This window comes from Spermophilus citellus, assembly GCF_964194105.1.
Source record: "Spermophilus citellus genome assembly, chromosome: 4".
NCBI classification, from domain to species: Eukaryota; Metazoa; Chordata; class Mammalia; order Rodentia; family Sciuridae; genus Spermophilus; species Spermophilus citellus.
In genome coordinates this window covers 164,251,057-164,312,004 of record NC_138185.1, presented here as the reverse complement: position 1 = coordinate 164,312,004, position 60,948 = coordinate 164,251,057, and the positions used below count along the sequence as shown (strand labels likewise).

Below are 60,948 nucleotides of genomic sequence, written 5' to 3'. Positions count from 1 at the left end.
TTTTCTTACAAAGCTACCAAAATGACTCAAAATCAACTCTGCAAACTGTGAAACACAGGTCGTGAGTTATGTTTAGTAACCATGTATGAAAGTTGCTTAGTCTCAGGAATGAATACAAAAACCAATCTATGAGTGCCACCTTGTGGCAAGCCTAACTACCACCATGACCAAATATCTACCTGTTGTCCCCATCATCTCCCTGGCTCTCTTCTAACCTTGGGATCCACAACCAGGAGACACAGGTCCTGTGCTAATCTACTACATTGACCATACATTCTCCAAAGTGGCTGGTACTATTTGTTTTCAAGGATTTCTAGTTTACATCCCAGGAATGCCTGTTGGAGGACAAGTGGTAATGAAGAGGCAGAGGAACAGAACACAGGATGTGTACACAGATCTAGGCTTCAGACACAGCCCGACAGCCTGGGTACATGTGTGTTGCATATCCATGCACATGCATCCTGGTACTGTCACAAGGCAGGGACCATAGGGTAAATATCTCCTCCCCCAAGAATACTTACTGACTTTATTAAGAAAAAATTCACATTTACAATCAGTGAACCTTGTGCTTAGCAGTTTTATTCATCAATGTCAGATCAATTATCACCAACTTGGGCACAAATCCAAATTACAGCTTTTGTTGGATTCTGGCCATAAAATTCTTTTCAAACTTATTAAGATCTTGTAAAATACGAAAGTTTTCCCAAAAGTTTAGAAAAAACACGAATCACTAATAAACTGATTTCATACTCAAAGTATAGCCTATCTTTATGAAAGATGAAACATCACCCTTTTGAATATCTAATATATTAATTCACTTGGTGTCCTGGGCTTCAGAGGAGACAGAGAAATCCTCACACTAGAAACTGACCGAATGACTCTAAAAGTGAACTAAGTGCTGAAAATGGGTCAGTATCGCCAATCTGATGGAACATGGAACACTGAAGGAGCTGACACTGATTTTGAGCAAAGGTAATCTCCCCCTCAGAAAGAGATTAAACTAAAAACCTTCCAGCCCTGGGCAAGGGGAGTGCAGTGAGCAGGCACAAAGAGCATGAGGAAAAGCTAAACAAAGTTCCAAAGTCTCCTGGAAGAGTGTGTGTCTGCTTCTCTCTGTCCCACCCAGGCCGAAGGCCTATTTACAGAAAAGGGCTCCCTCAGTGTTAGGGTGGAAGTACATGACAGGAAGCTGCTGCTTTGGACGCAGATGTGTAAAGGGAAGCATTTTCCAGTATGTGAAATAAACCAAAGCAACACAGATGGGATGGATTCCAACCAGATAAATTATGGGAGAGCAGAAGAAACTGGATTTATGAATTGGAAGAGGGAAAATGAATCTGACTCCTTGGTTATTTCTCCAGCCTCTGAAAGAAGTTTTTCTCCCTCCTAACCTGACAGGACTGACACCCTGGACAGTCCCTGCTAGAGGTAATTAGCATGGTGGACAGGGAAGAAACATCCTACAAACATTTTCTGAAAGCCTTAATGAGTCACTTCAGGGAGAAGTCTTCATTTTGTCTCTTTACAGGGAAATCAGAAGAGGGAGAATAAAAATAGAGGAGAATAAAAATAGAAGTCAAACCTCTCTGGTCCACAAAAGTAAAAGATGATGATGGAAAAACAAAAAAATACTGACTCTGCTCAATTAAAATTCAAAACCACCAGCTCCCCCTTCAAACAACAGCCTTGCTCCATCAGAAGCACCCGGGTTTAGTACAAGTTAGTGTTCTGAGTTGCCATCCAGGCGTTGACAATTAAATATGTCTTAAAACAAGAACAGATGACTTTTCCACCTTGGCTCCAGCTTCCCAGCTGTCCTGACCTGGACGGGAAGCAGCTATCATGACAGTTTGATGGGAAGGTCCTCCCCGTATTTGCGGAGCAGCTTCTGATGGTTGTGGTCCACTGACCACTGCTGGGGCAGGTGCTTGGGCTGCATGGAGTCCAGGAAGTGCTGGCGCCAGCGGCTCTCCAGCTGCATGAGGGATCGCAGCCCACCCTGGATGTGACACTGCACCACCTTCAGCCCATGAGGAACGTAGTTTTCATTGGAAATCCTGCCAAAACATGAAACGCAAAGGGTCTGAGGGAAACAAGCACAGGACAATATCACTGATAGCTTCAAATGCTGCAGGCCAGTGGTTTGGGAGCTAGTTAGAGTCCTAAGGGTCTGGTTACTTTAATGTTTAGAAAACATCCTCTTTATCATCTTTGCCTTTAAAATAGTTTGAACTATGGTTCAAAATCCAACAAAAAGTATTCGGGGGTTCTGAGCTATACTTTTTTCAGGAGACTATTGGTCTTTTATTTATTCCAATGTTACTCAGTGACCAACTCAACCCTCCTATAAGTTATCCACTATTCTGAGCCATACCCAATATTAATATGAGGCTGCTAATCAGCCTACTGGTCCAGTTTTTCATAACACTGCAATACCTGAATATAAAACGCAGGGTGGTACACTTCTTTAGTGCCTTCTTTCCCACAGAATGCCAGAATTTGGGATGAGGATGTGGCTCCGAGGTAAAGTACATGCCAGACCACATGGACAAGAAGTGCTTCAGTCACAATGAAATGCTCCAGTGGTTGCTCAGCTGTGCAAATGGTGTTATTTGAAGGGGAAGATGACCCTCTGCCACCTTCCTAACCAGGCAAGGAGGCCTTGAAAACTGCTCTGACATATCACAGCATTTTCGCTCCTATGAATACAGGTGACCTTTCTCAAGGAAGCACCCTGCCCCCACAGCCTCTTTACTCCCTCTACACCACACTCCACTCTCAAGCTGCCCTCCAAGACCCCAATCAGTCTAGCCATGTTAGTGACTCTGAGTATTTGCATATATTTTATTATTTAGCTCATAAGTTTCCCCCTAACTTGCCTATCTGTCTCCAAATAGCTGTTCTCCTCAGTCTCAATCCAGCATCCATCTATATAATTCAGAAAAATGCATAGAAGGGTCTGTGGTTTAAAGGGGATGTTTAGCTGTTTTAGGAATCTCATTTGGGAATTAGTCAAAGAAGCCAGTCTCACTACTTTGTAATAAGACCTTGGCAAATTGCTTAACTTTAACCTCAGAATATTTAATATGAAATTTAGAAAATAACATTTAGAACTACACAGAATAGCTATATGGATAAAATTCAATAATAAATTTAATTTAAAAAAATTTTAACACAAGATAATATTAGCAGTTATCAGTAAGAAATCTAAATCCTACCTATCAGCTTATTATAAGAAATAATTAAGGCAATTTATGTAAAATTTATTAGCTTGGTGCCTCATGTATTCAGTAAATATATGCAATATATGTGACAGATCAGTAGCATTAGTAAAATACTTTAGGTTTTGAATAAATAATAAAATAAATATTTGCTGCTTTATAAAGTTTTCATTTCTTTATCTTTTCTTGATAAACAAAAACTACTATTGGCAACCAGCATCGCTATCTGGGTTTTACAGAACTCTACTACTATTGAAAATAGTGACAGCTGAGAAGCAACATTATGCACTGCAGCCCAGAGTTATCACCAGAGCCATGCACCCACTCATTTTTCAGGATCATAAACTTTTCATTTGGGAAGTGAGTTATGTCATGCAAATTCAACTATGTACTCAGAGGGAAGGAGGGAGAAAGCAAAAAAGGAAGGAAAAAAGAGAAAAGTAATTTATATAGCCCAGTAATTCTGTCCAACATTCCATTCAATGGACCAATATCCTGGGTGTGCAGGTGGGAATGGAAATGTGAATCTATTGGTCAAAGTTTTCACAAAACTGTATTTGGGGCCAAAGACATAAAACCATACATACTCTACTTGATGGGAAACTTTAGAGAGATGCCAGGGTATTACTGGACAGTTACTTTCATGATTTGTGCTGATTTCAGGATTTACCTTTGCACAAAATGACTAAAACAGAATTCCACAGCATCTGAACTATCATGCCAATCAAAATGGCTGAACTTAATTAAGCATGTGACCTTAAGGATAAACACTTCATGAAAGACAAATTTCTATAGAAAGGAAACTCTCAAATAGGCTGTTCTACTCCACCCCCACGCTACCTCAAACCACTAGACATATCCTGGGCTACGCATGAGGCTAGGCACTGCATCTAGAGGCTCATGCTAACTCCCTGACAAGCATTCTCACAAGCAGTGAGGGTTAACATCACTGTTACTCCCCAATTCCTTTTCTGACGAGCACTGTAAGTCGTACCTGGTCTCCAGGCTGGCAGCCTCTTGAAGCATGTCATCTGTGATGGTGTCAGTGTCATAAAACTCCCTGAGTGCCTGCAGAAGCTCCTCCTTTCGATGAGCAGGCAGGCTCTCCGCCATGAGCAGGGCTCTGGCCCCAGAACGCACCTGCCTGCGCTCAGGATCCTCCAGCAGGCGCAAGCCCTCCTCAGAGCCAATGGGGGCCTGGAACTCTTTGGCCAGCTGCTGCTTCAGATGGTTATCATAGTAGTTGGAAATGGCGTGGCAGGAAGTGCAGAGCAGGAGCACATCATGGGAGTTGTGATCCTTCATCTCAATTGGGAAATGTTTCCGGTACTCATGTGGAATCACGTTCTTCCTGGACCAAACCCACACAGAGAGCAGTGCTAATTAGCATATGACACAGAGAACATGTGAAGCTAGCAGGAGGGCAACTGGGAGTCTAACCAGGACTCAAACATTTCTGAGAAGCTTTGGGCACTGTGATCCCAGAGAGATAACATGAAGGCAAAACTACTTATTCTACTCTCAACCTGACCTGTGCCTTAGGTTCCTACCTATCCACCTGTGATTCAGGTTCCTCTCCTTGAAATAAGTACAGAACATGTACTGTCAGGCTTCAGTGGAGGACTAAGGGCAGAGAGAAGTTAATAACAACCTTTGAGAAGGCTGTGTCCCCAGAAGAAAAAGTCACAAATAAATGAAAAGTATGCTAATGGCCTTTGACCTCTGGAAAGCAACTCTCTCAAAGAAGCCTGGTGACCCAAGCAAGCCAATTTCCTTCATCTGAGGAATTCCTTGCTCTTGTTATTTTCCTGGGTTCATCATGACTCATCATTATTTTTCTAAGAAGAACTATTTGTCTTTGAGAGGGAGAAATAAAGAAAGAAAATTATTGCACAAAAGCCATGGAGAAAACCCAAGGGAGCAGCCTCACCTTCACTGTGTAGAGACCCTGGCATAAAAGAGCAGCCTTCAGGTAGCCAAAAACTCTATGAACAATATCAATGTTCAGAAAGCTTGAGAGTCTCAAGGTAGAACTAAAAGGACAGAGCTTCTACTAAAGGAAGTGGTCTTCAGACCTTCATGAGCCAAAGGGAACCACTTTTTCCATGGCAGACTGTTACTGAGAATAATGCTGAATTCCAGAAATTAAGAACTGGCTCAGGAGAGATAGGGGCCACTAGAGAAGGCCAGGCAGAATGAAGCTCTTGGGGAAGCTGGGCCAAGCCTCTCAGACAAAGCCAGCAAACTCAACCAAAGCCTCCGAGGGCTCTGCATGTAATAATCTCCATCTGAGACAGACAACCAGGGCAGCCCAATGCCACACTCACCGAATGTAAGAGTCTGTCTTGCCACACACGACACACAGGTTCTCTTTAACCATCAAGTAATAGTCTCCTGGGGATTCAGGTCTTCCTGCAGGTTCAAACTGTAGCTTGACCACAAAAGGCTCTTCACTCACCAGCTCTTAGAAAAAAGAAATAGTGTCAGTTTTGTCTTGCCCCTTTCCACCCCCAAAGAAGAAGCATCCTTCTGTGTGCTGGCAGAAGACTATTTCTGAGGCATGACCACCCAGTCTGTTTGTCTTCCTTATCTACCCCCTTCCTCATCCCACTCCCACTCCTGGCAGTACCCATGTGCTGCAGCTAATTAAACTATGACAGCTGAATTTCACACCTCCAATGCCTTTGTCCAGATACCATTGAGCTTTTCTTCGGTCACAAGTGCAGAGGGGCTGTCCATCTGGAGCATGGAGAAAGCAGTTATCATAAAGAGGTGATTTTCTGTAGACAAGGGAGAGAGAAAGCTTATATTGAAAGCTAACTGTTAGCCAGGGTACCCATTACCTTCTCATAATCTCTTCTGAATGATTCAAACTATTCTCCACATTAGGGTCAAACACACCCAATATGGAAAAAACAAACAGGGCAGGAATCCATGTTCAATCCTCTGTCTGCACTGCACTAGCAAGCAGAACTAGAAATCAATTTGTGAATGCCTCTAGTTTTTACACTTACAGAATGGGACATTAGGGAGTGAGTTAGGTAGCATTTACATAGCTCTGCTGTGAACAAAGAGGAAACAGCAACAAGAATACTGCCAAATGACTGGATTAAGCAAAGTAACTTTAAAAATTTAAAGTTCAAGCTTAAGTCATGAGGGCCATTTAGATTTATCTCTGGCTCACATGAAATACTTCTTTCAACTTAATCATCTAATTCCTAAAGGCACTTTGCTATAGGGACCAAATTCCTGCTCCAAAGTACTTATTAGTCATCTTCTTACAACAAAGGTGCTATGTCCCACAGGGAAATTCTCATTGGCTAGAAAATAATGTTGAATTAGAGCTGGATATCATTCGCAACCATCAAATACCAAATGAACAAGAAACCCAAAGATGTATTTCCCTGGAAAAGTATTAGGCACCTCATGTTACACATTTTTACAGCTATCCTGAAACAAACTAGGGATAATAATTACACCCCCTTTGTAGGCAGAGACATAATAATCTAAGATCCTGTGAGGGTCAATGATTAAGCTAGGCTAAGCGCTCCTCATTTCCACTTCAATTGTCAAAAAAGAGAAAAGTAAAAGAAGGGGAAAATAAGAAAAATACAAAAATCAAGCAAAGAATAGTCTAAATGTGCCTAAAGGCAGAGAAAAGTAACATTAACTCCTGAGGAGACTCTGCTAGCTGACCCAAGCCTTCTCCCAGACCTACGGCAAAGCCTCTCACAATCTTTACTAGCCAGGGAACAACTTGGTTACCTGGCAGAATAGCCCACTCCCAGGGGCTTTCTTCTGTGTTTCCTGGGGTCTCTTCCTTGGTTGTTGCCTGGCACCATTCCATTGACCTTAGACTTTTTATTTCTTGGCTTCTGCTGACATTCTGTTGCTTCCCCATTAACCTCTTCTCCCAATCTGCTAATTCCTTTGCTTCGAAATGGGATGTCTACCACATCCTGGCATTTCTCCAAGACTTTTCTCCAGCCAATGCGGTCATCATTTTCTTCCACAGGTAAATTCCTAGAGAAAGGGTGTCCAAGAAGATGGAGAAAGAGAGCCACGGAAATCTGGGCATCCCTGGCTGCATATGTTACCTGAAGAAAAAGAACTGGAGATCAATGAAATCCAAAAGGCAAACTAGAGAGAGTAACTTCAAAGTCAAAGAATTCTAATTCAAAATGTATTATAATCTAAGTATTATATACTTCTTTAAAACTTTTTATTATAAAAAATTCAAGTCATAGGAAAGTAAATTGAATAATATAATGAACTCTCACATTCCCTCTATCTTTAACAAAAATAGCTAAAGTAGGGGCTGGGGTTGTGGCTCAGCGATAGAGGATTCTCCTAGGACATGCAAGGCACTGGGTTCGATCCTTAGCACCACATAAAAATAAATAAATAAGATAAAGGTATATTTAAAAAATAGCTAAAATAATGATGTATTCTAAATGCCAGATAATCCTTATTACCTATATAAATCAATGAAATTTCTATTTGCTACCAAACTGCTAGACAAATTTTTCTCAAGTTTGGGGGAAAGACAGTTAACATAGGTCTCACAATGAGTACATGAAATTCACTTTGGGGACAGCCATCTTTTAAAAGAGCTGAAACTATGACTATGAGCTGAATTAAGAGGACTGTGTGATTGTCAATCAGAAATGACCTATCAACTGTTCATGCTGAAAAGAAATGAAACAAATAAGTTTTAATCATGGGCCTCAAATCAAAAGTCACAGGGTCCATTCCTCTAATTAATTTAACAATAGTAAGTCATTCTTTCTGGCAACTGATAACATCCAAGCTGGTCATAAATAAAAGTAGTCAAAATTAATAGCTCTTCCCAAAAAGAGGGAAGACTTTAAAATTCCTTTAATTCAACTTTAATAATCAGGCTGGGTAAATAATTTTATTGGTAAGGATGTCCTACCTTTTAGAATAATAAAACAAGTTCAGCTACACTTTTCCACCTAGATCCAACAATCTACTTATCTTTTTTTTTGTGTGTGTGTATGTGTGTGGTGCTAGGGTTGAACCCAGGGCCTTGTGCATGCAAGGCAAGCATTCTACCAACTAAGCTATATCCCAAGCTCCCAATCTATTGATCCATTGGCAGACTGTCTCTCACTGAAGAGCCCAGAGTGCTTCTCAACACATTGTTTGCAAAAGATAAAGGAACAGGTGTTTTCAAAAAAACAGTGCCGGTACCTTGGATGTCAACATGCAAAAGAACAAGTGTAGATCCCTAACTCACAGGACACACATTTAATTCAAAATGGATCACACACCTAAATGCAAGAGCTAAAACAAGATCTTAAAGGAAAACACAGAGTCTCAGGCTATGCAATGATTTCCTGGATATGACGTCAAAAGTTTAAGTAATAAAAAAATAACTAGACAATTGCCTGGTGCAGTGATACACACCTGTAATCCCAGAGGCTCATGAGGCAGGAGCCTGCCTCAGCAAAATCGAGGTGCTAAGAAACTCAGTGAGACCTTATCTCAAAATAAAAACTAAAAAGGGCTAGGGATGTTAGTCATTGGTAGAGTACTCCTGTGTTCAATCTTCAGTACCAAAAAATAAGATTGTGATGAGAGGTATACAATACTGCAATTGTACTAAAATCCATCATTGTGTAATTTAAAGTGGATAATTTTTATTATAGGTAAATTGTATCTCAACAAAAATGTTCTAAAAAGAAAGAAACTTACTCAGGGTCACAAATCAGAAATCTCTGGAGAAAACAAACTCAGGGCTGGAGATACAGCTCAATGGTAGAGAACTTGCCAAGCGTGTGCAAAGCCTGGGTTCAATTCCCAGCACCACAAAAATAATAATAAATATATAAATAAATAAAATCTATAATTAAAATTAAGCTTTAAAAAAAAAGAAAGAAAACAAACTCAAGTAATTTGATTCCTAGAACTCTCCCACAGAATGTTAAACTTGAGATACTACTGCTAAATCTTTCCATTTATTTATTTATTTAGGTATGTATGTATGTATGTTTTGGTACCAGTGATTGAATCCAGGGGCGCTTAACCACTGAGCCACATTCCTAGCACCCCCCCCCCCCACGCACACACACATACTTTTTGGGACAGAGTCTTGCTAAGTTGCTGAGACTGGTCTTAAACTTATGCTCCTCATGCCCCAACCTCCCAAGTTGCTGGGATTGCAGGCATGCGTCACTACCCCTTAACATTTTTGAAGAATGAACAAGTGGTATCCAATGTGGTAAATGAGAAGGCCAAAACCTAGACCTACTGGGTGTGGTAGGCCAAAAAGTCAAAAATCAAATTGGTTTGAGCCACAGAGATAGGAAAGTAGGGAGGACTACCTCATCAGATGACTATGAAAGCAAGGGTACAAGCAGGGGTAGAAGTGGAAAGATAAGGTAAAAGTCTCTATCAAAAGCACAAGACAAGGGCTGGGTTTGTGGCTCAGTGGTAGAGCACACGCCTAGAACGTGTGAGGCCCTGGGTTCGATCCTCAGCATCACATAAAAATAAAATAAAGGTATTGTGTCCAACTACAATTGAAAAATAAAGCACAAGGGCTGGGGTTGTGGCTCAGTGGTAGAGCGTTTGCCTAACATGCCTGAGGCCCTGGGTTCGATCCTCAATACCACATAAAAATAAATAAATAAATAAACAAAATGAATGTATTGTGTCTAACACCCCCCCAAAAAAAAGAAAAAAGAAAAAAAGAGCACAAGATGATCAAGAGCATCAAGACCACAGGGCTAGGTAACTACCACTTCCTACCCCAAAACAGAGTCAAAGTTTAAGTGATATAATGGTTAAACCAGAGAGGATCTGGACCTTGTATACCAGGCACAACCCAAGAGAGGGGCAAAATGTCACTTGGAAAAAAAGGAGGAGGTTGTGAGAAAGTCTACGTATTGCATGGTGAGACCACCAGCTCCCTTCTCCCCTTCGCCTACCAGCTAATGAGTAGTGGGGTAGAAGACTCTACCTAGAGAAACTAAGAGAAAAAACAGTTACTGACTTCTGAGTATAATCTGTAGCTACTGGCAATGAAGCCCACTAGTCCAAAAGTCCTAGCCATACTCTATGCTTTCAATGAAAATTTTTTAATACCAAATGCAAATGTTATTTTCCATATTTTCTAAAATCTTGTTAAGTATTATTTTTATAATTAGAACAACAACAAAAAATCATTGCTAAAACAATGAAAAAAAGTCACTGGAAATTCTGAATGCTTACAGAAATAATATGAATCACAAATTTGGTTTCAAATTTGGCAACAATTAACTTCATCACCCTAAATTTTTATTATGAAAATTTTCAAATATATAAAAGTTAAAAGACTAGCAATAACAACTGACATTCATAATTGTCAATAACTGCTTTATCTCTTTATAATAAACACATCACATTTTTTGGCTGAATTTATTTCAAAGTTAAGTTATATCTATTATATTTCACTTCTAAATCTCTCCGTGTGTATCTCCTAAAACAAGGACACTCTCCTACAGAATCACAACACTCCAGAACTATAACAGTAACACAATATAAGAACATTATAGTTAACTGGGCACCATAGCACATGCCTATAACCACAATGACTCAGGAAGCTGAGGCAGGAGGATTGAAAGTTCAAGGCCAGCCTCAGCAATTTAGTGAGACCTTTGTCTCAAAAAAATATAAAGGGATGAAGATATAGATAATTAAAATGTCTAATAAATAGTTTAATATCTCTAATTATCCTAAGAAAAAGTTTTAAAGATATTCCAGGATTTGGGGTCCCTGATTCAATCAAGAACCACCAGCCAGGCACAGTGGCAAATGCCTGTACTCCCAGCCTCAAGTATCTAGACTATTACAGTAGCCTCCTGTTGGCCTACCTGCCTTAACTCTTGTGTACCTGCAATCCTTCTCCATAGAGTAACTAAAATGGTCTTTTAGCCTGGCATGATGGTGCACACCTATAATCCCAATGGCTTAGGGGGCTGAGCAGGAGGATTGTGAGTTCAGAGACAGCCTCAGCAACTTAGCGAGGCCCTATGCAACTCAGCGAGACCATGTCTCAAAATAAAATACTAAAAAGGACTAGGGAGGGGCTGGGGTTGTAGCTCAGCAATAGAGTGCTAGCCTAGCACCTGTGAGGCCCTGGGTTCGATCCTCAGCATATATAAATAAATAAAATAAAGGCACTGTGTCCAACTATACCTAAAAAATAAATAATTAAAAAAGGGTAGGGGGGCTGGGGTTCTAGCTCAGCTGTAGAGCGCTCACCTTGCATGTGCAAGACCCTGGGTTCGATCCTCAGCACCACATAGAAATAAATAAGTGAAATAAAGGTATTGTGTCCATCTACAACTAAAAATAAATAAATATTTTTTTAAAAAAAGGTTGGGGGGGCTGGGGATGTGGCTCAGTGGTTAAGTGCTCTTGGATTCAATCCTCCAGGACCAAAACAAAAACAAAAAAAACAGTGTGGTAGTGCATGCCAATAATCCCATGGAAGGTTGAGGAAGGAGGATCACAAGTTTGAGGCCAGCCTCAGCAATTTAGTGAGACCCTGTCTCAAAATGAAAAAAGCAAAAAGGACTGGGGAAGCAGCTCTGTGGTAAAGCATTCCTGGGTTAAATCTCCAGTACCAAAAAAATTCTAAAAAGAACCTTACAGAGCATGTAGATGTCACTTTGCCACTTTCAATATCAATCAACATTTTTTATACACTAGCTTTACTGAGATATAATTCACTCATTTTAAAAGTATCTAATTCATGATTTTTAGTGTACTTACGAAGTGGTGCAACTATCACCAGAATCAACTTTAGAACATCCTCATCACCCCAAAGAGAAACCTTATATTCTTATCTGAGTTCCCCAATCTTAGGCTATCTATCTATTTTCTGTCTCTACACATTTACCTATTCTGGATACTGCATGCAAATGGGATCACACACTATGAGATCCCTTGTGACTGATTTTTCTCACTTGGCATAACACTAAAGATTCATCAATGTTACAGAATGCACCACTTTTATGAATAATAATATCCCACTGTATGGTTATATCACATTTTGTTTATCCATTCATCAGCTATTTGATCTGATCAGCTCTTTATGTCTCCTTCTTAAACGTGAATAGATAACTTAGGTTATGAACATTTGAGAAAAACCTTTAACATGAAAGACAAAGACCAAAACATTTTTAATAAGGAACTCAGAGAAAAAAGAGACAATTCAGGAAGCAAAGAAAACTTCAGAAATCTTTAATATTCTAAGATATGATATTATACCCATTTAAAAAAAGAAACAGAAAACTATTTTAAAAGTGAATACTTAAAGATGACCAAGGAATTCTTGTGGTTTAAAAATTCTTGTGGTTTTAAAAAATTCAATAGAAAAACTAGAAGATAAATTTGAAGAAATTTCCCAGAAGATAAAAAAAAGAGAGAGAGAGAGAGAGAGAGAGAGAGAGAGAGAGAGAGATGGAAAACACAAGAGAAAATATTTCTCCAAGAAAATTAGAAGATCAGTTCATGGAGTCCAATTTCCAGTATACTAAAAATATATGAGTTCTAAAAATGAAAAGTAGACTACAACATTTTCAGAAATAATTTGAGAATAATTCCCTGAACTGAAAGACATTAGCTTCTCGACTGAAGGGTTCACTGAATTAAAACAAAATGAATGAAAAATGGCCTAACCATCATGTTTGTCCTCATGAATTTCAAAAAACTAAGGAGAAGAAATGTTCCAGAAAGAAAAAGAAATCATACACTAAATATCAACACTGGAAGCTAGAAGACAAGGAGCACTGCCTTCAAAGTTCTGAAAGAAAAGTATTTCCACCCTAAAATGCTATCCTCAGTCAAACTATTTATTAAGGAAAGGGAAACCAAGTATTTTTCAGACAGGTAGGTGTCATAAATCACATCCCAGTGCTCCCTTTCTCAGGAAGCTGTTATAAATGTATGCCACCAAGATAAAAAAGGGAAAAGGTCTGGAATTTAGAAAATATAAGATCAACTATAGAAGAGAGGTGAAGGGAATCCCTGGGCTGATGCTAGAAGCAAAATTCCAGGATGAGAGTTGGGCAGCAGGGTTAGAGTACAATCAGTCCTGGGAGGGAGCTGTCATCTGTCATCCACAGGGGGATGGGCTCCATGAGAAAACCAAATGAGTAGTCCACCTGATATGTCTGAACCAGCCAAGAGCAGATCTATAGTTCTGGCAAAGAGGTGAAGGTTAAAACAATTCATAGTTATATAGAACACGAAGCAAGAAAAAATATAAATATTGTTCCTGGGAAAACAAAAAGTGTGTAAGAAAAAAAAAAAAACATTGTAGTTTACCATGTTACTTAGTTATAAAAAATAGCAATATCAATAGTGAAAGGGCTGGGAGAGTGCTTGCCTCCCAAGCCCAAGGCCTTGGCTTTTATCCCAGCACCTCAAAAAATAAAGAAAGTCCTCTAAACACACACACACACACACACACACACACACACACACACACGGAGGATTTATATTATATTAACTGATAAAAATGATAATTTACCTACATTAGGAGAATGGGATAGGGAATAAATACTGGATTGAACATAAGGAAATTGCAAGACTACTAAATCATATCTTCTATAGTAAAAACTCAAAAGATATATGTACAATAAGAAAGAGCAATGCATGTAATTTAGAAATATCCTGGAAACTACCAGAAAGAAATTTCTTCTGATAAGAAGGAAGAAGAGGGGCTGGGGATGTGGCTCAAGCGGTAGCGCGCTCGCCTGGCATGCGTGCGGCCCGGGTTCGATCCTCAGCACCACATGCCAACAAAGATGTTGTGTCCGCCGAGAACTAAAAAATAAATATTGAAAATTCTTTCTCTCTCTCTCTCTCTCCTCTCTCTTTAAAAAAAAAAAAAAAGGATTTTAAAAAAAAAAAAAAGAAGGAAGAAGAATTAGGAATGAGGCGGTTAAGGCAGGTAACCACTTACTGTTTCTTATGTGATGTCTTAAATAACACTTATATTTTTCATTAATTATTAATTTGTATTCATAAAAAATTACATTTTCTGAAATTCCTGGCACATAATAAATGCTCAAAAAATAAAATATAATAGAGACTAAATCTTTTATTTAAAGTGGCAGGTACATTATCTTGAGTATCTTGAGTATCACCAGATTCTAAGTCTATTTTAAGGCATCTCTACCTATTACTTATATCACACGAGAAAATCAGAATTTTAAAAACAATTATATTTCTGAGGCAATGACTTTTATTCTCCCACTATTCTGATAAGAAGTACCTGATCCTCTGAAAGATTCTCAGCATCCCAGTTGCTGCAACGAAGTAGAAGGGACTTGTCAAGGGGAAAGTTCAAAACTGTTTCAGCAAGTGATTTCAGACTAAGTCCATTACACAGCAAATTTTTCCTACAATAAAAAAAAATCATATATCAAAAAATGAGCAAAGAATATGAGCAGGAAAATTAAAAAATGACATATAAATTACCAATAATAAACAGAGGACCAATAATCACTAGACATCAAATAAAATGATAATTTGTTATCTATCAGAGTGCAAAGAGTTTTTTAAAAAACTGTATACAGTGTCAATGAAGAATGAAGAATCAGGCAATATCATTTAAAATTTGTGAATGAATGGGCTGGGGATGTGGCTCAGTGATTTGCCTAGTGCTTGCCTAGCATGCATGAGGACATAGGTTCAATCCCTAGTGCCAAACTCAAAAATTAATAACTAAACAAATACAAAAATAAAATTTGTGAATGGTACTTTTTTTTAGCCTTTGTGAAAAACAGTTTAATAATAAACAATTGCCAAAACTTTGAACATGAAAATTCTCTGATCCAACAATTCCACTTCTGGGAGTTTATCCTAAAGACAAAAGTACATAAAATGATCTTCACTAAAGCACTACTTACAATAGGAAAGAATTATAAACAAAGCAACCTAAATGCCTATCAATAGTGTTTACATATTACTTCTTTTTAAAAAATATTTTTAGTTATAGATGGACACAATACCTTTATTTTTAAAAATATTTATTTTTTAGTTGTAGTTGGACACAATACCTTTGTTTTATTTATTTATTTTTATGTGGTGCTGAGGATCGAACCCAGGACCTCGCACATGCTAGGCAAGCACTCTACCACTGAGCCACAATCCCAACCCCTATGCATTACTTCTTAAATGTGAAAAAGTGATAAGGTTATTTTCACTGAAGAGGTGAAAATTCAAAAAACTAATAATATAAACTACACTTTGTGTGCTTCAAAAAATTTCTGATTAAAATTGCCACAAAGTGGTACAAAAATTTAATTTGTCCAAAGATCAAAAACAAACATGAAATTAAGAACACACGTAAAAAAATAAATAAAATTTTAAAAATAAATAAATTAATTAAAAAAAAAAAGAACACATGTAACAACACATGCCTATAATCCCAGCTACTCAGGAGGCTCAGACAGAAGAATTGCAAGTTCAAGGCCAGCCTTGGAAATTTAGAGAGACCTGTCTCAAAAAAAAAAAAAAAAAAAAAAGTCAAATGCTCACTGGCAGAGCTTGTAGCTCAGTGGTTAAGTTAAATCCTCAGTACCAAAATAAAATAAAATATAAAAGTAGGAGCCGGGTTGTAGCACAGTGGTAAGCATGTGCACAACATGAGCATGGCCTTGGGTTCAATACCCAGTACCAAAAAAATTACAACAGAAGGAATGCTTATTATTAAAACTCAAATGACAGAGAAATACAATGGGTGAAAAGGAAACTCCTCCACTCATTCACTCATATTTTCTCTCCTCAGAAATAACCACTCTATTTTTTTTTAAAGATAGAGGAGAGAGAGAGACAGAATTTTTAATATTTTATTTTTTTTAGTTTTCGGCAGACACGACATCTTTGTTTGTATGTGGTGCTGAGGATCGAACCCGGGCCGCACACATGCCAGGCGAGCGCACTACCGCTTGAGCCACATCCCCAGCTCAGAAATAACCACTCTTAACAATGTCACCCCTCCATGTTTTTTCTATGCACAAAAAACAACAGATGGTTATAGGTAAAGGAGAAAATGTCTTATTTTGGTATTTGCTTTGTTCTCTGCTTTGCAACTTACTCTATTCTTAATGTACTATATATTTCCTTCCATGGCAGATAATACAAATGTTCTCACTTCATCCTTTTTAACAGCTGTGTAGTTTTACAAGCATGGGTACTTCTATTTCTTAAAATTGTTACTCTCATTGAAGACAATATTTAATTTTTAGTTATTTAATAATTCCCCTTGAGTGATTAAATTTTTTTAATGTCACATTTGGGAAGATTTCACATTTCTTGAGGATGAATTAAAAACAAAATGCCAGGGCTGGAGTTGTAGCTCAGTGGTAGAGCACTTGCTTAGCATGTGTGAGGCCCTGGGTTCGATCCTCAGCACCATGTAAAAAAATAAAGGTCTTGTGCCCATCCACAACTAAAAAATATTTTTTTAAAAAAATGCCACTTTTTCCACTTTATGTTTTCTTTTTTTTTTTTCAAAGAATACTGTCCTTTTATTCTAAATGGAGACATCAAAAGGGAATAGTATTATCACATTACTAAAATGACACTGAAAATATAAGCTGAACGCAGCCAGATATTTCAAAATAAACTGGGCACTATAAAAGAATTCCACATAAAACCTCAATTACTTTTTATCCCAGGGAAGCACCATTTTACTAGGACTGACTATTGAGGTTCACTTTCCACAAAACTCAGGAAGAACTTCCTGTGAGTTGAAAAGCAACTAAATGTGAAAAATAATCCACGAGGAAATAACAAACTTAGATGGCCCATAAATTAAGTTTTCATTTGAACATAGACTAATTTTTTTCTCTCAACAAAAAAAGTACTGAAGACATGTTTATGGTTGCCTTGAAAAACAACAGACTTGTAAACTGATTTGGCTTGTAGGTCCCACACCTCAGCTATCACCTCAGCTATCTATGTTTCTGGTACTGTTAAAAAAAAAAAACAGTAAAGTGTCTTTGCAAACCCTTTCATAAATTCTACCCCTCTGTTTTAGTTCTGTATATTAATCTGGATAACATGCATACTTTAATTTTTAAGGCAGATGGTAAATTTTCCTATAGGTCTACTCCATCTTGTCATGGGGCAAATACTATTCACAAAATGTAATAGTGCTTCATTTTTCTGAGTTTGAGGTAAAGAGTACTGAGCTACTAAATAGCAAAGCTGCACAGGTAGAAAGATGTAGCTTAAGACACTATTTTAAGATTACTATGTTCTCTGCCTTTGGGCCAAGGTGGCTTTCCACTTGACACAATAAAAATAAAACATTCTAAAACCTAGATCCTAGAGTACCTTGGTAGGCTTTTCCCTAATCATCTTTAAAGCAGTGTAAGAAAAATACTAATTGCACAACTACCCTTTTCAAAATATCCCCAAGGAATATGTTTTCTTTTAAAGTTATATTACATTACTTTGTATTTTGCTAACCAAGGAGAAGAGCTTTGGACTTGTTTAAATAGTAGACTGCACTTTTGTTAATAACTATTTTTCTCTAAAGTTCTTCATGCTGACATTCCCAGTGTTGAAAAGTATAATACTCTTAATCATCTTCATCCTATGCATTACCAAGGAGTTCTTCTCTCTCCATCTTGTTCCATAGGATGAACAAAAGCTTGGGGTGTACGTTTCAGAAGATAAACTGCAGCATGAAGACCCCCAATATTCACCCAGACTGTATGCACTTTTCGCCATAAGTGTCCCATTCCAGATAATGCCTTGGTAAAGCATTTCTTGTCCTGAGTAAGTAGAACAGCTCGGCCTGTCCCGGGTCTACAGACACGGCTCATCTCTCGAAGGCAAGCGGGATAAAGATTCCAGTTTCTCTTCTTGGAGCCCATCCTTTTTCCAAATGGCATATCTGTTACAATAATGTCCACAGAACCAGTTCTCAATGGAAGATTGCAAATATCCCACTGCACAGCATCAATGGGCAAACCCCAGGATGGTTTGCCATCTTTCATCTGGCTCTTGGTGAGTAAAGATGAGATGTTATTTGCTGCTCTTTTCACAGCCAGGGGATTATTATCACCAGCAATATGATAACAGTCAGCCCATTCCATTGCCCCCTCTATTGGTATTGCCCCTGTTCCACACATTGGATCAATTATTATATCAGTAGGTTGAGGTGCACAAAGCCTGAGCATCCCATAGGCAAGAGTAGATCTAAGAGTTGTAGGTCCAAAATGTGTAATATTTCTGCGGTGGAGACTTTCCTCAGTCAATGCAATTCCCACGATGATTTCATTATCATGGATATTCAAGAGAACCTCCACGTCAAAGTTGGTCATATCAGCCTTCCACTTAAAATAATCTTGAACAGCTCCCCCAAAATCTCTTGCAGCCTCATTTGAGGTAAAGCAATGTTTCTCTCCTGCCCTGTTGCATGTGACTCTAAACTTTAGTGTTTGAAGCTCAGTTTCTTCTTTTGAGCCTTCATCGATCTCATCGTTGCAAGATGCCAAGTCATCACCTACTAATGTTGATACCTCCTCTTTGATGGCTGGATTTTCATAATAGTCTAAGATGTGTGAATCTAAATCATTGTTGGTGAATTCTTTAACATCTCTCTCATCTAATTTGTCTCCTTGTCCATTATCAATCTTCCCTTTACTGGAATTTTGATTTATCTTCTTGCGCTTTGTTTTTTTTTTCTTGAAACTGGTGTTAATTTTCCATACTTTTAAAGGACCTGACCATGGGAGTTTTCCAGCCAAGTCTTCAAAATCCTTTAAAACTTCTTCCTTTGTATTTTTGAACTGGTAATCTGGAAATTCCTGAACCACCACAAATAAATTATCAACTGATCTCAGACAATGAACCTGAGCCAGACTTTCCACTGGAATGTCAAAGTATATCTTGCCCCGGTCTTTGCTGATTTTGCATGGTGACCTCAATTTCTCTCTCACTTCTTCTGCAGCTGTTTGTTCAAAGCCAGTAGGAACAGTGGCTCCAATAGTGACATGGAGATTCTTGGACTCGCTTCTGATGCTACTTTCTGTCACTGGTACAGATCTCTGGTTGTCATGAAGGTTCACATCCAGGAGCTGGTTAGTAGCTTCTTGAATGTCAGACATGTCAGCAATGACTCCAAGGTCACTAATACAATCCCCTTCCGGCTCCGTCACCCTGCGGGCCTCCACTTTATGTTTTCAATAAAAGATTTCAAAATCATGTACAACAACCTCTACAATAAAAAATCTAAAGATGCTAGGCACAGTGATGCACACCTATAGTCCCAGCTACTTGGGAGCCTGGAGACAGGAAGATTGTTTAAGCACTGGAGTTTGGACCAGTCTTGGGAATATAGTGAAACCCTGTCTCTTAAAAAAGTCTAAAGAGTAAGAAGATAGCAGTTGTCCCCCTAAAATCTTGCTACCTTTAGTTAAATGCTTCCTAGTTAGCTGAAAGAAATAACTACTTACCATAGTCAACAACAGGAGCAATCTAACAGCTGTTAATACTGAGTTTGAGTCTTACCCCTAATATCAAATATACTATGTCAAAAATTTTAAGTTTATTACTAAAGTGCTCAATAAAAGTGTTTTTTAAAATATTTTTTGTAGTTGTATATGGACACAATACCTTTACTTTATATATTCATCTTTATGTGGTGCTGAGGATTGAACCATGGGCCTCACACGTAGAGTGCTAGGCAAGCATTCTACCACTGAGCTACAACTCCAGCCCCAATAAATAGTTTTTAAAATTCTTATGTCCTTAAAAAAAGGAAAGGTCTGATAAGTTTTATTCTTACTTCTGGAGAAATTCAAAATAATATTCAGCTTTGGCTAAATTCTTATTTTGACACTTGATCATTCTGTATTTAGTCAAAAAGAGAATTCAATGTACCTTCAATTTCTATGTGTTCATATAGTAAGAATAAATGCATAGAAAAAGATCTAAAAGGAAAATCAAGCAGCTGTAATGATGAAGAAAGTAACGGTTAAAATTTACATAGTACTGTACATGTCGAACACTAAGTTCTTTACAGAGTTTAACTGATTTAATCCTCACACCAGTCTTACAAGGTGGAAACACTGCTATCTCTTATAGATAAAGAAACTGAGGAACAGAGAAGTTAGTGCCTTGCCAAACTTCACAAAGCTAGTGAGTGGCAGCACTAGGACTCCCACACAGTCTGCTCCCAAGTAACCTTTAGCTTCTATACATGGCACAGAATATGGGAAGCCTTAATAAAAGGTAGCTTTTGCTGTTATACTTAAAATATTTTTTACAGAATTTTCATTTTTACAGCAATATTTTAATGAAACAAAATGTATAGAAAAAAATGTATACTTACAAGAGATTTCTGCATATAAACCAAACTAAAAATTCATTTTTTAAAAATATATGTTTTTAAGTTATAGATGGACACAATACCTTTATTTTACTTTTATGTGGTGCTAAGGATCGAACCGTGTGCTTCACGCATGCTAAGTGAGTGCTCTACCACTGAGGGCTGGGGCTCAGTGGTAGAGCATGTGTGAGGTACCACAAATAAATTAATTAATAAACAAAATAAAGGTCCATCCACAATTTTTAAAATATTTTTTTTTAAATTCATTTTATACTAAAAAACTATGATAAGCACAGATTTTAATCAGGCCATCTCTGAAGCTTGTCAAATCCTCCCACCTTTTAGTGTCAGTATCACTTGAGGCAAGATGTGCTGTTTCAGCTCCTGTCATTATAAAGGAGGACTGGTACAAACACATGAGGAGGAAACATGACCCTTGGAAAAAACAAGTTGAAATAGAATTTCCATAGGAATAGAATTCTAAGGAAAAGGGAAATCACTCTTCCTCCCAGACAAGTGCTAGCTCTACCATAAATTTTAGCCTAAAGTAAGGTTTGCAAACTCAAATGTTTATCAGGATGAGTCAGGGTTATAATGGGAATGGTAGAGACTCTGATAAATTTAAAAGAGCATGTTCATTAAAGGGGAAAATCACTATCTGGCCCATTATTGCCCTCAAGAACTCTGGACTCATTTAAATTTTCAAGAAAAGCCAGAAATACTGATACTTACAATTAAATCTTCTGGATTTAAAATTGAATTTTCATGTGGGAAAAAAAAAGCTGCAGCCCTAATTTAGCCAGTTTGTAAATTTATAGTGATACTTTTTTTTTTTTAAAGAGAGAGTGAGAGAGAAAGAGAGAGAGAGGGAGAGAGAGAGAGAATTTTTAATATTTATTTTTTAGTTCTCGGCGGACACAACATCTTTGTTGGTATGTGGTGCTGAGGATCGAAGCCGGGCCGCACGCATGCCAGGCGAGCACGCTACTGCTTGAGCCACATCCCCAGCCCTTATAGTGATACTTTACTAACATTTCATCAAAAAAAGACAAGTTCATCAGGCATGGTGGCACATGCCTATAATCCCACCTACTCGTGAGGCTGAGGAAGGCGGATCCCAAGTCTGAGGTCAGCCTGGGCAACTCAATGAGACCCTGTCTCAAAAAAATAAAAAGGCCTGTGGATATAGCTCAATATTACAGTGTTTGCTTAGTATGCACAAGACCATGGGTTCAAACACCAGCACCATACACAAAAATGACAAATTCTAGGTAACTAATGTGGTCTCGGAAGTTGAAATAATCTTATAAATTCAATATGCACTTCAGAATCCTCTGGGTTTCTAAAGAATTTCAAAGATTTCATTATCGATTTCTAATAATCTACAAATCTTGCTAAAATGTTTGCCGCACAGCTGTGGATAGCCTAGCATTCATGTCAATCATACCTTTGCCGTATGGCCAGATAGCGGAGGTCCAGGCACCCCCGAACAATGAGGCCATAATCCTGCAGAAGTTTGCTGGCATCTTCTGAACATCCCACTCCAACTTTTAAAATGGTGCCATCTGCCAAAATGTCCAATAACGTTCTTGGTAGTGTTTTACCTCCACAGATCAGCTTGGGCAAGCGAACTAATACACACAGGCCACTTGGTGAAGCCATCTGTAAGAGTGACAGAGGACTAGCTTTGCCTTCCAGATTCACCTGCAACAGAGCAAGAAAGACCATGATCTGCGGTTCATACCACTAAAGAGCAGTAAGCACAACATAAAACTGGGGGCAAGGGTGGGGTGGGGTAAGGCTAAGAGTCACATCTTAAACTTCCCAAAGAGAGAAGCCAACCAGATTTGGGGTTAAATCTAAGGAGAGTAAGTACTAACTAACACAATGGACACTGTGAAGCAGCAACCTAAATAAAGCTTCCTGGGGGCCCAACTGTAGCCCTGAAACATCAGCAGTCCATAAATAGTGGCCAGCTGACAAAGAGGCACTCTGGGACACACATTGGCAGAGTCCGACACAGTACTAGAAAAGGGGGCTAAGGAGTAGAGTGCCAAATGACCATGTTCTCTTCATCATCCAGACTCTCTGACACACATACCAGCAACACCACTCTCTTACCTTATCATCACACTCTCAGAAACTGATTTTTAAAAATAGGTAGGAAATACAGCTGTGTAAATAAGTGGTACCTGCCAATAAAACAAACCTGGTGGCACAAGGTGCTTTCTCAGCATTTCTTATCTAAATGGTGGTCATAAAGATAAAAATGGATATTGAGCATTAAGTTAGGACATTTATCTTAAGAGATAAAAATAATTTCATGTATTAACCATATTTAGACCTAGGTTTCATCTTTTGGAGGTCATAGGTCAATTTGAAAAAATACTAAAAGCTAAAATGTTATCCCTAGAAAAATTTATATACAAAATTCAAATATATTTTTAAGAGTTTAAAGATTCCCTAAAACTATCCATGGGATGTTGAGCATAGAGGTACAGTCCCATAATCCCAGCAACTCAGGAGGCTAAGACAAGAGGATCACATGTGTGAAGCCAGCCTCAGAAACTTAGAGAGATCCTGTCTCAAAATAAAAAATAAAAAGGAATGGTGATACAGCTCACTGGTAAAGGTCAAGCACCCTTGGGTTTAATCCCCAATACCAAAAACAAAAAACTATCCATGGGCTCCAAAATGAGGTTCCCAATAAATTCCAATCCTTCTCATAGTTCAGGAGAGGAAACTTAAGGCCTACAGGTGAAACAGTTTGACCAAATATGATGACTTAATCATAAAGCCAGGACTATAACCTAAATTTCCCAGTCTCTAGAGAAGTATTTCTCAAAGGACAGTGATTTTTCCCTCCAAAGGAAATTTGGTAATGTCTGGAGAAAATTTTGGCTGTCACATATAGGAGAAAGAAGTACACTGGGATCTAGTAGGTAGAGGCCAGAACGCTGCTAAACATCCCACACTGTACAGACTAGCCATTCACAATGAAAAATCACCTGTCCAAAATGTGAAAAATGGGGAGGTTGAAAGACCCTGTGCCAGGACAGTGTGGCTCTCTCACTGCCACACTACCTATGTGCAAGGCACTGAACAGTGCCATCACAGACATGATTATGGAAGCAGGGTTCCTGATTTAGGAACATACAACCTCACAGGAGGTGCAGCAGACATTAGAAACACAAGCTGACAAACACAGAAAACGACACAGCAAATACCAAAGGAGTGATTCAAACAGTGTCACAAGTAATCAGCAGGAATATTTCATAGTTGAGCTAACCAAAGTCACAGAGAGAAACGAGCATCACAAAGAGCTGCTGTTACAAATAAAATATTTGAGAGTCTTGGCCCTCAAATTCTACCCTAATGCTAAGTAAAACATGAGTTAATTCATACAAGCCTTAGAATTTCTTCTCAGGCACTGCTTTACAAATAAGTAGTAGTTTTATACCCTTAAAACAAACCATGCCAGTGTGATCTCTATGGTGTCTATCTCAGTCAAGATCCAAAAGACTTAGAAGAAATATGACTACTTCTGAGTGTGGTGGCACACAACTGTAGTCTCAGTGACTCGGGAGGCTGAAGAAGAAGGATCACAAATTTAAGGTTAGCCTCAGCAATTTAGCAAGGCCCTAAACAACTTAATAAGACCCCATCTCAAAATAAAAAATAAAAAGGACTAAAGATGTGGCTCAGTGTGGGCTCAATCCCCAGTACCAAAAAACAAAACAAACAAACAAAAAGAGAACCGAATATTGGTTTTTGTTCTATACCAGTCCATCTTGATGTGGCAAAACTGCCTTTTTCATTAATAAGCAGCTTTCTCCCTCTGTAATACAGGCTGAATATCCCTTATCCAAAACTCTTGACACCAGAAGTATTTTGGATTTAGATTTTTTTTTCAGATTTTGGAATATTTGCATATACAATGAAATATCTTGAGGATGAGACCCAAGTCTAAACATAAGATTCATTTATGTTTCATATATACTTTATATATACCACCTAAAGGTAATTTTGTACAATATTATTAGCACAGCTGCATTTTGGCTATGACCTGTCACTTGAGGTCAGGTGTGGACTTTCCACTTGTATCATGTCAGCACTCAAGAATTTTCAGATTTTGGAGCATTTTAGATTTTCAGATTAGGGATGCTCAATGTATATCTGCCCTGTCTTAGAAAAGACGATAGCTCTCCACTTCTAATATGTAGTACTGCTAATTTGGCATAAAACCCCCTGCAAATTCTTAAGGCTTGACCTTTGCACATCAGGTCCAATAAATAAAATATATAACTAAATACAAACATACATATGCCTTTTAAAAAATATATTTATTTTTTAGTTGTAGTTGGACATAATATCTTTATATTACTTATTTATTTTTCTGTGGTGCTGAGGCTCAAACCCAGGGCCAATACATATGCCTTTTTAATAGTGCTTCTATACTGTGTTGAAGATCCAATATATTTTAATCAGTTTACTCACTAGGCATCCAAATGTATAATTATGATTCCAATTTACATTGAATGCATAATTAGAAGTGTAATTTTTCTAGAAAGGCAATTTAGCTTAAAGAATAAGATGCCCAGTTTTTATTTCTCATATTTCCTCTTTTTCTTTATTTCATTAGTATCATTTAATCATGTGGTCTCTGGGGTTTTTTTAAGATTATTTAACCCACATAAAAATGTTTGAGATATACACAATATACAGTCATATGCCATGTAATGTTTCAGTCAATAATATGGGTCACATATACAATGGTAGTCCCATATGTTTATAATGGAGCTGAAAAACTCCTGTCACGCAGTGATGGACATATAGCCATTGTAACATCATGGCACAAAGCATTACTCACATATTTGTGGTGATGCTGGTATAAAGAAACCTACAGAATGCCAGTCATAAAATAAAGCACACCCAACACAAAGATAAGATACATTTGAGGGAATGAATGTCTATTATCCTGATCTTATCATTGCACACTCTATTCAAGTATTGAGATATCACACTGTACTCCATAAATATGCAAAATTATGTAATATTTTAAAATAAAAATACATATTAAAAAGTTTAAAACATACCACTAAGTATAGTACATAATACTTGATAATAATAAATAAATAAGCCAAGTGTGCTGGTGCATACTTGTAATCCCAGTGACTCAAGAGGCTGAGGCAAGAGGATCACAAGTTTAAAGCCAGCCTTAGCAACTTAGCAAGATTCTGTCTAAACATAAAAAAGGCTGGGGATGTAGCTCAGTGATAAAGCACCACTGCGGTCAACCTCTTAATACTGCAAAAATACTACCAACAACAACAACATAATAACAAACAACTATATTACTAGTTTAAATATATCACATTTTTATTATTTTAGACTGTACTCCTACTTATAAAAAAAAGTTTACTGTAAGACGTATGTCATGTTACTCCAGTAGCAGCCTCATACAATCTCCTGTTTATGACATCTCTGGATTGCATCAAAAGGCCACAACAAGTGACTAACCATACCACACACTATAATGCTCACATAATGACAGTTGCTTAATGAGACATTTCTAGAATATATTATTTTCAATAAGTGGCACATGACTGTACACATATATTTATTTATAAATCGCATACATGTAATGTGGTACTACTGTATTATATACATATTTTGGACTGGAGATTGAACCCAGAGCCTCATGCATGTTAAGTATGTGTTTTATCACTGAGCTACACCCCTACTCCTATATACACTATTAAATATACACAAAATGAGATGGGCATCATTATACCCTAGGTATATGTATGATTGCACATATGGTGTGATGCTACATTGTGTACAACCACAGAAATGTAAAGTTGTGCTGCAATTGTGTACAATGAAACAAAATGCATTCTGCTATCATATATACCTAATTAAAATAAATTAATTAATTAAAAATACACAAAAGTAATAATTTTAAATGAATTATGTTATCAGTCATTACAGATGAAATTTTTTAACACTCTTCTGTGTTTCAGTGATTCATTTAAAGAACATAGGGTTGGAGAACTTTCTTCCTGAGAGTCAAAGGATAATCCATTTTAGCTTCAGTAAAAACTGAGAGCTGTTTAGTCTCTGGCAAGGCCTAGGAGTCTTTAAATGACCCCATGATGTCAGCAGAGAGTAAAAAATGATATGGGACCATATTCTGGGCTGGCACAGGTTAACTAAGGAATATAGTCTGTGGAGTTAACAAATCAGTTAAATTTAGCCTAAGGCTTTTAAAAATAAGTTTTCTCTGTTCAAGTGTTCCTGTACAACCTGTGTGGCTGGAGAATAATATGAAAGGATGGGAAAAGAGTAAGGAGACAAAATCAGAAAAAAAAAAAAAGAGAATGTAACTAAGACATCTGAATTTTATTTTAAGCAATTAGAAGGGTTTTTAAACGGAGGATTGATGTGATCTGACTTGCTTTTTTTTTTTTTTGATGGTGGTCCTAGGAACCAAACCCAGGGCAACAGGCATAGTAGGCAAGCACTCTACTACTGAGCTATACCCCAGCCCTGAATTCCTTTTTTTTTTTTTTTCCTTTTTGGTACCAGAGATAGAACTCAGGGGCACTCAGCCACTGAGCCACATCCCCAGCTCTTTTTTAAATTTTATTCAGAGACAAGGTCTCACTGAGTTGCTTAGGACCTCACTAAATTGCTGAGGCTGGCTTTGAACTTGTAATCCTCCTGCTTCAGCCTCCAGATCCACTGGTATTATAGGTGTGCACCACCATGCCAGGCTAAAAGAGCATTTTGGTTACTCTTTGGAGAAGGATTGGAGATGCACAAGAGTCAAAGCAGGTAGGCCAGTCAGGGTGCTTCTGCAATAGTCTAGATGCAAGATACTTGAGGCTTTGGAAATAGTAGAGGAGATACAGAGAAGTAGATGGATTCAATATATATGTTGGAAATAGCATCGATAATACTTGTTAAGTGGGAAAGGGAGGGGTTAACCATAAGAAGAAAGAAGTGAACTTCAAGTAGGCCTGAGGCCTGGGCCTGCAGAAGGATGCTCTTGGGAAAATAACCTTTATTTAGCTCACTCTTTATTGCATCAATTATTTGCACCTGTTAGGCAGGGACATATGCAGTAAATCTCCAGAAACAATCAGGCAGGAGTCAGGAGCCAGAAAGGTACTTAGTAACATTTTCATCTCTACTTCCAAAGGCAAAAGGCAAATGGCTTCTAAAACATGGCAGGAGCCCCATTTTGTACAGATGATCTGTTCATAGCTACACCTTACCATGGGCAACTCAGGGGTATCTGGAAACTCATGCCTCCGTCTGGTAGCATGTTTTGTTAATTCCTGCTTTGGATAACCACTTCATATATTGAATTTTCATATATCTTGCCAAGAAATTTAACATACTATAAACCTTTATTAACAAACTATAGTATTGTCAGGAGCTGCCACATAGGAATAGAGTGCCCCTTAGCTTTGAGCGATGAGAATGTGGAGATGCAGCAAGCCAGCCGTGGGCTGTGTGTGTGTGAACTATAAGCACCGAGCATACAAAGTGGACTGAACCGATGTTGCCTCTCTGTTTGGGCGGGTGACAGATGTTTCTTTTCACTGGATCTGCCTATGATCCCCACACAGCTCATGAGATGGGCGTGGCCTTCCTAGATGTCAGTCAACCTACTGACAGCAAGACATCAAGAAGCTAGACTCAACCTCCTGAAACCTGACCCCTTGCCTCATTTGAATGGCTTCTCCCCAATAAAAAGGTTCAGCATGTGCTCCCCACTCTCTTTCTTGCCTGTCTTGCCCCCTTGTGAGAGCTGTAGCTGAGGAGTGGTCACTGAACCCAAAGAAAAGGTACTTTCTGTGTCTGTGTGTGTGTCTTTATTTAGTGCCCAAATTCACTTGGAGTGACCCTGACCAGTTTACTCGTGTGATGCAACACAGAATGTTAAAAAATTTAGCATACCATAACTGCCTATTTGTCTGATGTTCAATTATATCACCGTTGGACAACTCTTATTTTTTTAATATTTATTTTTTAGCTGTAGTTGGACACAATGCCTTTATTTTATTTATTTATTTTTATGTGGTTCTGAGGATCGAACCCAGGGCCATGCACGTGCTAGGCGAGCGCTCTACCACTGAGCCACAACCCCAGCCCCACCGTTGGACAACTCTTAAGAGGGGGGAAGAGTTCCCTAACTGTCCTTGATTGTACAGAAAAGTGGGAATAACACATTTAAGAAGAAAAATCCAGAGTTCTATTAGGAACATATTGAGGTGGGTTTTTTTGCTGTTATTTTTTTGTAGTACTGTGGATTAAACCCAGGATTTCACATATGATAGGCAAATATTCTACCACTGAGGTACATCCCTACCCCTTTTTCAAAATTTTATTTTGAGATAGCATCTCCCTAAATTTCTCAGGCTGTTCTTGAACTTGTGATCCTCCTGTCTTGGCCTCTGGGAAGCTGGGATTACAAGTGTGCACCACTGTGCCTGGTAGGAGCCTGTTAAGTTTGAGATCACTATTAGACATTTAAGAGCAGATGTCAAGTAGATAGGTGGACATAAAAGATTGACATTCTATTTTTAAGACCAATTAACATATAAATGATATCTAAAGCTATAAAATTAGATAATAAGAACATGAAATACAGGGCATAAATTAGTGCCTGTTGATATATATATATATTTATACACACACACACACACATATTTATTCTTTTGGGGCCTTCACATATTTAAAAACTTATGCCAGAATTTTTAAATTAGTAGAATTCATATTTTAAAAAATTCATATTCGGGCTGGGGATGTGGCTCAAGTGGTAGCGCGCTCGCCTGGCATGTGTGCGGCCCAGGTTCGATCCTCAGCACCACATACCAACAAAGATGTTGTGTCTGCCAAAAACTAAAAAATAAATATTAAAAAAAAAACAAAAAAACAAACAAACAAAAAATAAATAAATAAAAAATTCATATTCTAACTTTCTTTTTCAAGACTGGACAATCTGGCAATACTTGGCTTAAACAAAATAGCAGCTTCTTCATTCATGAGATATTAATTAGAATTCACCATAATGTCTTCTCAACACTAAAGCTAGCTGTCCTCATATTTGTACACCACTGTTTCCCAGAATCCACTTCTCTATCAAAAGTAGGAAATTGGAAGATAGCCCAAGAAGTCCTCACGTGTAAAGAAAGAATGAGCTGGGTGTGGTACAGCATGCCTGTAAGCAACTTAGTGAGACTCTTGTCTCAAAATAAAAAGGGACAGAGCTTCAGTGATACAGCATCCCTGGGATCAATCCCCAGTACTGTGGGGGAAAATTTTTTTTAAAAAAAGAGAGAAAGGTCTGGGGATGTAGCTCAGTGGTAAAGTGCCCTGGGTACAATTCTTGGTACCAAAATAAAAAAGGAAAAGAGAAAATGAGAAGGAACATATTTCTTTATGAATTTAAGGATAGCTGAAAATACCATCACTTTACATCATTCATTCACCTTACCCATTTGGACCTTATAAGCATCTGAGTTTTGTAATTCCTGGGGTATATAAACCATCTGAGTTTCGTCAATATTTAGATGCTAAGTAGAAGGAAGATCAGAAAAGGAAAAAGAGGGGGAAAGGGTGTAGCTCACTAGTAGAGTACCTGACTGGCATGCACATGGCCCAGGGTTTGACCCCATGGTGGCACGCGGCTGTAATCCCAGCAATTTGGGAGGCTAAGGAAGGAGTATTGCCAAGAAAAATCGGAAAGCAGCAAAGAGCAGACAGGAGAGCACAAGTGCATGAAAGCCAAGCAGAAAAAGTCTTGTACAGGAGTTGTGCAGATGCTTTTGAGAGTCCCAAGAAGTGTCCACTGGATTAAAAAGAAGTCTTCAATTTGATGAGTGGAACATTATGGAAGGATGTCGAATTAAAGTAGGCTAAAGAATAAATGTATACAACCAGAGATATGAAAAATTGGCTCTATATATGTAATAAGAATTGTAGGGGCTGGGGTTATGGCTCAGCGGTAGAGTGCTCGCTTCGCACATGCAAGGCCCTGGAGTTTGATCCTCAGCACCGCATATAAATAAATAAAATAAAGTTATTGTGTCCAATTACAACTACAAAAAATAAATATTTTTTTAAAAAAGAATTGTAATGCATTCTGCTGTCATATATAAATTTAAAAATTTACATTAAAAAAAGAAAAGGAAATTCTACTTGAGAAAGTAGAGGAAAAGAAATAATAGAGCAGAACTTGATGAAACAAAATACAAAGAAGATTAACAAAGTCAAAAGTTGTTTCTTTGAAAAGACTAAACTCGTGGAAGAAATAATCGAGAAAAGGAGAGGGGCTGGGGATGTGGCTCAAGTAGTAGCATGCTCGCCTGGCATGCGTGGGGCGCTGGGTTCGATCCTCAGCACCACATAAAATAAAATAAAGATGTTGTGTCCACCAAAAACTGAAAAATAAATATTAAAAAAAAAAGAGAAAAGGAGAGAAGTATGAATAGCAAAGTTAGGAATGAAAAAGACTTCTTTATATTATTTATTAAACAGGAAAAAAATTGTCAGAGGAACAAGCTTATGCAAATAAGCTTATGCAAAGCTTATGCAAATAAGCTTATGAACAAGCTTATGCAAATAATTTAAACATTTGAAAGATATATTTCAATAAAAATAAATAATAAAAAAAAATAATGACTAAAAATTATCAAAACTGAGATACTAGGGGGGCTGGGGTTGTGGCTCAGTGGGAGACCCTGGGTTCAATTCTCAGCACCACATAAAAATAAATAAATAAAATAAAGGTTTAAAAAAAAAAACTGAGATATTGGGGATGTGGACCAGTGGTAGAGTGCTTGCCTAGCATGCTCAAGGCCCCAGGTTCAATCCCCAGCACCACAAGCAAATAAACAACAACAAAACAAAAATTTGCTAAAACTGACACATAAAAAACAGAAAATATGAACAGCTCATAATTTTAAAACTTCCTTTAAAAGAAAATTTCAGATGGCTTCACCAATAGACTCTAACTAAACATTTAAGGAAAAAATAATGCAGATCTTACACAAACTCTTCTAGAAAAAAAAAAAAAATAGGGAATACCTGTAACCTACTGTATAACGTTTTGTTTTGTTTGCATAGATTTTTATCAAAGCCTTTTTTCATGAAGTTTTTATATTACAGCAATCTGGGAAAGGAAGAAATCTGAAGGGAGACGTGACATCCAGCATGAGTTCAATATATACAAAAGTCAACAATAAATTGGACATGGTGGCACATGTCTGTAATCCCAGCAATTTGGGAGACTAAGGCAGGAGTATTGCCAAGTTTGAGACTAGCCTCAGCAACTTTGTTGGATGCTCAGCAACTTAGTGAGACCTTGTCTCAAAATAAAAAAATAAAAAGGACTGGGAATTGGAGATCAGTGTTAAAGTACCCCTGGGATCAATCGCCAGTAAAAAAACAAAAATATTGATTGCAACTAGTATTTAATGAGCACTTTCTATATGTTAAAACTATACTGAAGCCTTTGTACTGGACATAGGTACCATTATACCCTTATTACAGACAAATAAGTAAACTGAGACTCAGAGAAGCTAAGAAGCTAAGCAGCTTATTCGAGGTCACAGAATAATCAGTGAAAATGAAACTCATGAAGGTCCATCCAACTCCAGAATCCAAAATCATAAGTATTCCTCTATCCAGAGAAGAGCAGCAGCTTCATCTGCAAAAATCTACCCACAAGATGAGAACAAACTAATTCTCCATTCAGCCTTCCTACTTGACCAGCCAAAGCACCTAGTCAGAAAAACAGAACAGGTCTGTGTTTTGTTTTTTATTTAATTTTTTGCTTTTTAACTTACCCACTCACAGTCGATTCCAAGTACTGGAAATTCTTCTAACTCGCTCCTGAGCAAGGGCTCAATCTGATCCCACTCTGCCTCCTGAGACACTGTCACCACATCTGCATGGAGAATTCTCTCCTCCCAGGAAGCTCTGGGAACACCAGAGGGCAGCTGGTGCTCTTCTGAAGGGGCCTGCTCTCTCCTTGGTGTCACTTGCTCTTGCTGCTGCTGCTGCTGCTGCTGCTGCTGCTCCTCCTCCTCCTCCTCCTGGGTCACACCACTTGTCTTACTCCTGCGTCGCTGGATGCCTTTCCATAGGACAAATCCCCCCACAGCCACTCCCAGAAGGGTGGTCACTGTCAAAGCCACTAAATTCTGTCTAGACATCTTCAACTTTTTACGGTTTAGGAAAGCATTTTACTAATCATACAACCTGCAAAACAAACATCAAAAATATATTTACATACAGATATAAACCCTATGTATAAACAAGTTTTCCCCTAAAAACTTCCACCTAAAATCCTTACACCCACAAACTAAAACAACTGCTATCAATTTCCACATCAAACAATAGAATTTTTTTCATTTTTGTACTTTTTTATTCCATCTCTATCTTCATCCTTCCCACTAAAAACTCCCTAGCCCTCTGACAGATACCCAGGGTTCCCTTAATGATATAAAATCTTATTAATCAAAACAGAATAAGCTAGACCTTTACCTTGGATTATTGATTTACTAGTAAATGAATTGATTAGTTAATGATTCTTTCTCAATGTGTTTGCAGTTTAGTGGGCCATGGTCACACAAGCCCTTAATCCCAGCTACTTGGAAGGCTAAGGCAAGGATCACAAGTTTGAGGCTAGCCTCCACAACTTAACAAGACCCTGCTCCAAAATAAAAATTAAAAGGGCTGAGGATGTACCTCAGTAGTAGAACATCCTGGGTTTAATCCCCAGTACCACACACACTGAAAAAAAAAAGTGTTTGAACTTTAAACCTTTAATCTCCTACCAGCTGAATAAAAATTTTGCTTCTCAATTAAAAAAAAGGGGGGGGGCTGGGGATGTGGCTCAAGCGGTAGCGCGCTCGCCTGGCATGCGTGCGGCCCGGGTTCGATCCTCAGCACCACATACAAACAAACATGTTGTGTCCGCCGAGAACAAAAAAATAAATATTAAAAAACTCTCTCTCTCTTAAAAAAAAAAAAAACTTAATCATCTATCAGTTGGTGGGGTGACTGTATTACTCTTCTGGCAGGTGTGGGCAGTAGAGGCAGAGGAAATGGGCTTGAAAATAAATACTTTTCTGTTGCTCCAGAAGTTTCTGTTGATCAGTAGTTCTCCAAAGAAATTGCCTCAGTTTCTACAAGGTAAGGCAGGGGCAGCACGAAAGGGGAAGAACAAGGGATGAAAAAATAAAAAGGTGATACTTAGATATTGTGATGATTTAGATATTAGGAGTTCCCCCAAAAGCTCACGTGGAGACAGTGCAACAGTTTAGAAGTGAAATGATTAGACTGTGGGAGCCTTACCCACATCAGTGCACTAATACCCCCAGGGATTAACTGGGTGGGGACTAGGCAGGCAGGGTGTGGCTGGAGGAGGTGAGTCTTTGGGGCATGCCTTCAGGGTATGTATTTTGTCTTTGGTGAGAGAGAAGTTGTCTCTCCCAGCTTCTGGGTTGTCCTGTCTTGAGCTGCTTTCCTCCTCCCAGCCTTTCCACCATGATGTGCTGCCTTACCTCAGGCCCAGAGCAACAGAGCTGGCTGGCTATGGACTGAGACCTCTGAAACTACTAGACCCAAATAAACTTTTCCTCCTCTAAAATTGTTCTTGTCAGGTCTTCTGGCGTAAAACCTGACTAAAACAAATATCCAAGATTCCCAGAAGGAAGTTTCAAACAAATGCCACAAGACCAGGAAGGTTAATGAAGATAAAAGAAGCATACCACAAAATAGTCCCTTTGCCTTTATCTTAGCACATGTGGCTTTTACCATGTATCTTTTGTTTTCCTCATTTTTGATAAACAAATGAGTGCACAGTGTTATTTCTATACTATTAAAAACAACAAGTTGGGCATGGTGGCACATATGGGAGGCTGAGGCAGGAGGATCTAAATTCAAGGCCTGCCTCAGTTGCCGCAGTCTTGGCTGGGCACAGAATCACGAGCCACTCAAGCAGGAACAAACCTTAATTTTGAAAAAGCCGCCAACACTCTCAGCGCCAGCAAGCCAAAACCGGTCCTCCCACGCGGGCGGCTGACCGGACCCGTGCGTCCCGAACCGGGGGTCCCCCGGACCTCCCCCGGAATTCCCTCCTACTATCCTTCCCCAACCAATGGGAACTCTCCATGAGTCCCGTAACATGAATCCCGTAGCAGGCCAAGGTGAACAGCGGGAGTCCAATTTCCATATGAATGTAAATCTTAACATAATCATCTCAGTGGCTAGCTGGCGTCACTTTACAACCAAAGGTGCCATACATCGTATATTTGCTTGTGGCTCCTAGCATCTGCCCCCTTCTGTTTAATTAAGGAACAAGCAATGTGGCTAGGGACCGTGCCTGGTAGGTTGTCCAATTTAACATATGGTTTTTACCTGTCATGGGAGAACTGACCTTTAGGCGTCAGCTTCCTGTCTTAGGTTGAATCCACTGTAATCAGAGCAACCCGTCACTGACTACCTGTCCAGCATTCAGCCATGCTTGTGGATAGGCCTATGCACCAGTGGGGGGGTGAGGTTCTTGCCTCACCTCTGTTGGCCCCCAAATTTTAGACCATCACTAGTAGAAGGGAGGAGGATACAGAAATGCCACGACACCAAGCCAATTGATGGCTCCTTTGGAAAAATTGCGTCACTGGTGACACCATCAGCAAAGATATGCCAGTATTACCACAATAAACATGGGGTGAGCTGGCAAGGAAATTGCATCACTGGTGACACCATCAGCAAAGATATGCCAGCAGTACCACAATTCGGTGCACCAGATGATATTTTACAATGTATGCAACTGATATATAGTCCAGGCAAGTTTTGTAAGCAGTTCAAATTGGAGGAGTCTATCAATATGTCCATTTCCTCCCAAAGTAAATCAAGTCCTTGATTGAGCATTACTTGATGAGTTATATTCATTGATGCATCAGTTTATATAGTTTACTGTGATAGCTATCATAGAAGCTGTAGTTTGGTTTTATCTCAGTCTTCACCGGAATTGGGATGGAGATGGAAATTCTGGCAATGATGCTAAAGAGACATTATCCTGAACAGAATTATTAAATATAATGAAAAGGAAAGGTGAAAGTAAACAAACAGATCTGTTAAACTCCTTTAAAAACAATCCTTAACAGCTGTTTACCTAATTTAAATTAGTAAACAAACAGATCTGTTAACCATCTTTAAAAACAATCATAAACAGCTGTTCACCTAATTTAAATTAAACCATATAAATCACGTGAATAAAGAAAAAATTCGGATCCATTTTTTCATGAGCGCTCCTCATATAAGAAATATGGACATACACACATACAGACATACAACACTAAACAGAAGTGTGCACACAACCTACAACACATAAGACAATAGTAAATAAAGGCCTTGTAACTATACCTAGGTGAAATCTCCATTGCAATGTTTAAAAACTCCACAGTCAAAAAAATAAAACACAGTCAAAAAATAAAACTGATCAGAAAAACATTAACCTAGGTTTGTATGAGCTCAAAAATAAAATAGAACTTATGATGTGGAAAAATGCAATAATAAAATAGATATTGAAAAAAAAACCACCTTGGTTAATCACTGTCGCAGATGTAAGAATAGCCAAGCCGGAGCTCTGGATGTCAGCTGTTATGGATTTGAGTCAAATCATCTTCTTTTTCTGTAGAAATTGTTTTAGTTAATCTCTCTGGAATCCAAATCGGTTGCTGTTCATCCTGTGGGAAAACACAGACAGCGCCCCGATTCCAGACTATCACTGGATCTGGGCCTTTCCATTGTCCTGTTAGAATATCTTTCCAAAGTACCTTAGGCTTATGTACATTTTTGGGGTACAAATGTCTTTCCGCAGCACTAAGTCCCGATGAATCTAAATTTAAAAAGTTTAGAGTAAAAAGGGTTATTTTAAGTTTATCTTTGGGGGATATATACCCCTTTCCAATTCCCTCCTTTTGTTTTAATAAGTACATTTTAATAGTTTGATGAGCTATTTCAACTATGCCTTGTCCTTGTGGATTGTATGGAATTCCTGTTATGTGAGTAATACCAAATGATGAGCAAAATTGTTTAAAAGAGGAGGAAGTATAACCAGGACCGTTGTCCGTTTTTAACTGTTTTGGAACGCCCACAGTGGCAAAATTTTGTAAGCAATGAGCTATAACATCTTTAGTTTTTCTCCGGCATGAAGGGAGCCCATCAAAAATCCGGAAGAGGTATCAACTGTAACATGTAAATATTTTAATTTTCCAAATTCTGGCAAGTGTGTGACGTCCATCTGCCAAATATGGTTAGGTATCAGTCCTCTAGGATTGACTCCAAGATTAACTTGTGGTAAAAATGTCACACAATTTTGACATTGTTTTATTATATGTCTGGCTTGTTCTTTAGTTATTTTAAAACGTTTTTGTAAAGTATTAGCATTGACATGGAACCTTTTATGAAAATTTATAGCTTCTTCTATTGTGGAGAAAATATGTATGTCATGTGTAGATTTATCTGCTAGTTCATTGCCCATACTAAGGGCTCCAGGCAATCCTGTATGTGCCCTGATATGACCTATAAAGAATGGATCTTTTCGGTCCCAGATTAGACTTTGTATAGCGGAAAACAAAGAGAAAACAGTAGAAGAAGGTGAAATCCTACCAGCATCTTCAAGGGATACTATAGCATTAACTACATATTGACTATCAGAAAATAAATTAAATACAGAATCTTTAAACATCATAAAAGCTTGTAATACTGCATTAAGCTCTACCTTTTGAGCTGATTGCTTGGGTACTAAAAATGTAAAAGTTTGATCAGGAGTAACTACTGCTGCTGTACTATTGTTTGACCCATCAGTGAATATATTTGGAGCATTTATGATAGGGGTTTTTCTTGTCATTTTTGGAAAAACTACAGGATGCTTAGACCAAAAAGACAACAAAGGATTAGATGGTAAGTGATTATCAAATGAAACACTAGTTTTACACATGATTATTGCCCAAGTATTTAACTCATTAGCTAACTCATCAATTTGATCCATAGTATATGGAGTGATAATTTTATTGGGAGAAATCCCAAATACTCCCTTAGCTGCTTTTATTCCTTTGAGTATCAATTGTCCTACAGCCTCAGGATATCTAGTAAGAATAGTGTTAGGAGAATAAGATAAATGTATCCACAATAATGGACCTTCCTGTCAAAATACTCCTGTAGGAATATTTTTTGTTGGTAGTATAATAAATAATAAAGGCAAACTTATATCAATTCTATCCAAATGCATATTTTCCATATATGTTTCAATGATTTTTAATGTCTTTCTTGCTTCAGGCGTTAACATGCGGGGTGAATTTGGATCTGATGGACCTTTTAGAATATCAAATAAAGGTCCTAACTCTCCTGTTGGTATGCCTAGATAAGGCCTTATCCAATTTATGTCTCCCAATAACTTTTGAAAGTCATTAAGTGATCTGAGTTGATCTACTCGTATTTGAATTTTTGGTGGACGGACCATGGTTGAGGATAATAGAACTCCTAAATAATTAATTGGAAGATTTAATTGTACTTTATCTATTGCTATCTCTAGATTATAATTTTTCAATAAGTTTGTAAGTGTGGCATAACATTCTAGTAATGTGTTTTTATCTTTATGTGCCAATAACACATCATCCATATAGTGAAATATTTGTAGTTCGGGATTTTGGTTTCTAAGTGGCTGGATTGCTTTATTAACATAAATTTGACACATAGTTGGGCTGTTAGCCATCCCTTGAGGGAGTACTTTCCATTCATATCTCTGATCAGGACCTTCATGATTCAGTGCAGGGATAGTAAATGCAAAATGTGGACTATCCTCGGGATGAATTGGAATTGAAAAGAAACAATCTTTAATATCTATAGCTAAAACATGCCAGGTTTTTGGTAAAGCAGACAATTGAGGAATCCCTGATTGAGCAGGTCCCATAATAACCATCTCATTATTAATGGCTCTTAAATCTTGTAATAATCTCCATTTACCAGATTTCTTTTTAATGACAAAAATGGGAGTATTATGGGGGGATACGGAAGGTTGTATATGTCCTTCCGCTAGTTGTTGTCTGACCAAGTCATGGGCTACTTGTATCTTTTCTTTAGTCAGGGGCCACTGAGGAACCCACACTGGTCTTTCTGATTTCCAAGTAATTTTGATTGTCTCAGTGGCCCTTTCTGAAAACCCAAACCATGTCTATTTATTTCTTGATCTATTTGAATAGGTGCTGTCATGTCTTGTTCTTGTTCTCTTAATCTTTTTTCTTTCCTAAAGCCTTGTTTAGCTCTAGTAGTGGGCGCGTTAGGATTGATGTTATTTGTTAATGTCAATCCTAATTGATCTAGGACATCTCGTCCCCATAAATTTACGGGAAGATGATCCAATACATAGGGCTGTATAGTTCCTTCACATCCTTCAGGATCCCTCCAATCTAATACCATAGCACTTCTATGGGGATTTGTTGCCACTCCTAGGCCTCGAAGTGTTTGAGTGGCTTGTTGTAATGGCCAATGTTTTGGCCATTCTTGACGAGAGATGATGCTGAGGTCAGCCCCTGTGTCCAGCAGCCCATTAAAGTCATGTCCTTGAATATTTAATTTTAGCATTGGGCGAGAATCTAAATTTAAAGACAGCATAGCCCAATCTACACCTGTGGAGCCTAATCCCTTGGAACCTCTTTCTACATTACAACTGGAAAATTTATCATGCAGGCTGGGTATTATTAATAACTGTGCTATTGTATCTCCTGGTGAAATTACTGATATACCTCTTGGAGAACTAGCTATAATTTTTATTTCACCCTCATAATCGGGATCAATTACCCCAGGACTTATCATAAGTCCTTTTAGTGTAGAAGAACTGCGTCCCAGTAATAAGCCTACTGTTCCTTTGGGAAGAGGTCCTTTTACTCCTGTGGGAATGATTTGAACTCCCATCTCTGGAGTTAGTACTGCTCTGGCAGAGGTGCAGATGTCCAGCCCTGCGCTCCCTCTAGTTTGTCTGATGAGGGATTTAATGGATAATGCGTCCTGGGCACTACCTTGATGGTGCTGTTGGGTTCCTCCATTGCCCCATATATTTGTGGTTTTGGGCCCCGGGGCATTGGGCCCTCTAATCCGTTTTTTGGCAGTGGAGCTTGATACCTTTCTCCACGATATCCTGGGTAAACACTTGGTCCTTGTCCGTTTTTTGATAACGGAATACCCTCTATGGTGGTTTGAGAACGGCATTCATTAGCCCAATGTTTTCCTCTATGGCATCGTGGGCAAATACCTGGTATTCTATTCCTTTGATATCCAGCTTTGTTAAACCCTCCTCTTACGGGGCAACTCCTTTTAAAATGTCCTGTTTGATTACAATTATAGCATGTTTTTGGCCTGGCATCTAAAGCCTGTTGTACTGCTGCTAAGACTTGCCCTTGTTCATTAATGTCTCTACATAATTTAATATATGTGTTTAAATCTTCATGTCTCCATGGTCTAATGACCTCTCTGCAGCAACGATTTGCTTGGTCATAAGCCAGTTGTTTTATAAATGGCATTACCTGTTCTGTATTACCAAATATCCTAGAGGCTGACTGAATAAGTCTATCTACAAATTCAGCGTAAGGTTCATTAGTTCCTTGTATTACCTTAGATAATTGACCTTGTAAGTCTCCATGCCCCTGTAAAGTTTTCCATGCCCTAACTGCATCTACAGCAATTTGTGCGTATACGCCAGGGTCATATTCAATTTGCTGTCTTTGACCCTCATAAGGTCCCTTTCCCAAAAGCATCTCTATATTTCTTTGAGGGTAACCAGCTTCTGCATTTCGCCTAGCTGTCTCCATGCAAAATTCCTCATTGGCAACCTTCCATAACAAATATTGTCCTCCGTTTAGCACAGATCGACACATGTTAGCCCAATCTGCTGGTGTCATGTCCAAGTTGGTAACAGATTCGACCATGCTTATTGTGAAGGGAGCTTGCGGCCCATAGGTCGTTACAGCCTCCTTTAATTGCTTTATTGTTTTGAAATCTAAAGCACGGTGAATTCGTTGCCCTCCTGCCTGCTCAAGTACAGGGCATGCTAATCTTTGGGGTTCTGTCTCAGAATTCCGTCCATCAACTACGGGAGTTGAGGGCCGCTCAGCGGTAGATGGAGCTGTTGGTTGAGTTACGCCCTCTGGTGATAGAACGGAGTTAGTAGCAACCTCCTGTTGTAATTCTCCACCTGATGGCTGCTTTTCCTCTAAGCTTGCTTTTTTTAAATTTTCCTCTGTCTGACTAGCTTGAGAGACCTTCTCTTTTGCTTGACCTAGCGTTTTTTCTACCATAGTCTGGACCTCTAACAATTTACTTAGCAGTTTTTCGGTTTGTTTTTTACTGGATTCTAATCTACTATAAAGGTAACATAACCCAATAAGATAGGATAAAACAAAGCCGAAACAGAATGAAACAAAAACGGAACAGAGAATGGTTGTATCTATTTTCTCTTTCTCAGGGCCGAATAACTTCAAACCTTGAGCCAACCATTTTTCCCAGTTCGCCTGAGAAAATTCTAGGGCTAGGGAGCTTGAAATAAAAACAAAATAAATCAAAACAAGAACACACTGTTTTTTGAGATGGGCACCCATCCTGTCGCCTTCCCTCAGGGGCGAGCAATTTTACTCACCTCTAAGTTCCAGGCGTTCCCCGTGCGGGCCGCCAAATGCCGCAGTCTTGGCTGGGCACAGAATCACGAGCCACTCAAGCAGGAACAAAACTTTATTTTGAAAAAGCCGCCAACACTCTCAGTGCCAGCAAGCCAAAACCGGTCTTCCCACGCGGGCATCTGACCAGACCCGCGCGTCCCCCGGAACTGGGGGTCCCCCGGACCTCCCCCGGAATTCCCTCCTACTATCCTTCCCCAACCAATGGGAACTCTCCATGAGTCCCGTAACATGAATCCCGTAGCAAGCCAAGGTGAACAGCGGGAGTCCAATTTCCATATGAATGTAAATCTTAACATAATCATCTCAGTGGCTAGCTGGCGTCACTTTACAACCAAAGGTGCCATACATCGTATATTTGCTTGTGGCTCCTAGCACTCAGTAATTTAGCGAAGCCCTGAGCAACTCAGCAAGACTCTGCCTCAAAATAAAAAATACAAAAGGGCCGGGATGTGGCTCAGTGGTTAAAAGCCCCTGGGTTCAAGCCCTGGTATGAAAAAAAAAATCAGTAAGAGTGTGATAATAACTGGTCAGTGGCCCTTGGCCTCAGTGGCAGGAAGAACACAGGGCAATAACCACTCAGCACACGCTGATGGATTCCTCGTGGGAAGAAGGCCCAGTGTAGTCAGATACTGTGCTAATCAAGATCACTCAGGGATCTGAATTTTACAAGGAATGTTACCACTTTTAAATATTAGCAATAAACTTACAGCTTCTATAAATATTGTGTCAGTCTAGCATGTTGCTGAGCAATCATGCGTGGGCTCTGGCCCCAAACCTCAACTGAGCAAAGACAGAGCAAATCTACAGCACCCTGCCTAACTGCCATACCTTTTCTATGACTCAGGGTTTCCCAATGTGTCCTGTTTTTATCACTTTTTTAAAGTTTCACAAACGTTACTAAAATAATTTTATATTTACAATAACGTAGATTATACCTATGTCTATAGAGATATTCAGCTACTGGAATGGAAAATGGCATCACAACAATTATGACAATAAGAATAAAAAATGGTAATATACTGGCTATGCTGTTTTTAAAAACATTTACTTTGGTTTAGAAACTGTGCTAAGTACTTCGAATATACTTTTTCTAGTGCTTTTATTGAATAGGAAACAGGCTTAATGAGATTAAATAACTTGTAAAAAGAGACATCTGTTTAAAAGAATTTTGAGTAGATATAAAAAGACTTTCCTTTCCCACTCTAAATAACACAAATGCTGGGGAAAAACAACTGAAAAGATAAAAAATTAATATGCAGTTGAGCTGAGAGAGAGAGAAAAAAAGAAATCATCAGATATCAGAAATGGAAGTGGAAACCAGGTAGAGACCAGAACTCAGACCAGCCCTAGCACTGGGGGCAGAAGTTGAGGTCACAGGCCTAGGACACACTGGGAGCCAGAAAAGTGCTGCTCTGTCCAAGAACAGGGACCTGAAAAAGTTTGTCCACTATGGGGTAGGCAAGCCACCTGCCCCCCAGGCTTAGAGTATAAACAGAGCACCACAAGAGAAGAGCCTGGAGCCATGCTGTGCAGAGACAGGGCCCAAGTTTACACTCCCCTAACAAAAGGAAACTCAAAGCCAAGAAAATGAATTAAGACTGATTCACAATTGGTGAACTCTGCTGTTAACTAGACAAAGTCAATTACAGAAGTATGGTCTACCTTATATATGTTTCTAGCAAGATTTCCATGGAAGACCTATTCCAAGACCAGTCCCTGGAAAAGGGCTTACAAATGAATCAAAACCAACAAGCTGGGAGCAGAGGGGCATGCCTATAATCCCAATGGTTTGGGAGGCTGAAGCAGGAGGATCAAAGCCAGCCCTAGGAATTTACCCAGGCACCAGGCAATTCAGTGAGACCCTGACTCTAAATAAAATACAAAAGAGAGCTAGGGATGTGGCTCGGTGGTTGAGTGCTCCTGGGGTCAATCCCTGGTATCCCCAAACAACAACAAAAACCTCTAAAGCTAATAAAATGAGTTCATAGAGCCATCAAACAAAAGTTTCCATATCTGGGATCTGAAAGGGACTTTAGAGCAAGAATATTCACAGGTAATAAGGAAAATAATAGATAAAACATGAATAAGAGAAAAAATTTAAAAGCAAAATTCTAGGTATGGAAATATTTTTTAAATTTTTAAATGTAATACTCAATGAACAAGTTACATACCAGATTAGACACACATAGAGAGTCATGAACTGAAGATAAGTCTTAGGATGTTACCCAGAATGTAGTGTGAAGAAATAAAGAGGGAGAACCACAATGGAGTAGAGGAATGGAAAATGGACAGAAATTCCAGTATCTAAGTAAGAAAGACTTGAAATATATGAAGGGGGTCAGATTTAGAACAGTTTTTTGAGTCTCAAGATGGATAAATTAAATCTATCCACAAACAGACTTGTATCACAATGTTCACAGCATCTTCATTCATCATAGCCAGAAAGTAGAAAAAGTCCAGGTGGTACATCTCTATATGGAAATACTACTCAACAACAAAAAGGTGTGAACTGACAAATTCAACATGGATGAATCTCAAATACCTTCAGGCTGTGTGAAAGGAACCAGATACACGATACATAAGCTCACATACTAGATAGATAGATAGATAGATAGATAGATAGATAGATGGATGGATGGATGGATAGATAAGGCTCTGCTTATATAAAGTTCTAGAACAGCTAAACCTACCCTATGGGTTTAGCAGTAGATGCTCCTGGAGGAGAGAGGAGCACAGGGCAGAGACACTGCACCTGAGCTCTGAAGGACAAAAGGAAGCCCATCATCCAAAATCTCAGGAAGAACATTTCAGGCATGAGGGAACGTTCTGGAATGGTGGTAAAGTTCTATAACTTGTAGGGGTTTGGAGTTATAGTTCTCAAGATTATTTTTGATTTTTTCCTCTGCTGGACTGATTGTGGTCTTTCTCACCAGAGTGCACACTCCATGACAGCAGAAACAACTGGCAATTTTTTAAAAAATATTTTTTCAGCAGTAGGTGGACACAATACCTTTATTTTATTTATTTTTATGTGGTGCTGAGGATCAAACCCAGTGCCTCACACGTGCAAGTGCTGGGAACAGAAGTGATAATACTCAATAAATCTTCATTAAGTAAATAAAACTCAATTTGAGTTATTATATTAATATGTTAATGATAAATGTCTAATTCAATCATTGGATTATAAGATTTTTTATTATTTTTTTAATTTATTTATGACAGAATACATTACAATTCTTATTACACATATAGAGCACAATTTTTCATATCTCTGGTTGTATACAAAGTATATCACACCAATTTGTGTCTTTGTACATGTTCTTTGGATAATAATCATCATCACATTGCACCATCATTTCTAACCCCATGCCCCCTTCCTTCCCCTCCAACCCCTCTGCCCTATCTAGAGTTCATCTATTCCTCCCATGCTCCCTCTCTCTATTCCACTATGAATCAGCCTCCTTATATCAAAGAAAACATTCAGCATTTGGGTTTTGGGGATTGGCTAACTTCACTTAACATTATCTTCTCTAACTCTATCCATTTACCTGCAAATGCCACGGTTTTATTCTCTTTTATTGCTGAGTAATATTCCATTGTATATATATGCCACATTTTTTTATCCATTCATATATTGAAGGGCATCTAGGTTGGCTCCACAGTTCAGTTATTGTGAATTTTGCTGCTATAAACATTGATGTGGTTGTGTCCCTGTAGTATGCTGATTTTAAGTCCTTTGGGTATAGACTGCCAAGGAGAGGGATAGCTGTGTCAAATGGTGGTTCCATTCCCAATTTTCCAAGAAATTTCCATACTGCTTTCCATATTGGCTGCACCAATTTGCAGCCCCACCAGCAGTGTATGTAAGATTGTTTATTCAAGAGAAAAAAGAGTTAATTTCCATTACTGAGCCTTATTGCTCTGAATAGGCATTATGATTCCATACTGGGCCGGGAGTGAGAAAACTGGAACCTTGCTGGGGGTTTCACACCTTTCAGTGCCTCCCCAGCTCCTGAAGCAATCTACAGTCCTTATTTTAAATATTTTTTGTTTTATAATTAATTTTTTTATATAATTTTATATTATTTATATTTTATATATAAGCAAACATCAAACTATTTAACAATAGTTACATAAGAGTTGTAGGATTATGAACAATTTTTTTTCAAATTCTATATGTATCTAGAATTTTATAGTGGTATATATTCATACTTAGAAAAACAAAGTTTTTTGTTAAGTGTTCTTTAAACATCGGCAATGTAAATATACCCACTTAATATGTATTATATTTCTGGGATAAATCACATTTTAATTAAGTGACTATGTCAAAATTATTCAGAAAGACGATAACAACATGGGTCCCAGAGTCAAAGAGCCTGGGTTCAAATCCAACCTCTGCCATTTGCTAACTATATGAACTTGTGCAATTTACTGAATTTTTTCTATATCTCAGTTTCCTCATTTGAGAAGTAGGAAAGATAGCATCTACTATGTAGGATTATTGTGAGGCTTAAGATTATCACTATAATTTGCTAAGCATATTGGCTAGTTCATTAGAGTTCAATAAATGTTAGCTACTAATATTACTGCAGTTCTAGAAACCACAGAACTCCTATTAAAGGAAAAGAAAGAATCTTTGACTAAAACTTAGGAGTCAAGTACAGTTTCCATCCAATTAAAAATTTCTTTCCATAGTTATCTTGAAGGGCAAGACCATGACCTATCTCTGCTGAATACTTTCAATAAGAGTTCACCATCTGAAGAGGCAGTTTTCGTTAAAAAGTCACTGCAATCCTCAGCACCACGTATAAGTAAATAAAATAAAGGTATGAAAAAGGAAAGTTAAAAAAAAAAAGTCATTGCATCTGTAAAAGCCACCTACACAGAAATTACTCTTTGATATTCAGCTGGTCTCTGAAATGACAAGAGTTTGCTCCCTCCTAAGAGCCTATCAAATAGTGAAGACAGTTCTTAAGGCTGCCTTTAAGTTCTTCCTAACTTATAAACTTGAAGGCAAGGGCCTCTGGGTTTGTCAACATACCTCCTCCAATGTGGCACCCGAGTCTGTACTCAACACTTGAGAAATGGTCTAAATGAGGCAGATAACAATGATACTACTACTTCCCATTATCTGGGCCCTATATTTTATTAATAAGATATGAAATAACACATTTTTTAGTAACAGCAACATATTGTTAGGTCACCTAGAAAGTTTATGGGAAACTAAAATTGAGTGATACAGAATCAATCCACATTTTATATATTTCTAGTTTCTACTTTGCACTTAAATTCAATACTTTGTTTCTTCTTTACAAATGTTGTTTCAGCCAAACATTTCATCTGCTGACACCAGTTTGCAGCTTCACTATGCCTTCCCTCTCAAAAGATGATCTTATACACAAATGTGAAACTTTGTTTTCAAAGAAAATACCATCTTCTAACATGTTTTAATGCTGTTCATTTCTATATAGAGAGGTTTTGTTAGTTTTTGTTTTGTCTTTTCTAGCCAAAGGACTCATTCAGTAAACATGTATACAGCACCTTAATAAGGCAGACTTGGTACTAGAGAGGATAAAGAGGGTTAAGTCTGTTTTCAAAATATTTAGGATTTCACAAAAGAGAAATACATGTACTGAACAAGTTGCAGCTGGTGAGATAACACTAACAACTGAAGCATATAAAGCACAGGCAAGAACAACAAAGAAGGGCAGTTTTTTTTAAGGGACACTTTCTAGAGAGATGATACCTGAGATTAGTGTTAAAAAGTGGGCAAGAGGGGCTGGGATTGTAGCTCAGTGGGGGAGCACTTGCCTCACACTTGTGAGGCACTAGGTTCAATCCTCAGCACCATATAAAAACAAAATAAAGATATTGTGTCCATCTACAACTAAAAATATTTTTTTTTAAATGGGTAAGAGTCCTCCAGGTGCACAAATAAGAGATGTCCCTCCAGGCAGGGAACAAAATGTGCAAGAAAAATCAAAGCCAGAAGCATCATGGTTATAGGTAAAAGTGTAGAAAATTTAAGTTGTAGACTAAGCATAAAATACTCATTAAATTTTAAATACTACAAAAAATGTAAAAATATCCTATTGATAATTTCTATGTTGATTTTTTTCTCCCAAGCATTGGGAATTGAATCTCAGGAGTTCCTTACCAGTGAGCGTCACTCCCAGCCCTTATTTTTTATTTTAAGACAGGGTCTCACTTAGTTGCCAAGGCCAGCCTTGAAGTTGTGATCCTCAGTCTCAGTCTCCCCAAGACACTGGGATTTCAGGCATGCACCACCATGGCCAGTATACGGGATCTTACATAACCCTACAGGATGAAGCTTTTTAGGTAATGGAAAGCCAATAAAAATAAAAGACTTACGAAGACAGTGGCTGGATCAAGCTAATATGTCAACACATGGTGGCAGTGTGGGTGCTAGAATGAAGAGAGGCAAAAACCAGAGCATGGAGAACAATGAAAAGACAATCCTAGAGCCAAGAAGAAGACCATATGAATCAGGGCAGAAGAAATCAGAATGAATAAGAACAACAGCTCCTAAACAAAATGGTTACATCAGCATTCAGAATTATCTGGAAAAATAATAAGTCATCAACCAACTTTTAAAACTTCAAAAATAATTTAGAAATTTTGATGGATATGAAAGCAAAAGTTTACTGAACCCAGTATAAAAACGTGAAAAACAATTTCATTCATAACAGCAAATATAAATATAAAGCAATAACCACACACACATATATACAATGGTGGATTGAACTCAACATGTACAGGCACTTTACATGTACATATACTCAAGCATATACTACAATGGCCTAAAGACATTGGCCCAATGGTCTAAGGACTCCCATTAAGCCCTGTCTCCAAAAGGGTCAACCATTTTCCAAAAGCACCACCCTAGAACTAAGCTTTTAACACGTGGATCTTTGGAAAACATGAAACATCCAAGCCATATTGTTATATAGGTATACTCAAAATAACATATAAGCTAGGTGCAAACTTAATTTTTGAAACCTTTTTTTAAAAATTGAGGGCTGGGGTTGTAGCTCAGTGGTAGAGCGCCTTCCTCATGTGAGGCCCTGGGTTTGATCCTTAGCACCACATAAATATAAATAAATAAAATAAAGATATTGTGTCCATCTACAATTAAAAATTTAAAAAAAAAAACTGAATTGACCATAAAGACAACCCAAGCAATGGAAGAAAAATTTGCAAATCATTTATCTGATAAAAGTATATATCTAGAATATTAAAAAAAGAACTCTTACAACTCAAAAATAAAAAGGCAAATAGCCAAATTTAAAATCAGATTAAAGATACAAATAAACATTTGAAAGAAGACAGAGAAACGGCCAATAAGTACATGGAACAAAGTCCCATGTCATTAGCTATTAGAAAAATACAAATCAAAACCACAATGAAATATCATTTCACACTACCAGGATGACTCTCAAAAAAATAGGTAATAAGTACTGAAAATAATAAGAAAAAAGTCAGAACTCTCAAACATTGTCAGTGAAAACGTCAAATGGTACAGCTAATCTGGTAAACAGACCACCAGTCCCTCAGTTAAGAAAAACTTACCATATGACAGGATACAAAATCAACACACAAAAACCAATAGTTTTCCTACACACCAACAATTAATTCACTAAAAAAGAAATCATGAAAACAATTCCATTAACAATAGCCTCAAAGAAGAAGGAGGAGGAGGAGACGGAAAAAAAACATAGGATAAATCTAACCAAGGAGTTGAAAGACTACAATAAAAATTATAGAACACTGAAGAAAGAAATTGAAGAGGACAGAAGAAGTCAGAAACACCTCTCATGTTTGTGGGGAGTCAGAATTAACATTGCTAAAATGGCCATATTACCAAAAGCAATATACAGATTCAGTATAATCCCAATCGAAATATCAATGACGTTCTTCACAGAACTAGGAAAAAACAGTCCTAAAATTCATTTGAAAACATAAAAGACATGGAATAGTCAAAGCAATTCTAAGCAAAAAAGCAATGCGGAGGCATCATAATATCCAACTTCAAATTATACTACAGAGCTACGATAACAAAAACTGCATGGTACTGGCATTAAAAACAGACACATCCACACAGATACAGTCATCTGGTCCTTGACAAAGGTGACAGAAATATGTGCTAGAGAAGAGACAGTCTTTGTAGATGGTGCTGGGAAAATGGTTATCCATATGTAGAAGAACGAGACTGGATCCTTATATCTCAGCCTGCACAAAGTTAACTCAAAAATGGATCAAAGACCTAGGAATTAGGCCAGAAACTAACCCCTGGAAGAAAATGTAGGATCAACACTCCAGGATAGAGGTACAGGCAACAATTTCCTCAATAAGACCCTAAAGCTTAGGAAATAATATCAAGAACAAATAAGTAGATGGGCTGTGGTTGTGGCTCAGAGGTAGAGCATTCACCTAGCATGCGTGAGGCACTAGGTTCGATCCTCAGCACCATATAAAAATAAAATGAAGATATTGTGACCACCTAAAAGTAAATAAATAAATAAATATTTTTTTTAAAAAGGTACTAATAAGTAGATACTATCAAATTTATAAAACTTCTTCACAGCAAAGGAAACAATTAAGAATATAAGGAGAGAATCTACAGAATAGGAAAAAAATTTTGCTAGCTACCTTCTGACAGAGGATTAATATCCAGAATATATAGAGAACTCACAAAACTTACCACCAAAAAAAAAAATTACCCACTCAATAAATGGAGAAATGAACTAAACAGACTTCTCAAAAGAATACAAATGGCCAACAAATATATGAAAAAATGTTCAACATCTTTAGCAATTAGGAAAATGCAAATCAAAACTATATTGAGATACTACCAAAAGCCCTATACAGATTTAAGGCAATTCCAATCAAAATTCCAATGACATTCCTCATAGAAATAGAAAAAGCAGTCATGAAATTCATCTGGAAAAATAAGAGACCCAGAATAGCTAAAGCAATCCTTAGCAAGAAGAGTAAAGCAGGTGGCATCACTATACCAGATCTTAAACTATACTACAGAGCAATATAACAAAAACAGCACGGTATTGGCACCAAAACAAACCAACAATACAGAATAGAGGACACAGAGACTAACCCACATAATTACAGTTATCTTATATTAGAGAAAGGCACCAAAAATGTACTTTGGAGAAAAGATAGCCTCTTCAACAAATGGTGCTGGGAAAACTGGAAATCCATATGCAACAAAATGAAATTAAACCCCTCTCTCTCACCATGCACAAAACTCAAAGTGGATAAAGGACCTAGGAATTAAACCAGAGATGCTGCGCCTATTAGAAGAAAAAGTAGGCCCAAATCTCAATCATGTCAGATTAGGCCCCAACTTCCTTAATAAGACTCCTATAGTGCAAGAATTAAAATCAAGAATCAATAAATAGGAATTCAAACTACAAAGCGTCTTCTCAGCAAAAGAAACAATCAGTGGGGTGAACTGATAGCCTACAATTTGGGAACAAATTTTTACCACACACACATCAGATACAACACTAATCTCTAGGATATATAAAGAACTCAAAAAACTTAACACCAAAAAAAAAAAAAAAACAACAATAAATGGGCCAAGGAACTGAACAGACACTTCTCAGAAGATATACAATCAATCAACAAATATATGAAAAAAATGTTCAACATCTCTAGCAATTATAGAAATGCAAATCAAGAACTACTCTTAAGATTTTATCTCACTCCAGTCAGAATGGCAGCTATTAAGAATACAAACAATAAGTGTTGGCGAGGATGTGGGGAAAAAGGCATACTCATATATTGCTGATGGGACTGCAAATTGGTGCAGCCAATATGGAAAGCAGTATGGAGAATCCTTGGAAAACTGGGAATGGAACCACCATTTGACCCAGCTATCCCTCTCCTCAAGGACTTAAAATCAGCATACTACAGGGACACAACCACATCAATGTTTATAGCAGCACAATTCACAAGAGCTAAACTCTGGATGCCCTTCAGTAGATGAATGGATAAAAAAAAATGTGGTAAATATGTGCAATGAAATATTATTCAGCATTAAAAGAGAATAAAATCATGGCATTTGCATGTAAATGGATGGAGTTGGAGAAGATAATGCTAAGTGAAGTTAGCCAATCCCCAAAAACCAAATGCCAAATGTTTTCTCTGATTTAAGGATGCTGATTCACAATGTGGTTGGGGGGGGGGGGGAGCAGAGCATGGGAGGACTAAATGAACTCTAGATAGGGCAAAGGGGAGGGAGGGGAAGGGAGGTTTCATCTCGCTCCAGTTAGAATGGCAGCCATCAGAAATACAAATAATAATAAATGCTTTAGAGTATGTGGAGAAAAGAAACACTAACTGCTACAACCACTATGGAAATCAGTACAAAGGTTCCTCAAAAGACTAGGAACAGAACCACCACATGACTCATACCACTCTTCATTTTTTATCCTAAAGAATTAAAGATAGTAGCTGGGCACAGTGGTGTACGCCTATAATTCCAGTGGCTTGGGAGGCTGAGGTAGGAGGATCATGAGTTCAAAGGCAGCCTAAGGGACTGGGGTGTGGCTCAGTGGTAGAGTGCTAACCTAGCATGCACAAGGCACTGGGTTCGATCCTTAGCACCACATAAATGTAAAATAAAGATATCGTGTCCACCTAAAACTTAAGAATAAATATTTTTTAAAAAAGCCAGCCCCAGCAAAAGTGAGGTGCTAAGCAACTCAGTGAGACCCTGCCCCTAAATAAAATACAAAATAGGGCTGGGGCCTGGTGGCTCAGTGGTTAAGTGTTCCCGAGCTCATCCCTGGTACCCGCCCCCCCCCCAAAAAAAATTAAAGACTGTATACTATAGAATTATATGCATACCCATGTTTGACAATAGTCAAATTTTGGAATCAGTCTACATGATCATGGGATATATATATATTCAAGGGAGTTTTGTTTGTTTGTTTTGGTATTGAGGATTGAACCCAGGGATGTTTTACCACTAAGCTACATCCCCAGTCCTCTTTATCTTGAGACAGGATCTTGCTAAGTTGCCAAGGGTCTTGCTAAGTTGCCCCGTTTGGCCTCAAACTTGCAATCCTCTTGCCTCAGCCTCTTAACTGACCACCATACCCAACTACCCAATGGAGTTTTATTCAGCCATAAAGAGAAATGAGCTGGTTACAGTGGCCCACACCTGTAATCCCAGGAGCCTGGGGGGCTGAGGCAAGAGAATTGAGAGTTCAAAGCCAGCTTCAGAAACTTAGCAAGGTGCTAAGCAACTCAGTGAGACCCTGTCTCTAAATAAAATACAAAAAAAAAGGGCTGGGGATATGGCTCAGTGGTTGAGTGCCCCTCCCAGACAAAAAAGAATGAAATTATGTCATTTGCAGGAAACAGATAGAACTTGAGAGCATCATGTTAAGCAAAATAAGCCAAACTCAGAAAGTCTGGGGTCTTATGTTTTCTCTCATATGTGGAAGATAGAGTGGAAAGATGGGGAAAAAAGGAAGTAGGGAATCTCATGAAATAAGAAGGAAGACCTGTAGAGCGAGGAAAAGAAAAGAGGAAATACTGGGGATATTAACCAAATGATATTGTTATACTGTATGCACATATGAATATGTAACAACAAATCCCATTATTATGTATAATTATAATGCATCAATAAAAAATGAGGGGAAAAGTTACCATATGACCCAGCAATTTCACTCCCAGATATATATATCCAAGGGAAATTAAAACATGCCACACTATAAAGTTCATAACAACATTATTTACAATAGCCCAAAAGTGGAAACACAAATGTCCATTAGCTGATGAAAGGATACATAAAATGCAGCGCATCTACATGTTATGGCTTGACTGTGTCATCCAAAAAGACACCTGTGAATGTGACCTTATTTGGAATCAGGGTCTTTCTAGATGTAATTAAATTAGGATGAGGTCATACTAGAGTACAGTGGATTCTTAATCCAACATGACTGCTGTCCTATAGGAAGAGAAGAGACCCGGGGTCAAATATGAAGACAGACATGCAGGAAAGAAGATTTGTGATGACAGAGGCAGAGACTGGAGTTACGCAACCACAAACCAAGGAAGGCCAAGGACTGCCAACAATCACAGGAGCTAGGAAGAGGCAAGGAAGGATGCTCCCCCAGAGCCTGGGAGTGGTGCAGTCCCACGGACACCTTCATAATAACTTTCTAGCTTCCCGAACCGTGAAAGAACATTTACACTGTCAGTCACTCAGTTTGTGTTGCTTTGTTACTACAGCCCTAGGAGACAAATACACCATCGGATGGAATTTTATTCAGCAATAAGACAGACTGAATCTTGAAAACATTAAATGGAAGAAGCTAGTCACAAAAGACCACATCATCTTTTTTTTACACACCTTGTCTTATTCCCTTTATACAAATATCCAGATCTATACAGACAGAACAATGAGAAGTTGGCTAGAGCTAGGGCATTGGGGGAGCTGGGAATGGGAAGTGACTACAAATGGGTATAGGCTTCTTTGGGGGTAATAAAAATGTTCTACATTTAGATTGTACTGATGGTGTCACAACTCTGTGAATATACTAAAATTCAAAGAATTATACAGTTTGAGAATGAATTATATAACATATGAATTGCCTCTGAATAAAACCACAGAAAAATATTTTGACAAGTTGATTCTAAAATTAATCTGTAAAGAAAACCAATAGCTGAAAACCTGTTTTTTAAAATATTGGAGTATGGGGCTGGGGATGTGGCTCAAGCGGTAGCGCGCTTGCCTGGCATGCGTGTGGCCCGGGTTCGATCCTCAGCACCACATACCAACAAAGATGTTGTGTCCGCTGAAAACTAAAAAATAAATATTAAAAAATTCTCTCTTTCTCTCTCTCTCTCCTCTCTCACTCTCTCTTTAAAAAAAAATAAATAAAAAATAAATAAAATAAAATATTGGAGTATGCCAGTAACTCAGTTAAGGCAAGAGAATCACAAGCTCAAGGTCAGTCCCAGTACTTAATGAAACCTTCAGCAACTTAGCAAGACTCTTGTCTCAAAAAAAAAAAATTATATTTTTTTTGAGAATTTTTTAAAAATATTTATTTATTTATTTAAGTTTCCGGTGGACACAACATCTTTATTTTATTTTTATGTGGTGCTGAGGATCGAACCCAGCGCCCCCCGCATGCCAGGCAAGCATATTACCGCTTGAGCCACATCCCCAGCCCTCAAAAAATTTTTTTAAAAAAGGACTGGAGAGGTATTTAGTGGTAAAGTGCTTCTAGGTTTAAACCCCAGAGAGAGCATGGAAGCTGACAAATTATGTGATTTCCAGTAAAATAATCACTTGGGAGTATTTACTAGATTGAAAATATAACATATGGTTCACTATAGGATGTGATGGTTTTAGGGTCCAGCAATACAGAAAATTAGTCCACAGAACAGAGTCAAAAAACAGATCTTGTTTGTGTGAGATATCAGTATACAATAAATATGGCATTTCAGATTAACAGCTTAAGAGTGGATGATATACAAAGTGACACTATTTAGAAAATAATAATTATACACATGCATACACACATGCATACACCAATTCTAGAGAAATTAAAGAAAACCTCAAAAATATCCTATAACTATTTTTTCTCCAATAAATTGTATAAAGACAATTTATTGGAGAAAAAATAATAGTTATAGGAGAAAACCCTGCTCTGTCTTACAATAGAGTAGGATATTTTAACCTCAGCAAAACTAACATTTTAAGTTGAAAATTTTCTGCATTGGGGAGCACTGTCCTGTGCATTGTGGGATGTAGAGCAGCATCCCTGACTTCCACTCATCAGGTGATAATAACAGCAACCCTTCAGCTGAACAACCAAAAAATGTCTCCAGACATCACTAATGGGTCCATAAGGCAACAAACCCTCTCCCTTTCTGAGAACCACCGGGGTAAGAAATGGTGTGTGTGTGGGGGGGGGGCTGGGATTGTGGTTCAGTGGTAGAGCGCTCGTCTAGCACAGGCAGGACCCGGGTCCGATCCTCAGCACCACATAAAAAATAAATAAAGGCATTGTGTTGTGCATCTACATCTAAATAAAATACAAAAAAAAGGGGGGGGGGCTGGGGATATGGCTACATCTACACCTAAAATAAAATAATATAAAATAAAATATAAAAAAATATACATCCTTAATTAAAAAAAAAAAAGAAAGAAATGATAGCCACAAAGCACAAACACACACAGAAAAGACTGGTTCATGTAAACATTAAATGCAAAGCTTTGTTTCAACAGGATGCCTTAAAGTTAAGGGACAAGGAACAACTTTTAAAAGTATTAAGTTGGGAGTAAATATTTAAAACACACATAAATGACAAAAGATTAAAATCCAGTACAACAAGAAAAAGTCAATCCACCAGAAAAAAATTCTCGAGAGGAATTATAAACGGCTGACTGTGAAAAGATTCTGAATCTCAACAGGAATTAGGGGAATACAAACTACAATAGCAATAAGAGATCATTTTGCATCCATCAGATGGCAAAAAAAAAAGACATCAAATATTTAAAAGAGCCTGTGTGAAATTGGTATTACTATACACTATGGTAGGTAGTTTGGCATTATTAAACATCCACCCCCTCCTATCCAGCAATTTCATCTAAGTAAAACTATCCTTGAGAAATGCTCATCTGGGCACACAGAGACATGTGGACTGATGTTCTTTGCACACCATGGGTCCAACAGTGAAAAACTGGAAACAACCAACGGAATTTCACACACTCTGCAATGTTAAAGTACTATGGAACTTAGCAAAAAGAATGAACAGGTTGAGGGGCTGGAGCTGGGGCTCAGCAGTAGCACACTTGCCTGGAATGTTTGTGAGGTACTAGGTTCAATTCTCAGAACCCCATATAAATAAGTAAGTAAAATAAAGGTCTATCAACAACTAAAGAAAGTTTTTTTTAAAAAAAATGAATAGATTGATCTCTATAGTGACAAGAAGTATTTTAAGACCCATTTTTTTAAAAAAAAAATTTTAGTTATCAATGGTCCTTTTTTTAAAAAAAATATTATTTATATGTGGTGCTGAGAATTAAACCCAGTGCCTCACACATACTAGGCAAAGGTCTCTACCACTGAGCCATAACCCCAGCCCTCAAGAACCATTCTTAAGCACAAAACATCAAGTTGCAGAATAGGGACAATATACTATATTTGTGAAAAAAAAATACACTTTTGTAAAAGATTTAACACGAAATCTTACAAATATATATCTTACCTGTACACACACTAGTCAATAAACATAAAGAAATAAAAAAAAAAACAACCCAAAGTGATAACAGTTCTTACTTTTGGGTAAAGGGCTAGTAAAGAAAAAAAGATAAGAAATAGAAAAAATAGGACTGGGGTTGTAGCTCAGTGGCAGAGTGCTTCCCTAGCACTTGTGAGGCACTGGGTTCGATCCTCAGCACCACATTAAAATAAATAAATAAAATAAAGGCACTGTGTCCATCGACGACTAAGAAAAAAAAAAAAAAAAGAAAAGAAACAGAAAAAATATAGAGAGAGGACCTGTCTTGTTTAAAATTTTTTTTTTTCCGGGGCTGGGGCTGTAGCAGAGCGCTTGCCTAGCAAGCGTGAGGCACTGGGTTGGATCTGCAGCACCACATAAAAATAAAGGCATTCTTTCCATCTATAGCTACAGAAAAAAAAAAAAAAAAAAAAAAAAAACTACTGAAGAGGCTGAGACCTGAAGATCGCAAGTTCAAAGTCAGCATGAACAACTTGTCGAGACCCTGTCTCAAAATAAAAAATAAAAAAAGGTTGGAGATGTAGCTCAGTGGTGAAGTGCCCTGGGTTCAATCCCCATTACGGACAGAAAGACAGAAAAACCTATAGACAACAATTTTCCATGATTTTTTTTTTGCACAAGATTGAATGCTTATAGTACAATGAATGTCTTAAAAGATACATTTTTTAGAACAATTTAAACGAGACCAAATTTAAACATTCCTCCCCGCTATTAAACCGCTTTTCTCCCCACTTTCTAATCCAGATAATGAACACAACCTTTCGGAACTGGGGACGTAGCTCAGCGGCAGGGCGCTTGCCTAGCATTTGTGAGGCCCTAGGTTCAATCCCCAGCACCACAAAAACGACCATACAGCAAAAAAGAATAAACAAAGACCTTCCGTTGCAACTCCTGGTATAAAGTGGGTTTATTAAGGAGCCTGTTTAAGGGCTTGGATTTGTTTGTACTTAAATGTGCAGGTATCAGTTTTATATTAAGTAACTATGAAGGTTCTCGATCGGCTCTGTCCCCCAGGTGATGGGTGCGGGGTTGGTCCCCACGACTCCAGGAGGGGCTGTAGCTGCGGAGGCGAGGAATACAGCCGAGGAGTTGGCGAGGCGGCCGCACGGCCTCCTTTTCAGCTGATTGGATCAGGGAGCCCAGAGGGCTTGTAAGATCCTCCCCAAAAGGGAAGAAGGGATCGAAGGAGCCGCTGGGGAGGGCGCCAGGGCCGAGACCTGAGTCTCCAGGAGAACCTGGATGCTGATCCGCCCCCGCCCTGGGGTTGGGGAGACCTGGAGGCCGCGCCCGAGGGCGGGGAGAGGGGCAGGACCAACTCGCTTGGGGACAGCGTGCTCCCCGCAAATCACTCACCCACGCACACAGTGATGTCCCCAACATCACCACACCACCCTTTCTGTCGACGCTAAAAAACCCCTCCGCCTGATACACAGGAACAGTGAAGACTTCGCTGGTCCCTCAGCTTCACTCACCTGCGGCCTCAGACTGGGCCTGAACACCTGCGGCACCTCATCTCTCCCTGAAAAGCTGGAACCTTCGCGACCGCCTGCGCTCACCCACCCGGATCCACTAGGACCGTAACCACTTCCGGTCCAACTGCGGACCGGGAAGACGTAACCCCAGTCGGAGTGGGGGACTGGGCAACGCCATCTTGTACGGAAGCTGTTGTATCTTCAGCTTCTACACTGTTGAACAAAAAAGGACTGTTAAAAGTTGGAAAGGAGGAATGTCTTTTCAGGAAAGTGGTGTTTTTGTTTCTGGGAAGGTATTTTAGTTTTTTTCATTTTGGTTTTGGAGAGAGAAGTCGAGAACTCTCACAGGATGCAATGTAAAACATCTAATTTTCATTCTTTATTATCCTGGGTAGTGTTTTTCTACCACATTAATTTTTTTGACTTTAAATGATGAAAGTGAATAGGAGAAACAGTGTATTTATTTTTAAAATATTTTTTAGGGCTGGGGATGTGGCTCAAGCGGTAGCGCGCTCGTCTGGCATGCGTGCGGGCCCGGGTTCGATCCTCAGCACCACATACCAACAAAGATGTTGTGTCCGCCGAGAACTAAAAAATAAATATTAAAATTCATTCTCTCTCAAAAAAAAATATTTTTTAGTTACAGATGAATGCAATATCTTTGTTTATTTATTTTTATGTGGTGCTGAGGATCGAACCCAGTGCCTCACATGTGCGAAGCAGGCGCTCTGCCACTGAGCCACAGCCCCAGCCCCAGCCCAAGAGACAGTGTATTTAAATAATGTATTCCTCATTAACAGTGCATATTATCTGATAGCCATTAATAATTTATACCATCTTTTATAACAATAACCATAATACCTACTTATATATTAAATCGGTATTTTTTAATATTTATTTTTTAGTTATAGGTGGTGGACACAATATCTTTATTTCATTTTTATGTGGTGCTGAGGATCGAACCCAGTGCCTCACAAGTGCTAGGCGAGCACTCTATCACTGAGCCACAAGCCCAGCCCCGTTCATTTAGTCTTTGGTAGCAGTTATTATATGTGAGCCAACTAATATGTGCTATAAGCTGTTCTTTTGTCATGAACTATGTAAAGAGAAGGAAAAATGAGATGTGTATAAATAACCAATACAAAATATAATAATAGCTGCCATTTGTTGACTTGTACTTGCTCAGTATGCTAGGAATTTCACAAAGCATTTTATTTATCTTATGTCATTTAATCCTCATCTCCATGAGGTGGCACTATTATTAGTGCCATTTTACATAAAATGAAGGAAAGTTCAATAACTTTCTCAAGGTATCTCAGCAAGTAAACGTTGGAGCTTGGAATCAATCCTCAGTATAGTACATATTAGCTGCCTCACATATAATTGTGAACTGTGTTGTCCTCATTGTCTATATTATATTTCTTCCAATACAGAGAAAAAGGTTCCAAGTCCCATTAGATAAATAGTCATAAGGAATAAATTTCTAGCAAATATAGAAGATTAACTCACTCCATTTTGTCTGTTTCTTCTTGAAACACCTAAAAATATAAAAGCACTCTATAAATAGGAAATACAAATGAAAACCATAATGTAATATCACTCTTTACCTCCGGGGCTAAAAAGAAAAAGAAAATCCCAAGTATTGTTAAGATTTTGGAGCAATCAAAGAACTTATTCTCTTGAAGAGAATACAAATTGATACAATTACTTAAACTGTTTGGTAATAAAGGTCAACTAAAGCTGAACATATGAATAGCTTTTGTCCCAAGAATTTTACTCCTAATTTTATACCCATAAGTTCAAGAGGTCATGTACAAAAAAAAAAAAAAAAAAAAAATCCTCAATACCCACACTTTGTAATATCCCAAAGTGAAAACTATGTAAGGGCACATGAGGATGCTCCTAAAGTACTGTTAATGTGCTGTTTCTTAATCTGAATGCTGATTGACATGTGTGTTCAGGTTGCACATTTATGGGAACTTTTTTTAATGTATATATACTTTAATCAAATGGTTTTTAAATGAGAATAAAGGGGCATGGTGTCACCTGCCCATAATCTCAGCTTTTGGGGAGGCCAAGACAGAAGGATCACAAGTTCAAGGCCAGCCTCAGCAACTTAGAGAACTCTTATCTCAAAGTACAAAATAAAAAGGACCAGGGATGTAGCTCAGTGGTAGAACACCCCTGGGTTCAATCCCCAGTACTGCAAAAAGAAAAAACAGAAATAGATTAGATTAGAATGTCAGAATATTGACATTTGGGTGGATCCGATAATGAGCTGACTGGGTTTATAACCTATCACTTTTATGTTGAAGGCCCAGTCAACAAGCTCCAAGTGTGAAAACAACATTTTTAATAAGCCTTTTAAGAGCCTCACTCTTTTTTTTTTTTAACCCAAGATTGAACTCAGGGGCACTTAACCCACAGAGTCACATCCCCAGCCCTTTTTATATTTCATTTGGAGATAACGTCTCGCTGAATTGCTTAGGGCCTCTCTCAATTGCTGAGACTGGCTTTGCACTAGAGATCCTCCTGCCTCAGCCTCCCAAGCCTCTGAGATTACAGGAAGGCACCACACCCAACTTGTCTCACTCTTAAATAGAAAAAAAATATCTTGAGAATCACCAGTCATTGTGGAAATGTTTCCAACACAATTAGTTAACATTTTTGAAGGATGTGTATAAAACTATCACACAAACACACACACAAAAAAATACTTTTCCAATACACAAGGAAGACTTTAGAAAATCAATTTTGATTTAATCCATTGAGCAACTATCTACAGATTGCAAAACGAAAAAAAAAATGCTATCCATACAAACTGC

At 38.2% G+C, this 60,948-nt stretch overlaps 2 protein-coding genes across 7 annotated transcripts; both read right to left on the bottom strand.

Annotated features, from left to right (window-relative positions):
* Nucleotides 1-542: 542 nt before the first annotated feature.
* On the bottom strand, nt 543-58,203 carry EXD2 (exonuclease 3'-5' domain containing 2). 6 transcript variants are annotated; one of them, XM_081290038.1, is made up of 10 exons: nt 58,124-58,170; nt 47,715-47,821; nt 32,448-32,862; nt 22,034-22,290; nt 14,512-14,638; nt 6,987-7,318; nt 5,895-6,001; nt 5,549-5,684; nt 4,216-4,572; nt 543-2,057 (listed from the first exon to the last, which is right to left on the bottom strand). In XM_081290038.1, the coding sequence occupies exons 3-10, from the start codon at nt 32,814-32,816 to the stop codon at nt 1,841-1,843; spliced, it is 1,902 nt and encodes a 633-aa protein (XP_081146164.1). In that variant the 5' UTR covers nt 32,817-32,862; nt 47,715-47,821; nt 58,124-58,170; the 3' UTR covers nt 543-1,840. The 6 variants fall into 6 exon arrangements, with proteins under 6 accessions (XP_081146164.1, XP_081146163.1, XP_081146165.1 ...); XM_081290037.1 differs by lacking the exon at nt 47,715-47,821 and having other exon boundaries at nt 58,124-58,203; XM_081290039.1 differs by lacking the exons at nt 47,715-47,821; nt 58,124-58,170 and adding an exon at nt 44,891-45,089.
* LOC308647775 (tRNA (guanine(6)-N(2))-methyltransferase THUMP3) lies at nt 17,227-19,418 on the bottom strand. Its single transcript, XM_081292246.1, has one exon. It carries the CDS (start codon nt 19,361-19,363, stop codon nt 17,852-17,854), a length of 1,512 nt encoding a protein of 503 aa, XP_081148372.1. The 5' UTR covers nt 19,364-19,418; the 3' UTR covers nt 17,227-17,851.
* Nucleotides 58,204-60,948: the final 2,745 nt, after the last annotated feature.

Coding starts and splice junctions, on each gene's coding strand:
- LOC308647775 (XM_081292246.1), bottom strand. CDS start 19,363: ATGTCTGACATTCAAGAAGCTACTAACCAGCTCCTGGATGTGAACCTT.
- EXD2 (XM_081290037.1), bottom strand. CDS start 32,816: ATGTCTAGACAGAATTTAGTGGCTTTGACAGTGACCACCCTTCTGGGA. Junction 7,319..14,511: donor AGAATCTTTCAGAGGATCAG/GTACTTCTTATC, acceptor CTTTTTCTTCAG/GTAACATATGCAGCCAGGGA. Junction 2,058..4,215: donor GCTGCCAGCCTGGAGACCAG/GTACGACTTACA, acceptor ATGTTTTGGCAG/GATTTCCAATGAAAACTACG.